Raw genomic sequence first — 72,089 nt, 5'->3', positions numbered from 1 at the left:
ATGACAATGGTGCTGTTTGGGACTGACCTTGGTTCCCTGGGCTCAGGCGCTGGAGCACGGTGTCCAAGAAGCCAAGGCCTGTTTGGATTCCTCACGTCATAGGAAGGAAGCAAAGCTCCTGTTGGCTACCCACCCAAACGGCAACAGTGTTTTGAGCTGCACCCTTCCCAGAGGTCTTGTGTCCAGACCCTGGGGGTCATAGGAGACCAGTTTCATTGCTAAGGGAAATTTCCAGAGTGGCTCTCCTCACCTTTCTGGAATCACCACCTGCTCTGCCCTGTCCTGGACTGTAGGGCATACAAAGACCTGCTACTATGTCTAGCCCCAAAGTGGAGTAAGTTGGGGTCATCACTCCAAGTTCTATGCTTGGTGAAACCGGGGCTCTTGGGCAAGTTACGTAATCTCTCCAAGCCACATCTGTGAAATGGATATAAGAATGAAATCTTCATGGGACTGATTGTGAGGTTTAGCTGTACTACGTTACAGCTTGGCATTTAATAAAATGTAGCCATTATAGCTATGAATAGCTGCGGCCACTGTAGTAGTGATGCTGCAGGCAGAGAAGGGGGTGGCCGCCGCTGAAAGCACACTTGAAACTCACATATAATTAAGGTGACCATAAATGTATTGTCAAAACTGGGGCACTTTTGAGAGTCAAGAGAGTGCTATTAATAATGGGACCAGGACATCAGGCCTAATTGGGACCATCTGGGGTAAACCAGTCCATGATGCTCTACCCTCTACCCACTGCTCGTCTCTAAGGCCAAACTGTCTGACTACACGTCTTTCTTCAAAACACAGTTCTTAGTGAAATATTTTTTTCCTTCCTGACATCTTTGTCTTTTGATGGGCATTTATTTTACCACTACGGTTAACCATCACTTGTTGGGAAACAAATATGTGTCAGACATTGTACCCAGTGCTTTAAGGAAATGAGCTCTGAAATCCTCAGCCACAATGGGAGGTAAGCGCGAATTCCATGACAGCTATGGAACCTGAGGCTCAGGGAGGTTAAGTAACTTGCCCAGCCAAGATTTCAGGCCTATGAAATGGTATATTGGGAACATGCCACACAGACTAAAGCCTATGACCTTTCCTGGATCAGAATGTTTAGAGGTGAGCCCAGAATAATTTGTGTGGAGCCCTCACTCCCACCCCTTACCTGCTAGATTGATGGGGTGGGTGCCAAGGTGCACATCTTCCTCTCATGCATACACTGATTCCCAAACATTCAGGTCAGAGAACTGGGCTGCAGAACCATCGACTGCTGTTCTCCAATTATCACAGAAATGGGAACATCATAAGTGGAGGTTATGAAAACTGCTCCTGGTTTCTTTGTAAGTGGAATCTTGTGTAGTTTTCGTAAGATTGAAAGATTGTGCAGCTAAGCTGGTGACAGATTTTATCCTTATCTTTTCCATTACAGATATTTCCAGGGTGGGGTGTGGAGAGCAGTATCTCTAGACCCAATGCTCTTTTATTGACAAGCTATACAAAAATATTTCTTTCAAGAATGTTCGCTCCCGATTCTGCCATGGTGATACAGATACACTGCCTTACCCATAAGTATCTGTTGGTGGAAAACATTAACTCTGAATGTCTGTTTCCATGTGAGAAAATCTAGGGCTCCCGTAAACCTGGGGAATGATATCCAGAATTCATCTGAACTATTTGGACAACATTATCATTCCTGGGGCCATAATTTTCAGGAGGATGTTTTGCATGGTGTAAGAAAATGACTGCTTCCTGCAGCACTGGCCAGTGTATAAAAAGAGCTCTTTGGCAAGCACATTACTCATCCTTCATTACAGAGCCTGTCAACTCCAGAGTGCTACGTCATGTTCTAGCAAGTGGAAGGTTTCCTCTGCACCCACTGGCTGATTCTTAGGTTCCCCTGGATGGTTGCCATTCAGGGGGTTAAGGGTTCCCAAATTTTCAATACTGGCATTGATGCCAGTCCTCAGGAGGGGGAACACCAGAAAGCCTTCCTTACCACCCACTTGCAAGCATAACAAACTGAAAATGAAACCCAATTTCAAATGTTGTTGAGGAAAGATTTCTTTGAGTTACTTTAACTGGTTTTTTATGGGTTGAGTTGCTTTAACTGGGTTTTTATGGAGACAAGTTTCTTTCTTTGTGTCCCATGTCATGAGTGACTTTAATGAGAAATGGCGGCAGTCAATTCAGGTGAGTCCACCTGCATATGGGGCAAGTCCCCACTTTCTTGACCCTGACAGGTCAAGAAATCATTCAGGAATTTACAGCCCAGCTGTTCCAGATAGCCTCGGCACAAGTAATGTTTGCTCCAAATTACTGGACTAATGCCTGCATAAATTGGAAAGGAAGTTTTTCCAGTTTTGGTAAGAGCATTGTCTTCTTAACCATCAAAGTCTTTGTACATACTGTTCTCTCACTCTGGAATAAGCTATTCCTTTGCATTTCCTTCTCCTGGAAGATACCTACTATTTTTAATACTCAGTTTATGGGGGCACCTAACCTCCCCTGGAAGAGGTTTTCTGTCACGTACTCCCATAGGACCCTGCATGCTCCCTTTGATAAACCTTATCTCATTTGTATACTTACTAGTTCAAGGCCTGCCTGCCTTCACTACTGGGTCATGAGCTCTAGGGACAGGGCCTGTCAGCCATGTTTCTCCCATGCCGATCATCTGTCATGGTACCTAATGCAGACGGCCCTCAACGAAAGAGGAGAGTACTTTGTTGTGTGGGGAAATGTGTCTGGTCCACTGGCTGTGGCAGTTCAGGGCTTTGCAGGGCCCCTGGAATGCTTCCCTGAGGCTGGAGATGCATTTCTCTCTTTCAAGGATTTTACTTTCAATTTCAAGGACTGTTCACTTCTGCTTTGCTCCTAAACTCCAGGAGAGTTAGTACGAGCCTCAGGTAAAATTATGCCTGCCATTTTTATCATGTCACATTACAGTTTATATAGCTATTTCATCTAAGTTAGCTCAAGGCAAGGAAGGTTCTATTATCTCCATTTTGCTAACAAGGAATCTGAAGGCTAGAGTAGTGTAGTAACTTGCCCCAAATCACACAGTATGGAGCACAGCTGTAAAGTGAATTATTCCCCACTATGATACAACTACACTAACAATATCATAAAAGCTATAATAAGGCTATGTCTTACTTCCGAGTTCCAGTTGGTCACAGATCATTCAGAGCCCCTTTCAAACTTTTTCTAATACTTATTAAGCAGTCACCCATTGCCTCTTTGCAAGTTAAGCTGCCTTGTGGAAATTGTTATTTTTTAAAATTATTTTTTTCAGTTACAGTTGACATTCAGTATTGCTTTATATAGGTTTCAGATGTACAGCATGGTGGTTAGACATTCACGTAATTTATGCAGTGACACCCCCCCCACCATTAGTCTAGACCTGGCGCTGTACTTAGCTGTTACAGCTTTCAGCAAACTCATTTTACACCTTGAGTTGTGTAGACAATACTGTTGAAGAACAAGTTGATGAACGTACACTTTTCCAATTCACAATTAATGACAAAGATCTCCTATTCGGTGGGTTGCCTCTTTATTTCGTCAATGGTTTCTTTTGCTGTGCAGAAGCTTTTTAGTTTGATATAGTCCCATTCATTTATTTTAGCTTTTACTTCCCTTGCCTTTGGTGTCAAATTCATAAAATGCTCTTTGAACCCAAGGTCCATAAGTTTAGTATCTATGTTTTCTTCTATGCAGTTTATTGTTTCAGGTCTTATGTTTAGGTCTTTGATCCATTTGAGTTAATTTTGGTACACGGTGACAGATACAAGTCCAGTTTCATTCTTTTGCATGTGGCTTTCCAATTCTCCCAGCACCATTTATTGAAGAGGCTGTCTTTCCTCCATTGTATGTTTTTGGCTTCTTTGTTGAAAATTATCTGTCCATAGTTATGTGGGTTTTTTTCTAGGTTCTCAATTCTATTCCATTGGTCTGTGTGTCTGTTGTTCTGCCAATACCATGCTGTTTTGATTATTGTAGCCCTGTAGTGCAAGCTAAAGTCAGGGAGGGTGATACCTCCAGCATTGTTCTTTTTCCTTAGGATTGCTTTGGACTGTTATGCGGAGCAAAATAAGTCAGATAGAAGAAGTTACAAATCATATGATTTCACTGATATGTGGTATATAAACTGAAAACAACAAAAGAACAAGACAAACAAATGAAGAAACAAACACTCATAGACACAGACAATAGTTTAGTGGTTACCAGAGGGTAAGGGGGTGGAAGATGAGGGTAAGGGGGATCAAATATATGGTGATGGAAGGAGAACTGACTCTGGGTGGTGAACACACAATGGGATTTATAGATGATGTATTACAGAATTGTACGCCTGAAATCCATGTAACTTTACTAACAATTGTCACCCCAATAAACTTTAAATAAAAAAAAATTAATGACAAAGATACAATAATCAGAAGAACGTGCTAATTTACACATCCCAGTGTTTCAACTATAAAAGTGATGCATCCAGTCGAGAGCAGCCGCCAGAGGACAAAGGAGATACCCACTGGAGCTGGGTGATGACTGCGGCTTGGCTCGTGGCTGGTGGGACGATGAGCGCCCGCAGGGGTTGGTGTTGGAATGTGCTGAGGATCCAGGCTCTGTTGGGGAGGCTGCCCGTGCTGGCCTCTTCACTCTGGACCAGTGCCTGAACCGCTTCCTGCAGCCTGGGGTGCTGGCACCTGAGGAGGCTTGGTACTGTCTGCAGTGCAGACAACACCGCGAGGCCTCCAAGCAGCTGTTGCTGTGGCGCCTGCCAAACGTGTTCACTGGGCAGCTCAAGCACTTCTCCTTACAGCTGCATTTGGTGTGACAAGGTCAGTGACTTGGTAGAGTGCCCTGTTTGGAACCTGCACCTGAGCAAGTTCTGCATCACTCAGAAAGAGGAGCAACTGCCCAGCTACGATCTGCATGCTGTCATCAGCCACTATGGAGGCATGACCCATGGCCACTATACCTCCGTGCATGCCTGCGCAATGACCACAGCAGGCAGAGCAGCCATGTGGGCTGGCGCTTATTTGATGACAGCACGGTGACAAGAGGAGAGGAGAGCCAGGTGGTCAGGTGGTGACGCGTTATGCCTCGTGCCTATGTACTCTTCTTTTTATTTATTTATTTATTTTGGCCTATGTACTCTTCTATCACCAGGGGATGTCTCCTGTGGAGAAGGCGACCCCTCCCACCCCCATTCACCACCCCTCAGGTTATTCTGAGCACCACCCAGACCTAGAACCTACCACTGAGGCTGCTGCCATGCATAGCATGGCCTATTCAGGCTGGCATGGCCTAGGGTTGGCGTCGTCCTCTCTGAGGCCTGTGCCCCTGGGTTCCTGGGGGCCCCAAGACTGGGTGGGCCCCCCTACCATGGGACTCCACCATACCAGATGAGGGCTGCCTCCGGTACTTTGTTCTGGGCACCATGGCAGCTTTGGTGGCCCTGGTGCTCAACGTGTTGTACCCTCTGGTATCCCCGAGTTGCTGGAGATAAGCTCGCCTGCAGGCAGTGCCTGTGAGCTGGCCCACCTGTCTGCCTTCCAGGCATGCCTGTCTGTGGTGGGGACCAACTCTGGGCTTGGGCCTCAGTGTGTGCATCTGGAGGGAGAAGGTGGGGACTGTGGCTTCTGCGGGGGCAGAGCGTCTGAGGATGGGTATACATCCAGCTGTCTGTCCATTCGTCTTGCTGCTCTGACCCTTGGCCTGTGGCTTAGCCCTGCCCAAACAGCTTCCAGTACTTAAACTGTGAATAAAGCAAGATTGCTCAGGCCTTCCTCCTCCCCAAAATAAATGCCCAATGGCCATGTGATAGGCTAAATGGAAACCACAGTTTTTTCACCATCTGTTCTCATGTGCAGGAAGTGACAAATCTGCAAAACCATTAGGGTCCCTGAGCCAGCCATGACCATGGCAAGAGACAGCAGCACCACACTCAGGCATGTTTCCACACTGTAAGCGCCTGTCACAGAAGCATTACGTGCAGGAAAATATGTTATAAAATCTTTTACACATTTATGCAAACAATTAAATGCTGATAAGTTTTCTGAGTCAGCAAATCGAAAACCCAGAGACAAAGAGGCTCCTGCAATTATGTAGACATGTACTTGTGACAAAGCTTCCAGATTCAAATCCTCTGAGCAAAGCAGTTTCTCAAAGACAGATGCTCTTTTTTGTAATTTATTGGAGTGACAGTGGTTCATAAAATTATATAGGTTTCAAGCGTACACTTCCATAATACATCATCTATATATTGCATTGTATGTTCACCACCCAAAGTTAAATCTCCTCCTGTCACCATATACCAGAGGTGCCAAAAAATGTATACACATGACTTGTATTCATCTTTCGTTATCAGTATACATTGAGTATTACAAGTTTAATGCACTTCCTTAAAATGTGCACACATGATTTTGGCACCCTATGTATTTGACTCCCTTTACCCTCTTCTACCTCTGCCCCAACTTAAACTCTGGTAACCACTAAACTGCTGTCTATGTCTATGAGTTTTCGCTTGTCTTGTTAATGGATTGGAAGAGTCAACAGTTAAAATGGCCATATTACCTAAAACAATATACATATTTAATGCAATCCCCATCAAAATCTCAATGGCATTTTTTAAAGAAATAGAACAAAAAAATCAGCAGATTTGAATCGAATCACAAAAGACCCCTAATAGCCAAAGCAATTCTCAGTAAAAAAAGAACAAATCTAGAGGTATCACACTCCCTCACTATAAAGCAACAATAATCAAATCAGCATGGTATTGGCAGAAAAACAGATATGCAGACCAATGGAACAGAATTGAAAACCCAGAAATAATCCCACATTTATATGAGTAAATAATTTTCAACAAAGGAGCCAAAAGCATACAATGGAGAAAAGAAAGCCTCTTCAAAAATGGTGCTAGGAAAATAGAAAAGCCACATGCAAAAGAATGAAACTAGACTGCTATCTATCACCATATACCAAATTTAACTCACAGTGGATCAAAGACTTAAATACAAGACCTGAAACAAGGAATTGCATAGAAGATAACATAAATACTAAATTATGGACTTGATCTTAGAGAGGATTTTATGAATTTGACCTCAAGTCAAGGGAAGTAAAAGCAAAAATAAACGATTGGGACTATATCAAACTAAAAAGCTTCTGCACAGCAAAAGAAACTGTCAACAAAGTGGCAACTGACCAAATGGGAGAAGATATTTGTAAACAACACCTCCAATAAGGGGCTAATACAACTCAACAACAACAAAAAATCCAAAATGGTCAGAGGACCTAAACAGACACTTCTCCCAAGAGGACATACAATTGACCAACAGGTATATGAAAAGATGCTCAACTTCACTAGCTGTTAGGGAAATTCAAATCAAAACCACAATGAGATACCACCTCACACTTGTTAGATCGGATGTTATCAGCAAGACAACTGTTGGAGAGGCTGTGGAGAAAAAGGAACCCTTATACACTGCTGGTGGAAATGTAAATTGGTGCAGCCACTATGGAAAACGGTATGGAGTTTCCTCAAAAAATTAAGACTAGAGCTATCATACTAATCCCTCTTCTGGGTGTCTACCTGAAAAATCTGAAAACATGTATCTATAATGATATATGTACCCCTATGTTCACTGCAGCATTATTCACAGTGGTCAAGACATGGAAACAACCAAAGTGTCCTTTGATAGATGATTGGATAAAGAAGATGTGGTATGTATATATACAATGGAATACTACTCTGCCGAAAGATAAGATGAAATACTGTCATTTGCAACAACATGGGTGCATCTTGAGAGTATCAGCTAAGCAAAATAAAAAGCCGAGAACTACATGATTTCACTAATATGTGGGATATAAAACTGAAAGCAACCAATGAACAAGACAAGCAAATACTCAGATACTCTTCTCTCATAATCTTTCTGAGAGAAATTTATACAGGCCAAAACAGAGTCACACTCCCCACCATGCAGGAGGGAAACAGCAGAGCAGCGTCCCCCCGGCACACCTCCAGCTGAGGCAGTGGGTGGCAGTGGGGACTGTGGGGGCTGCAGCAGTGGGAAGTGCAACCCAACTTGCCACCTGCTCCCGCCCCAAATTTTGATTATTTTATTGGAATTCTCATGCCTGTCCCAAACCTCCCATGTTCTCTATTCTACCCATTCTCTCAGAAACCATTTTTTATGTGCTTGCCTTTCTGCTTGCTTCTCTTTCCTCCAGCTGGATCACTGACCTCCACATCTAACCTATATTTGCTCTTCTGGATCTCCAGGTATATCTCTTTTCATTATTCCCTGCCGCCTTCTATGTTTGCCATATCCAACTCTGGAGCCCTCCTTAAGTAAGGTCTAGAGTAACTCTGATATCAGCAATACTGCTTTATTGTCACAGGGTCTTTTCTCAGAATCGTATGAGTGATAAGCAACTACTCCATCAGAAATTTTCACAACCAAACAGGTGACTCTCTTAACCTACCCACTCATTTCATTATCACCAAAACACTCATTTCATTATCACCAGGGCCCCTTCTTTGGAATTGCTTCAGAAATATGTGGCACCTTGTTTTAATATCTTTAGTAAATTTCTGGTTTAAGGTGGTGGATAAAGCACATGTGACAATCTTTCTTTGTCATCTCCAAATCCTGAAATTGATAGAAAAGGTATTTTTTAAATCTACAACTGCACCAAGACACATCATAATTAAAATGCCAAAGGTTAAAGACAAAGAGAGAATCTTAAAAGCAGCAGAGAAAAGCAGTTACCTACAAGACTGTCAGCTGATTTCTCAACAGAAACTTTTCTGGCCAGAAGGGATTTGCAGGAAATATTCAAAGTGATGAAAAGCAAGGACCGACATCCAAGATTACCCAGAAAAGTTATCTTTTAGATTCACAGGACAGATAAAGATCTTCCAAGACAAGAAAAAAGCTAAAAAATTTTATCACCAACAAACCAGTATTGCAAGGAATCTTAAAGGGACTTCTTTAAGATGGGGGGAAAAAAAGATCAAAAATACAATTAATAAAATGGCAACAACTACATACCTATCAACAATTACTTTCAATGTGAATGGATTAAATGCTCCAATCAAAAGACAGTGGCACTGAATGGATAAGAAAGCAGGACTCTTACATATGCTGTCTATAAGAGACTCACTTCAGATCAAAAGACACACACAGACTGAAAGTAAAGAGATGGAAAAACATATTTCATGAAAATGGAAACAAAAAAGCTGGGGTAGCAATATTTATACTAGACAAAATAGGCTTTAAAACAAAGACTACAACAAGAGACAAAGAAGGACCTGGTAATCCCACTTCTGGGTATTTATCCAAAGAAACTCAAAATGCTACTTCGAGGGGACATGCTCATCCATATGTTCATTACAGTATTATTTCCAATAGCAAAGACATGAAGGCAATCTGGGTGACCCTGAATGGATGAATGGATAAAGAAGAGATGGTATATACAGAGGGTGCCAAAAAAATGTATACACATTTTAAGAAAGGAAAACTGTATTAAAATTGTAACACTCAATATATACCAAAAATAAAAAATGAATACAAGTCACGTTTGTTTTCTGCAATTACAAGAGGTGCTCAAAGTGGTTACCAAGGGTGTCCAGACACTTCTGATTATGGCAAACTACTGCTTAAGCAACGTTGACCAAAGTGTCCACTTGTATACATTCTTTGGCACCCCCGGTATATACAATGGAATATTACTCAGCTATAAAAAAGAATGAAATCTTGCTATCTGCAACAACATGGATGGACCTACGGGGTATTGGGTTGAGTGTACTAAGACAGCAAAAGACAAATGTCATGTGATTTCACTTATCAGTGGAATCGAAAGAACAAAATAAACAAAACAGAAACAAATTCGTAGATACAGAGAACATTTTGATGGTTGCCAGATGGGAGGGGGCTGGAGGTTGGGTGAAAGAGGGGAAAGGATTAAGAAGTACAAATTTGTTATTATACAGTAGTCATGGGATGTAAGGTATAACATAAGGAATATTGTCAATAATATTGTAATAACTATGTATGGTGTCAGATGGGTACTAGATCTATCGGGGTGATAGATGGGAAGGGGGTTGGGGCAGGGTAAAATGGTGAAGGGATTAAGAAATACAAATTGGTAGTTACAAAATAGTCATAGGATGCAAAATAAAGTATAGGAAATATGAGTATAATTAATAATATGATAATAACTATGTATAGTACCAGGTGGGTACTAGTCAGGGGGATCACTTTGTAATGTATATAAATGTCTAACCACCATGCGGTACACTTGAAACTAATAAACAAAATAATATTGAATGTCAACTCTAATAGAAAAATTTTAAAAGAGGGGGAAAGATAAAGAAGAATAAGAGGTTCAAGTTTCCAGGTATAAAACAAATAAGTCTTGGGGATGTAACATACAGCGTAGGGAATAGAGTCAATAATATTGTGATAGCATAGTATGGTGTCAGTGGACTTATCATGGTGATCTTCTTTAGCATAGGGAATATAATCAATAATACAGTAATAACTGTGTATAGTACCAGGTGGGTACTTGTTGAATAACTGTGATGTATACCTGAAACTACTATAATATTGTACGTTAACTATATTATAATAAAAATCTTAAAACCCCCCAAATAAAACAACAATCCACAACTGAACTATAAAACAAGAAGGGGAGTCCTCCTTGGGCCAGAAATTCTGGAAGTATTAAAACTTGATGGGATCAACCTGATAAAGGAAACAAAGGGTGAAGGGATTGGGGGGCGGCTGGTGACCACAGGATGGCCTCAGGGTTTTTTGAGAATTACTTTGGGGAACTTATTCAATAGTGTTTGGGGATTTTGTTGGGTGTCCGATAGACATGTGTCCTGTTTGGAAGACCACCTCAGGGATGCTGTGGATGCCTGGTCATGGCATTGTACACCAGAGGCTGGACATTAATGAATGCCAACTATAATTTTATGTGTATAATGTGATGGCTCGGTGTGAGGTCGGGGTGGTGGTGGATGGGGGGAGGGGGGTTCACGGGGTGAGGGATATAAAAAAAAAAAAAAAACACATAGGAGAGAAGAGTATTCTACAAAGGTAGGACAAAACCCAACAGGGCTCCACACCTGGAGATAATGGATCATTAGAGCAGGAGAAAACCAGGGACAACCAGCAGATTGGAGACTGGCTTCAGGAGTTCCTGTACATCTTCTTTCCCCTTACCTAGCAGCAGCTAAAGTGGCTCTCTGCCCGAAGAAGCTACTGGTATGGAGGGTTGGAGCTGGAGATGCAGAGCACCCCCAAGCCCAGAAGCCTAACTGCTAAGATATTCTGACTAGTGGTATGCTCCACCCATTCCTCACTCTTCCTGGAGTCAGGTTGGAGTACAAGCTGCAGAAGAACATCCTGCCTTTTCTTTTCCTCCTCCAAAAGGTAGGCAAACAGAAGCCACCGCATGAATAACAGGAAATTTCAGGAATTTCATTCACAAAAATGAGCACATAATTAAGACTGATCAAACATTTGGTGAATGCCAATATTGTGGAAGGGAGTCACAAACTGAAAACAAACAGAACAGTTTATACCTGAGGAAAGAGACTTACTGATCAACCAAAACAGGACTATAGAATATGTTGAATGTATGTAGACACCAGCAGATATTGCATCCCTAAAAAAAATTAGTGGACAATGGACATTCATATTTTGGTTTTTGACATAAAAATCTGAATGGAAGAACTGAAAAGCCAAATAGATAACATTTGAAGATCTGGGAGATCCAGTCAAGGAATTATTTCAGAATGAAGCACAAAAAGATAAGAGAAATGAGTGGGAAATATGAAAGAACAGGTAAGAAACATGAAGAATGTATCCATAAGACCCAATATTTGTCTAATTGGTGTTCTAGGAAGCAAAAATATTTAGAATGGAGGGGAGGCAATATTCAAAGAAATATTAGCCAAGAATATCCCAGAACCGCAGAGGACCGCCTTAATTCTCAGTAGTATACAAGACTCACACACAGATATCTCAGTGGAGGCAATTCTTTCATTCACTGAAGATAGACTTGATTTGGGAAGCAGCAAAAGGTCATTTGAAGCCAAGTTTTATGGAAAAGATGGATAATCAAACTCAGTTCCTGTTGAGAATGAGACGTAAATTTAAAATACTTTATTCAAGGCTTATAATTTAGTTCTGAAGAGGACTGTCTCTACTATTAGCACCTACATGACAGTTTAGCTAGTAGAATTTTCTATTTTCTCAAAACTTCCTCTAGTTTCCTTATATAGGAGTACACATATGCTAGTTTCCTAGCATAGGAGCACGTGAACAAACTACAAGCAAGTGGATCAACTAAGAGAACAATGCTTCTCCCATATGTTCCCTCAGCATCCCCACTCCTAGTTACAGTTCCACCAGTAGATAGAAATGCTTCCCAACATGAATCCAGTTTCTTCAGTATCATTATCCTCAACCATCATACTCATTCTTATCTCCTTACTTAATTCTACCTTCTTACTCATTCCTCCCTCAGAGCATTTACAAAGTCCCTTCCCTACACACCATGAAAATCCCTACCACACTTCAAGGCCCAGAACAAGTCCCATCTTTCACACAAAGCCTTCTTTGGCCACATCTCAGTGCTAATATTTCTTTGTACTGGTCAACAGTATCATGCTTATTAGTATTTTTCTCCTTCTAGACTGCAAGCTCCCATGTTGCTAAGAGAGTGCCAAACATTTCTTTTGTGCCCTCCAAAAAACTGTTCCAGCCACCTGTTAAAATGAAAAGATCCCCAGGAGAAAGAACAAGTTGAAACATTATCCCTGGAGATGAATTATTTTGGTGAAATGATGTCTTCTGACGGGAGGAGAAAGTGGGTAGACAGAAAACATGGGGAAACGACACAGAAAAAGGAAGTGGGGGTGAGGAGGGGCACAGGAGGCAAAAGTCAGCTATTTCACAGTTCTTTTTAGGCCACCTCAGCTTGTCCCACATGACAGAAGAATCATAGACTAACTGACCTCCAGGCTACCTTATTCCCTGGCGCCCTTCCGAGTACCCAAGAAAAGTGTGGTGACCTGCCCAAAAGCACACGTTCTACAGTGGCCCCCAAAGATATTGCTCCATTCCAGATTGTGCTTCTTCCAGCTATTCCCAGGACTGTCTCTTATTATCTATACTCTTGTTGGGGACTGAAGACTTATAACAATTTGTATTGACCTCTTTTATATGTTATTGTTATAGACTAGAGTTCGTGTGCCTAGTGCTAGCAGAGCCTAATACTAGACACCGAGAATTGCAGTGGAGAAATATTGGCTGTTTTGTTGATGAATGGCGCCATCCAGGAGAACAGGAAACTCATGCTCAAAAGCCTGAACTCCCCGATAGTGTATAGTTTACAAATTATGGAGGGAAAATCACAAGACATTGTGGGTTAGGGGTTCGAGGTCGAACTGGGAGCTGAGTTCTCAGAGGTGAGGTAAGGGTAACGAATCATTTCTTCAGGTCTTGAGGACAGCTCGGAGGTCTTTTCTGGTGTCCCTCCATCTGGTCTCCTGGGAAAGTAGTAGGGCTCAGGAACTGAAACATAGTTTAGGTGAAGATATTATCTTTAGCCTGCCAGAAGTATATCTTGTGACTGTTATTCAGGTCTGGGCTAATGTCTCCTGCTGTCTCGAGGGTTGCTGATTATCCAGGGGAAAGGCTAGGTCTCTGAGGGGCATGAGGGGTGGGATATGATCTCTAGAGCTAGAATTTAAAAGTAAATCTAATCAAAGTCGTAAGGACTCTCAGCTTCACTAGATACTCATAGTTATCATGTAAAGAAACACAATTATGTCCCCATTTTTCTGATGAAGAAACTGAGGCAAAGCTGTAGCAACGAATGCAACACAGTGATGGGGGTCCATCTGAACCCAGGAAAGCAAATGGCATGGGAAGTGATGCAGGAGCAGCCTAGAGTTTCCCAGTGAATTTTTTTCTCATTCTCTCTCAACCTGCACTGTCTTTCCCTCAACTTGATAGCTTATAAAATAATGTTTCTCCTTCAAGCCCTGCTTCAGAAGCCATACCCAACCTTCCCAAGATAATCCCATTCTCCTCTCTTCCCATGGTTGTTTACACCTCTGGTTGAACACTTGTAATTTGACTTATATTAATAATAATTTGGGAGGTTCTGTCTTGTCAAAATTAACTCCTCAAGGACCAGGACCTCATTTTGTTCATTGCTATGGTCCTAGAGCCTGCAACAGTGGTTAGGACATTGTGAGTATTACATTTTTGGAAGGAACACAGTAGTCTGCATGTGCATGTGCTTTCAAATGAGACGGGGCCTCCATAGCAGAAGCCTAGGGATCTTGTGAGACAATGCCCACTGAGGGCTAAAGTGTAGCCATGAACAGTGTCAGTGTGAGGGGTGCCACAGATGGGATTTCAGGATATCAGTCACGCCTCTTCCTCTCCCCTTAAATCTTTCTCTTTGGTGCCATTGGTGGCATAATCTACCACCTTATCATTATACCTTCACCCATATTTGGGGTCCAGGTAAAACGTAAAATACCCAAAGGACATTTCATTCACTTACAACCTGGACATCATATTCTACTGGTCAGTGAAGATGGCTTTGATCTGGAAAGAGGCTCTTGGACATTGGGAACCTGAGGTAGAAGATGAAGAGAAGAACAAACCCAAGAGTTGTTCATTTGAAGTCTGCGGATGGGCCTCGGGGATCCAGAACCAAGAATTGTATTCAAAGCATTGCACATGGATTCTGGAGTGTGTTTCTCCAGGGCGCTGTTCCACAGCTTTTATTGGATTCTCAGAATGGGTCCAAGGCTCTAAAGAGAATGAGAAGAGCTAGAGAAGATGGCCACAGCTGGTCGTTTGCACCCCAGCTTCCTTGACATCCCAGTTTAGCTTTGGGCCCTGGGCCTACAGGCATCACTGGCTGGCCTAAGGCAATGGTGCAGAAGGAGAGAATGGAAGAAAATGAAGAAGGGCAAAGGTACTGGGGAGGGTTGGGAGGGAAAGGGAAGATAAAGGGTAAGAATGTTTGGCATCAGATACAGAGCTAGAAGAGTTCATGTGACCCAATCCTCTTGTTTTATAGATAAGTAAAGGCGGTCCAGAGGGGTTAAGTAACCCCAGCACTTGGAGTCAGCCAGCGGCTCCCTTGCCAGAGACTGGCCCTGTTCTAGGCCATCTCTGTGGCCTCACAGTTTGTTCATTAAACAACAGATAAGCTCAGAAGAAGCGGCCAGTGATGGTGCTGTTTATCTGACTGTTTGGGTGGTGGCTGGGGGCTGCTACATTGTTGAAACTTGGCATTTGGAATCATAGACAGAATAAGGAAACATTCCTCTGGGATTATGTGAATGCGTCATTCTTTGGTGACCCCGGGCCTAAAAAGTTTATTTATTCACTTCACAAGCATTTACCGAGCACGTAACTAGGTTCAAGGTACTCATGGAAGCCCCCCTGGGGGGCACAGAGATAAGCAAGATTTGAGTCTTTGCCTTGGAGGAACTTATGCTGTGGCAATGACGAAAGACATCTCACTACAGAGGCAGCTGGGTGTTCCACACAGAAGGCAAGTTTTTTACTGCCCTTAGAAGAGGTAAGTACAAGAGCCAAAACAAGGCCACTTGGGACCTTGGTGTGATAAATCTTAGATACAAAGTCTCAGGAATGACTCTGGATCTTGCCATGAGAAACAGGTTTAGTGACCACTCTGTTGGTGGCATCAAGGTTGCCCTAAGCAGCCCCACTTGGGGACCTGCCATTGTTGCTCCCAGAGTCCCAGAGTCCCACAACTCCACATGTCATAAAGAATTTAAAGCCTGAGGAAAGACAGCAAACCACTGGTGCACAGCTCCCAAGCTTTCCCTTTAACCCACATCTCAGTGTCCTGAGGTAGAATTCACTTCTTCAGCCATGGCTCAGGGAGGCTTGGGTAGTGAACAGGTTACAAGACTAGCTAGCCACAGACCTGAGACTTGAACTCAGGCCCCGACCCTGAATCCTGCTCGTGTGATACTGTCACTTTTACCTTTCCCCCCTTCAGGTTAAAAGCCAAAATTGGACTGAAAAATCCTTCTACCTTATTCCCCATGAGGCCAGACAACATGTTAAGTCTTATACAATTGAATTGAAAATGAAGTGGTGGGAAAGAGCCTTAGAGAAATGGCTGCTGCTGTAGGGACAATACCCAGCTTGGTCTTTTCTGCCTCCTCCATGAGACAGACTCAGCCTGTCTGTGAAAAAAAATATGGATTGGGTGCCAGGTAGCCCCTATACAATATAATCTGAGAGACCCATGGTGGACCTCTGATCCCACAATCCCATGCACCCCATCCCTTGTCTCGTGGCCTGAAAGGCTTTGAATGATCAAGATCTAGAAGCCTTTTCAGGTGGTCACTTTAAAACAAACTCTTTTAAGAGAGGTTATCAGCTACAGCCCATTGAGAAGACAGTGGATCAGGTATTTGAGGGATGAGAGGGCATGCTCAGAGGGGAAAGATGAAAGGTGAGGTAAAAGGGAAGCTGGTGGTGGTTGGTCAGTAAGCCATTAAGAAGAAAGTATTTCCATAAAAATGCATTGAAGTCATGGGACCTCAAAGATGAGTATAAAAGCCCCAGCCCTGCCTGATGCCCAAGTGCTTTGGGTCTTCAGTCTCATGGGAAATGTGGGTTTTGGCAGCTTGTATGAATACCAGAGAGGGAAACGTGCCTTTTATGAACAGTTAACAGTTTTCCTTACATCCTAGTGGCTGAGGTTTCCTAGTGGTGCCCTAAAGGGAAGTCCAGGCCAACCACACAATGTTTACTCCTCCAGGTTTCCCTTGTTGGCTCCTATTGAGTCACTCCTGCTCCAGAACAAGAGATTTCCAGTGACTCACTTGGAAGCTTGCTGGGAAGAACTACTAGAACCTCCAGTGTCATGACCCCCAGTGCCAGGGCACAGAAATCAGATTGCAGAATGTACAGTTGGGTAAACCTTTCCCACTTTTTTTTTAATTTGAGAATATTGGGGAATAGTATGTCTCTCCAGGGCCCATCAGCTTCAAGTCATTGTCCTTCAATCAAGTTGTGGAGGGAGCAGCTCAGCTCCAAGTCCAGTTGCCGTTTTCAATCTTAGTTGCAGGGGGTGCAGCCCACCATCCCATGCGGGAATTGAACAGGCAACCTTGTTGTTGAGAGCTGGCATTCTAACCAACTGAGCCATCCAGCTGCCCCACTGGCAGCTCAGCAGCAGCTCCTTGTCTTCAATCTAGTTGTGGAAGGTGCAGCTCACTGGCCCATGGGGGAATCAAACTGGCAACCCTGTTGTTCAGAGCTTGCGCTCTAACTACCTGAGCCATCTGGCCACTTATCTTTCCCTCTTCTAAGTGACCATTAACAAGTGACCTTACTTCCCTGGATCTAAGGGAAGTTGGCTCGTTTTTCATGGGAGAGACATATACTGTAAGATCTCAGAGTATCTTTCCAGCTCTGATAGACCATGTTTCTTCGGTGGAGAAGTTCACGGGCAGTTCTGCCTGTCATCCTAGAGTCCCAGTATACAGTACCTTCCACAGAACTTGCTCAGATGGGGTCCTTAATAAATATTTAATGAAACTCTCCACAATTCTGAGTTATAGAGTAACGTGGCAATCAAAAGCAAGAGTGTCCCATATCAAAGAGAAAGGAGGCAGGGGTATTTGTATGTAAGAGAAAGCTCAGGGAAGGAAGATACAGATCTCTCGCAGGAGACCGGTGGGGCAGAACCAGCTGAGCTGGGGAGACATGAGAAGAAATCCTGGGAAGGATGTCTGTGGGTCAGCGAGGAGTCAGAGTGTGGTGGAGAGCGCCAAGAAATAAAGCTGTGTGAGGATGAGTTTGGAAACCTTGTAGTCAACAGAAAGCAAAGGAGAGTTTTTAGCAGGGAACTGATATCATAAAAACTGAGCTGAAAAGCTATCTGACAGCAGCATGGAGAAAGAACTGAAAGAGGGAAGGCCTGAGAGGAAGGGGCTCAGGGAAGTTACAATAGGGAGTGGAATCTGGACAAAGGTGGAAACAGTGCAAGGTGCTGTTTCCTGTTAGTGCTACGGGTATAAAAATCATGGAGAAGTAGTCTAGTTTGAAGCTTAGTAGCCTAGTTTGAACTCAGGCACTGTTTGTAGCAACCATGTACAAAAGTCTGGATGCTGTTCTAGGAGTCGGGTACAGGCATGAAGGAGACAGACACATATCTGTGGCTTTGGGGAATTCAACTTTTAGGAGAGGAAACAGAAGGAGGGAGATGGCTTTGAAGAATCAGTGTTCCGTTTATTCTGTAAGGCATTTGAGGAAACTTACAAAAATATATTCAACTGAGAAGAATAAATATGAATGATTTTATCTATTGTCCTGATAACATCTCTTTAAATCGTAAGTGTGTATGGTTGAGCTTATAGAGTCACTAGGAGTTAGCTTATGGCCTGGCACCAAAGCATGAATAAGCAAAGGCAGTTGCAGAAAGGGCACAAACAACTAGGCCCAAGTGTGCAGCTCCTTGGATCATGGCAATTGATTCAGATACTAAGTAAACGATGCAAATGGGCTGGAGTCTAGACTGGGCTCATGGAGTGATGTCTGGTGTGGCGTCATGTCTGATATTTTGAGAGGAGGGCTATGCTCTACCTTATAATGTGCTATAAGTCTGTCCTCCTTCTCATTTGTGTCACCTCTGTAGCCCTTGAAGACATCAGATCTTGGGACTTCCCAGAGTGGAGTGAGGGTTCACCAGGAATTCCCCCAATGAATTTTTAACAACGGAACCTTTTGGATTAGAAATTTTGAGGTAATTTCTGGCAGGGTCCAGAAGGCAGATATGAATTGGCCTCCATCTGACCACTGAGAATATGCTTTGCTTATAAACAGAGCAGAGGGTAGGGTTAAGGTCCATTATACAAATTAAGATGTGGATGAGGAGCAAAAGAAGTTCAGGAAAGTGAGTACCTTGAGTCAGGGACAAGACATTTTCAGGGACTATCTTTAGAACTTTGGGAAAAGACATGTCTCGACTGGGATGAAGGGTGGGAAGTAAAGGGTAGGGGTAAACAAGATATTGAAGTTAAATGATTAGGAAAATGATGTATAAGAAGGTTGGAGTGGGAAGAAGAGGCTAGGCGGAAGTTGATGGATTTGTTTTTAGACATAAGTGTGGAGTGATAGTGAGACATCTAAATGGTGACGTTCACTAGGCATTTGGGGTTTCAGATACAGAGTTAAAGAGAGAGGGCAGGGCCAAGAAGGGAACTGTGGGGGTGGGGAGAACCCCAAGAGCGGTGAGAGCTGAAATCTGGAAAAGTAATGAGTTCTCTAAAGGAGAATGAAGCATAGGGATAAAGCACTTAGTCTGGGAACTGTAGGAGGACTAGGAACAGGTACAGAGGAATAAGAAGGAACAATGGGAAAAATGAAAAGCCTATCACAAAAAACATAGACAAAACGGCACGAGACAGAGGAATGGCCAGATGGGTCCAATGCCAGAGGGTGAGATCAAGAAGAACAAAGATGATGGTAAAAAAAGGACTGGGCAGTCTCCGAGAGACTGGTATCATGAGTGTAGTCAAGCAAAACCCAGGAGTTAAGAGGAAATGGTAGAAAGGAAGTGGAAACATAGACAAAAATTATTTGTTTGGTTACCCCTTGCTTAAAACCCTTCAGTGGTTTCTAATCTCTGTTAGAACAAATTCTAACATCTTTAATGTGCCTAGAAGGCTTTGCACAGGTGTCCTCAATCACTGTTTCCATCCTCAGTGCACCCCACACTTACCCCTACTCTCTGAGCCTTAGGTCACCAGCTTTCTTCTTGTTCTTTGCTGACCCTTCTTTCTGCTTAATATCATGCTCACTCTCCCCCATTCTCCCCCTTCCCAGTCCCCAGTCCCACTCAACAGGCCCTCCTAGGGACAGGACATGCTCCAGCCACCACAAGTTTTCCTGCCCCTAAATGGAAGTTCTCCCTCACTCAGGAAACGATTCAATAAGGGTCTGTACACCCCCCTTCAAGATCTTGTCTGTCAGTCCCTGAGGGCTAAAGTCATATCTGTCTTGCTTCTAGCAGCAACGCGAGAGACAACCCTCTGTGAGGACCCAAATCAGAGCAGGGAGAACCAAGGTGGCTGGGTCTTGTTTCTCTAGGAGTGGAGGCATAAAGAGGGATGGACCAGGTGTGCTGGAGAGAATGAGAGGGAGTGCAGACAGAATTGTGGCTGGGTTGCCTCCCTGCTGGACAGGTTGCCCCCATGCTGCAAGAGAGGATTTGGTAGGGTCTGCCAGGCTGGGCAGCACTTCTGCAGGACTAGGGCCTGTCTCTATACTGCAGAGAGTCAGGGTTGTATCAGGACGTCGGGTAGCCCCTCCTGGCACTGTGGGGCCCAGGGTATGTCTTGACCCTAAGGTCACCAGGATTCCCAGACTCTGTTGTGTCCCAGACTCTGCTGTGCACCTGCTTAGACTGGCGACTCTGGGTGTAGCACTAGCATTTCCTTGCCCTGAGGTTGGTGAGGCATTAAGGGAAGGTGTTAGTCAGAATACCCGCAGCTCCACAAAGCACAGATGCACAGGCCTGGTTCATCAGGTGGCTAGAACCCCTGCTTGGTGCCAGGCCCAGTGTGGGAAGCCCCAGCAAGTGGAGAGTGAAGACCACACTGCAAATAAATACCCAGAGATCCAGGCATTTGAGATGGCCTTTGAAGGGGCATGGCACTTGTGGGCCATGTGTTTGGGGGTGAGGGTAGAGTATTCCTGGCACCACGACAAATAAGCAACTCTATGAAGTTTTAGGACCCTCCCATATTCCTGTACCATCATTCAAAGGCCTCTGTTTAACCTGTCTGTATGGCCCATCAGAGTGTTCTACTGAACAGGAAAACCAATGAGCAAGGAGCAGAGAATCTTTATTCTGAGGTCTTAAAAGCTTACTCCTTTAAAGAGAATCATTCTGAATAGCCTAGGAATGAACATAAGTGATTGAAAAGTCCCTGAATACAGGGACTGAATGAATTTCCCAATAGGCAGCAAAATGGCACGATTAAGAGCATGGGCTCTAGAGACACACTATACACATGAACTCCCATCCCAGCTCTACTACAAACCCAAGCTGGGTGCCCTAGGGAAAGCTACTTCCCCACACCTCAGTTTCCTCATCTGTAAAATGGGGATCATCATACTTAGCTCATATGACTGTTGTGAGAATGAATGGCTTAATATTTGTAAAGTGTGAATATCTAACATATAGCAAATGCTTTGTTAGCATTAAAACAACTCATCATGGGGAGGTCTTTATTTTTTAATATTTTTTTATTTTTCAATTACAGTTGACATACAATATTATATTACTTTCAGATGTACAACATAGTGATTAGATACATATAACTTATGAAGCGATCCCCCTGAAAAATCTAGTACACATCTGACACGATATATAGTTATTACCATATTATTGACTATACGAGCTCTATGCTATACTTTAGATCCCCATGACTACTTTGTAACAACCAATTTGTACTTCTTAACCTCTTCCCCTTTCCCCCTCCCAGCATCCCTCCCATCTGGCAACCAACAAAATGTTTTCTGTATTTATGATTTTGTTTCTGTTTTGTTTGTTTATTTTGTTCTTTAGATTCCACATATAAGTGAAATCACATTGCATCTGTCTTCCTCTGACACTCTACTCTGCACAACACCTTCTAGGTCCATCCATGCCACCACAGATGGCAAGAACCCATTCCCTTCCCTGACCAAGCAATAGTCCATTGCATACTTGTACCACCTCCTCTTTATCCATTCATCCATCAATGGACACCCAGGCGGCCTCCACATCTTGCCCGTTGTAAACAATGCTGCAATGAACATAGGGATGCACACGTCCCTTCAAAGTAGCATTTGGGGTTTCTTCAGATAAATACCCAGAAGTAGGATCACTGGGTTCTTCTTTGTCTCTTGTTATAGCCTTTGTTTTAAAGCCTATTTTGTCTGATATAAGTATTGCTGCCACAGCTCTTCGTTTGTTTGTTTCCAGTTTCACGAAATATCTTTTTCCATTTCTTTACTTTCAGTGTGTGTGTGCCTTCCAATTTGACGTGAGTCTCTTGGAGGCAGCAAATGTAAGGGTTTTATTTTCTTAGCCATTTGGCCCTCCTATGTCTTTTGATTAGAACATTTAATCCATTTACATTAAAAGTAGTTGTTGATAAATATGTAGCTATTGCCATTTTATTATTCATATTTCTGATCTTTTTTGTGTATGTGCCTTAATAAAGTCCCTCTAACATTCCTTGTAATACTGGTTTGGTGGTGGTGAGTTCCTTTAGCTTTTTCTTGTCTGAGAAGCTCTTTATCTGCCCTTCCATTTTAAAGGATAGCCTTTCTGGGTAGAGTAATCTTGGTTGTAGATCCTTGTTTTTCATTACTTTGAAAAAAATGTATCAAGAGTATTTGAACAGTTCTTGCCTTCTTTTGTTTGTATAACTCAACGATAATGAGGGAGCATCTTTTCCATACATTGGTGAATTGTCATACTCCTTTATGAATTTGCATCAGCTTCCAATATTTCAATGTTGTGAAATTTATGAGAGTTTATGCAATGTGAAGTTTTCTTCCTCTGGGACGTATTGCTCCTTTTTGTCACTATCACTTTCTCCACTCATGCTTTTAACATTAGTTTTGGGATTCATCAATATAAATAGAAACCTTGAGGGTCCTGGCTATTAGAAAGTCACAAAGAGCTTAGTCAGAATGATATAAAATTCTACTCTGGATATTAAAAATCTAAAAACTCAACCTGTTCAAAGCAGCACCTACTCATTTACAAAGGAACGAGATAATTACAGAAACACTGTTGAATTTCAGTCTCTCTCTGTACCTATCTATCCATATATATCTATATATCTATGTATCTATATCTATCTATCCATCTATACATATATATATATATATATATATATATATATATATATATATATATATATATATATATCTGCCCAAGATCTATGCAGGAATTTTCAGCGCTTTGCTCTTAACTGTTAATGATTAATTAAATGGTAGAAAGATAGAATGAATCAAGCAACTGCATGAATTCAGCTACATTGTGAAACGTCTGTGGTTGCCAGAAACGCGTCTGATTGAATGGTTAACATTTCATATAGATCAGAGGAGAAATATATTTGCATACTCTTTAAGAAGGTGGTGAGAGTTATAGCTTCTTTCTTCTGAAAATTACAGATGAGCAGATGCAACACTTTTTTGCAGCATTTCAGGACATTCACAGAGCCCCTGAAATCCAATTAGAAGCTCTGGCTAAGAATCTAGAAATTTATTACTGATAAAACCCAGGCAAAATCTGTTTCAGAGCCATTACAAATCCTGGAAACTTCAGGCAATTTCCAAGGGAAGGTAACCCTGGGAGCAGTCCACTGGCACCGGCAACCACATTGAATCGTTGCTCTTTCCTCACTGTACAAGTCTATTCAAGCTAGGTCTCGTCAACAAACCATCATCTCTGAAACTCTCTTCTGAGAGTATAGGTATTAGAAAACGTTACTGAAAAGACAGACTCAACATTATGTTATTGAGCAACATAACAGAACTAGTGAATCAAACTGAAAATTGGCTTACACAGAGGTTGGCTGCTGTGAGGAGTGAGCTTGCTTATAGCTGGTGGCATTCTATTCTGTCTGTCCTCTCTTCTATTCCTCCTTCCCTATTCCTTCGCTTTCTCCTCTCCCTTTATTCCTCCTCTCCCACTACCTCTGACATTGGCCCTGATGGGCACTGCTTAATACAGCCCATCATGCAGAGTTTTTAAGCCTCACTGAGTAAGCCCCCATTGAATTCAATAGAGAATCTAATGGGAGAATTTGAGAATGCCTCACTGATGCCCAAGAAACATGTTCTTGCTGGAGAAACTTATTCTTTGGGGGAAGTAATTTTGAGCAAGGAAAGGGTTTGGAGATTTAAAATAAAAAAACAACACAAAACTGATCTGGCTTCAAAGGGAAAAGATTACCTAAAACAAATTCTGCTCATGAAGTCACAGAATGACTCCACTTCTGAAATGAACTTCATTTTCTTGTATTTTGGTAAGAAATCTGGCTTTCAATTGGGAATTCAGTCACTCTACCCACTCAAGGGCAAGGTGATAAGGTTCTATCAGCCCAAGCGTCTAAGTGAACCTGAGGCTCTACCAAGGTCAGAAATGCTGCACTTCAAGCCAAAAGATCTCTCTTGGGCTTGCTTGTTTTGACTTGTAACCATAAATTTGTCTTGTCTAAGTGTCCGATCACATTATAAAACAAAGTGGCGACCTCTACCACACAGCATTTCTGAAGCAACAGGAGTCCTACGTGTCTGTTTGGAGGATTCTTTAAACTTTCTGCCCCTTTGATTCCCACAGAACTTTAAATTGCTTGCCTTGCGATCAGGGAACACAAGATGGTTTTGGAAATGCTGAACCCAATGCATTATAACATCACCAGCATGGTACCAGAAGCTGTGCCTCTTGCCACCATGCCAATCCTGCTGCTTACTGGCTTTCTTCTCTTCATTTGGAATTATGAGGATACATCCTCAATCCCCGGTAAGTCAGTCATTCAGGTTCGTATCCAAGGAGCTTGTTACTTGGGAGTTTGGGTCCATGATGCTAAAGAAAATTTGGAGAAGGAAATGTGGGGAGATGGCTGAAGCCCATGGCAACATTAGCAAATGACGATGCAGGTGAAAATTTTTCTACCAATTATCTGCACATTTTAAATGAGAGCACTAAAAAGAAATCTTAGATAATCCCTTCCAATCTGTGCTTTGCTTTGGTAAAGTAAACGTGGCACAAACACTTTAAGGTAAGAGGTGGAGTGGAGCGAGGTAAAATTCCAGGTGTTTTTGTTTGTTTTTTTGGATTCAAACTCATTCTAATTTGCTCTGAAGGTGGAAATGTCTCTGGAATGCCTTCTATACTCCTTTCCTTCCCCTTCCCACTTTGCGTCATTCATGTCTTCTCACTATCTTTAACTTAACTTGTTCCTTTTCTTTATCCCACTCTTCGGTTTTTTTGTTTTGTTTTGTTTTGTTTTTAATTTTTGGGAAGGGGAGAAGTAATGGTGGTGCCACAATAAGGGCTGAATAAAACCTGGTCAGTGGAGGAAGGATTAGTACCACTACAATTTCCTCGGAACATCACACGCTGATAGAATCTTTAACAAGGTCTGTGGGTCAATTGAAAGTAGAGTATAATATAATTATCCAGATAATTCCAGTAGAAACCCCTACCACTCCACCACTACCAGATGAATTCAGAGTTATCAGAAATATCAGACAAGTTCTTTAGTTTTCAGTGAAAATTCCTCATGACAGCTATCTGTCCCCCAATCCCATAAGATACAGGGTATGGCTATATATTTCAGTAGCATAGTCATTACACTTTCAAGTGTAATGAGGTGGGCCTCATCACAGCATGATTTAGCGTGGGAGTATGCGGCTGGTGCAAAGTGCCCTGTGTCTGGATTCTATAAGAATTTCCAGAAGACTGCCTGTCTCTCTGATTGAGCTTGGTATTTTAGGTTACTTCAATGCCCAATTTACCAGAATGTTTAGTTAATTTTGTTTCCCTACTACTTGATGGGATCTGAGAGAAGTCTCTTCCGTAGTCTTTAATTTGAACCCTTTTTCCTTCCCCAGTGGGATCCCAGGTCCAGGTCCGTGAATGGAGGAGGTGAGATGGGTACATTTTAAACAAGTCCCCCCAGATGTTTATGCTGCAGTTGTGGTAGAACTCCCTTGTAACCTTGAGTGAGGAGGTGAGTGTAGGGGGGCAAGTATGAGAATTGGCATCTCTGAAGCTCTGAATAAGGAACCTTTCCCCCACACTCATTTTCCCTTGTGATCCTCAAAGCACTCTGGTGAAATGGGTGAATTTATGCCTATTTTACAGATAAAGAAACTGAGACTTAAAGATGGTAGATGTTACACAGCTAGTAAGTGATGAAACTGGGACTCAAATCTAAGCTTCTTCAACCTTACTGAGAGGCCCTGCTATGACAGGTTCTGGGGGTTAGGGGACTGAGGAGGGGGCAAAGATAACACATAGGCAGGTGACTTAGTGTCAGGGAGAAGTATGAGAGTCGGGGGGGAGGAAAGAGTCATTCCTACTTGGGGCTTTGTAAATTTCAGGTCTGGGAAATTGCCCCAAGTTCACTGATCTCTGTCTAGGACTCACAGTTACCTGGCACCTGGAAGCCCTCTCTCCCTTCCCCAAGGACACACAGACATTCCCAAACTTGCATGTGGGTCCTCTCCTCCAGAGTCTCTCTTTGCCCTGGGCACCACATCCCCAGAAAGGGACACAGAGAAAAGGACATGGCAACATTCTCTTTCCCATTAAGAAACAATTTCACAGAAAAGTGCACAAATAAATATGTCATCACGCCCAGGATAAGAAATAGGATGTTAGCAGAGTCCCAAAAATATCTCTTGTGCTTTTTCAATTACACTGTCTCTCGCCCCCAGAGGTATACAGGCTTCTGTTTTGTGAGAATCATTTTCTGCTTGTTTTTACAGTTTTGCCACCTCATTTCATATCCCAAAACAATAGTTCAGTACTGCCTGATTTTAAATGTTTTAGCAATAGAATCCTACATTATTTATTCTTCTATTTTGCTGCTTTTGCTCAATATTATGCTTGTACGATTCATGCACATTGTGACATGCAGCTGTAGTTCGTATGGTATGCAGTTACATGAACATCTCATGGTTTAATTACTGATTCTACTGTTGATGGGCATTTAGGATGTCTTCGGTTTGGGGTGATTGTGAACAGTGCTGCTATGAACATTTGTGTGTGCAGGTTTCTCTAGGGGGTATTGTGAAAAGCAACGGCTTCTTGACTAGACAGCAGGTGAAAGGTCTCAGTTGTTGACTTCACAGAGGCTATCTCTACACAAAAATGCAGTGCAGTGTTTACTGCATTTTTGCAATCACTGCATGCCTAGATAAGCATTTCCAGATCTGAGAAGCAGAGAACAGCTTAACATGTAGATGCAACCAGAATATTTCCCTAATAGCATACCAAAGTCTCTCTCCCCTCCTAGAGCATTCTTCTTCCCGGGTGGAGGGTGTACGATATACAGAGGGTGCCAAAAAAACATGTATACAGATTTTAAGAAAGGAAAAAACTGTATTAAAATTGTAATACTCAATATATACCAATAACAAAAGACGAATACAAGACGTGTGTATACATTTTTTTGCACCCCTGGTACATGTAAATAAAAGAATCACATTGTCATTTATTTGATTTTGTACTTTTTATTCACATTCTCTTCTCTCCTGCCCAAGACTCTGATGGGCACCTAGTTATACTTCTCATACCATCTCTAATCCTTAAGCTAGAGCTGATGTCTATTCCTACAGTGTCTCAGTAAGTGTTTGTTGGATGAATTCAGCAGACATATGATTGGTTACTAAGGACCTAAAGCTCTGATTATCTTCTGGTTAGAACTCTGGTTTTCTACCTAAGTAAAGTTCATCACAATTCCCTTTTCAGTAGATATGGCTCTGCACTGTTATATCTTATATTTGAATGGCGGTTCCCAAACATTAAGACTTTTTACATGGCACCAAATTTTTAGGTAAAAAAAAATGAGAAGTGCAGCCTTTCATTTGCACCTTTTGTTTCTCATGAACTTAGCATATAAAATAAGTAAATGTTGAATAAATCTAGTCCCAACTAGCCAGATGTTTAGCCTCATGTGGAATAAATGTATGTGATACAATGATATTTTTCCATTTTTATCCAAATGTAAATACAATCTAAAATACTCTTTAAAAAATGACTTAAAAACTTCATCCTTTATGTTACACACACATCTATTTTTAAAAATTCATTCAGAAAATATTTATTGAGCATCCACAATGTTTCAACAAATAAATATTCAGCAAAGTATTTTGCTGTTATGCATATTTCAATTGATAGCAGGTTGGTATAGTTCATGACATTTTAAGGAAATACACATTCAACAAAATATGTGTGTTCAAATCTTTTTAAGAACTTAATGAAATTATTTTATATAAAGTCAGTCATCTACTTATAGTGTTATTAGGACAATCATAAGATTAAGAACCCTTTGAAAATGTTTTGCTTCTAAAGATATTAACAAAGACCTTTATGTTAAAGAAAAAGAAAAGTGACAGGTTGTCCACATTAATACTACTATTGCAAAGTTAAGGACTAAACCTTGTTTGTCAGTATAGATGTCTGACCACTGCACTATACACCTGAATCTAAAGCTGAATAATACTGAATGTAAACTGTTATTTATATATATATATATATATATATATATATATATATATATATATATATATATATATGTATATATATTTATATTCACGGGATGTGGAGTTACAGCATAGAGAATAGAGTCAATGGAATTGTAACAGCTATGTACGATATCAGAGGGGTAGCAGATTGGGGGAGGGGGGTTATCACATTGTGGAATGTAAATGTCTATTACATTGTTTTGTACACCTGAAACTAATAAAATAAAAGAAAAAAACTCTAATTTAGATGATTCAAGCAAAAGCTTAGATTATCTAGATTATTACACGACTCTTGCCCATGGAATGAGAATACTATCTCGTATAGTTGTGCATGTTTTGGATTCATAATTATTTCATTGACAGAATGGAATTAAAGGAGAAAGATTTAGAAAAGCCACTACTTTATAAATAAATAATACTTTTAAAACTATTCAAAAAAGCTTTTATCTAACTTTTCACTACCACTAGTAAAATCAAGCTACCACATTTGGTCTCTGATAGAAGCAACTGCAAATTCCCCAGTTGTTCACTGGATTCATGTCTTCACAATTCTGCCATCCTCTACATAAGCGAGGACGAAATAGGCCACTTCTCTTGAGTAAAACCACATCACTGGACTCAAACTCTGGTCTAAAAACACTGATCAGAGTCATTGCCTAATTCCTCAAATCTTAGATTTTTTGCCTAATGAGATTTAGTTTAAGATTCTTAAACTCAATCCTTTTCAAAGGGGGGGGGACAGAAGAAATGGATGTTGTTTCGACATTATCTTTGTAAATTATATTTCTCTTAATTAAAAAGATTACACCAAAACCACCTAATTCTAACCCATCCATTCTGTCAACCAGGGCATTTAAGCTAAAAGTTTTCAGACAAAACTAGGCAGCCAAACAGATCTGTCAGTGTGTCACTTGTTTCCATGCCTGTAACTAACTGGACTGATTGACTTGTATTTGAAACTCATTGACACCATTTAACATGGCAAGAAAATAATAGGCCCATACTCTGGTTCATTCAGACTGAATGACTGAGACCAAATGGAACTAGTGTCATGGACAATGAAATACTTTTTATTCGTGGAGGGGTAAAGAGCTTCACATTATGCTTATTGGTTTACTTTTTAATTTTTTCTTTTCTTTTTCTTTTTTTTTTTTTTTTTTTTTTTTTTTAAGTGATTCACAGGTATATACCAGAATATGTCAAAGAACACTTAGGTATAAAAGAACAAGAACAACAGTAACATAAAGCAGTTGCTTTTTTTTGATGTTACTAAAATGCTGACTGTGATCTGATAAACTTCCTAGGTCCTGGTTATTGCATGGGAATTGGGCCCCTCATTTCCCACTGCAGGTTCCTGTGGATGGGCATTGGCAGTGCCTGCAACTACTACAACAAGATGTATGGAGAATTCATGAGAGTCTGGATATGTGGAGAGGAAACACTCATCATCAGCAAGTGAGTCTGTTAATAATCAGAGACCTATTTTTAAAGTCAGGGCTGGGTTTTTTTTGTATTAAAAAGCAAACAAACTTATTTTGATATTTGACATCTTTGGTTCTAAAGCTGTGTTTTTACCACTACAGTGAAGGTGAGCAATTCCCTGGTAAAAATCTAACACTGTAGAAAAGTGAAATTATGGGCTTTGCCATTATTTCAGAGGTACATAGATAAAGAACTCTGGAAAATTGGGAAATTATTCCAAATCTCTCTGAGAAGTGGATATAGACATTTAGAATCCAGAAAATTTGGTTTTGACAAAATATACTTTAAAGAGAGGCATTATCTTTTTGCTTTTTTAAGATTTTGGTCTTATCTCTACAAGTAAGCATTAAACAAACAAACAAACACACCCGAAGCAAATCTAACTGTACCAATTTGCTAATGTTTTTCTAATGTCAGGCTCCTGGGCACCTCTACAAGGATAGACAGTAGGAAAAGAAGCCATTGGTATGTTGCTGCCCTATTTATGACTGCATGCCAATGTCCTAGCTGAGTGATCTTAAATAAAGCAGGGATAATATTGACTATTAAAAGAAATGATGCCCCCCTCAATTTCTATATTTTCTGCATAACTTTAGCAGATTGAATTCATCTCAGAGTTAACCAAACATGCATCGACTGTGAAGAACTAGCCTTGCAAAATACTAGTTTTCTTATTTATTAATCATAGAAAATGGAGAATTTCAGAGAGCGTATTTCACTAGACTTTCAGCTATCTTTACTAAATTTTTAGCAAAGCTATACACCATTAACGAGTTTTTATATTTATAATCCCTACTGGGGCTTTGCCCACAAACTAAGATTGGCCAGGGTGTTCTACTGATTTATTAGCATTATTTATTCAGACACATAGACTATCACCTAGAAGTAAGCGAAGCATTTCTGGAAACTACATTGACTTTTTTCAGGCCAAGATTACATATATCTTTGCATAAAATACCATGGCATCCCAAAAGCCTGATTTTCTTTGAACTAAATACCTGAAAGAAGGAAGTGGAGCAGAAAACGTGTTATCCTTCCAAACATTTTGAACTATCCTGTTATTTTGGACCAATCTGATACCTCAATTTTTTTTTCTGTTTCTTCAGTTTGGTGTTGTAGCACTTTTAAGAGTAGTTTAGGCAGACCATGTTTATGTTAATATAACTAAGCTTAAACAGCTTCAGGTTGAAATGTCATTTCATTAGGTTCATTGTGAAACCCCTCCAATGCAGTGGTTCTCCAAATGTGGTCCCTCAACCAGCAGCATCAGCGTCCCCTGGGAACTTGTTAGAAATGCACATTCTTGGATCCCACTCCGACCTACTTAATAAGAAAGCCTGGGGGTGGGCCCAGCAACGTGTTTTCACAAGCTCTCCGGGTGATTCTGAGGACACTCAGGTTTGAGAACACTGTCATGGCTAGACCATAAGTACTCTTGGATTTCACTTCTCTTGGGATATTGAGCTCTGATCACCCAAATTTAAGTGAATTTGATATGTTCTCATTTTAAAAATCAATACTCACTTTTGCAACTGACTGCTGTCTCAAAAATGTCCTGGGACTGATGACATTTGGGCTGGGGGGATTGGGACATTCGCTCCTGTTCTTTCATCCCCTAGCACGACAAGTTACCTTCCAGCCCTCAAGTCAGCACCTTACCTTCCCTTGTCACCTATTTCCCCCAGCAGACAGGTGAAGTGACCCACAGGATATTTATCAAAAAGGGTATTCACCTGCACCTCAGGACCTGGAACACATTAAAGTAACTCAGGGAGCTTTAAAAACGGCCAGTGCCCCGGCCACACCCCAACTTTTAGAATATCTGGGGGTGGGATCCAGGCATCAGCAGTGTTTAGAGCTCCCGAGGTGATTCCAGTGTACTGTGGAGCTTGAGAGAAGATAGAAGGTAAGAAGCTTCCAGGGCAGCGGGGCCTTTTCCAGGGATTAGAGGAAACAGCTAAGCAGAGCTGGAGTGGTTTTTGTCTTATTGTGTTACCCTTAAGTCTAGCTCAGGTGGCTGTAGTGTAAGACTAGAACTGGAATGAAGAATGATGCATGTGAGAATGGACCAAGGACCAGAACAGAAATCGCTCTTATATTCCAGATGCTAGATCACCAGATAAATTCCCTGGAAGCCCAAAGCCAGTCCCTGAAGCAGGATCTTCATTACAGTGAGGGGGCTGGCATCCAACCACTGTGCTGTCTTAATTAAGAAAGTGACCTTAGCTCATTTATCAGCTTATATTTTGTCTAGATTACCTTTCTCTTCCATGGTATATTTCTGAGGTAGAGCAAACTGCTAATGAAATGTTAACCCTAATACAATAGCATTACAGCCATACATATTCTATTGTACAGATTACATATTCTATCCTTATATGAATGTTGTCAGTTGCTCTATTTGCTATCTCTACATGTTATACTATAACTCCTTTGTCTTCCTAGGTTATGTTTAATATCATCGATTTTAGGTTGGAAAAAAGAAAGTGACCTTAGCGACCTGACCAAGTCAGGCACTGATTCATGCTGCAGACGTGTACACAACCCATCCCGTCCTTCCCCCAACTTCTCCCAGTTCTTTCCTTGTCCTGTCCTTACAGGCTTTTCACTGGTTAGAATCTTTGTGTTCTTTTTAATTGCCTCTGAGCCGCTCGAGTTTGTTGTTAAGGGCCGAGCCCCCCGCGGAATAGGACATGTTTGTCCCTATTTCCTTTCCTTGCCTGCTCTTCAGGTCCATTTAAGAACTACCTGTACCTCTTGAAAAGACCCCATTGGACCTCAGAAAGCTCTTCATTTTTATTTGAATAGTTTGCTGGATCTTTTTTCTTTTGAAAAGTTTGAGATCTGTAGTCATTACAACTGTGTAGAGATTATGGCCCAACTTTTCTAACCAGTTTAGTCCAGAAGTGGTGGGGGAAGTCAGACATGAGTGCTCATGGAATGTGGCCTGAGCAGCTGGGGTTGGGGAGAAGGTTCATGTGATCATGTGTAGATAAAGTATGAACAATTCTCCAGTCAGGTATGTGCTAAATTAAGGAGGGTCTACAGAAGTTGTGCATGACACTATATATTATGTGTATATATTATTTTTTGTCATGAATACAAAAAAAAGGAATGTGGATAGCATCCATAAAGCAGAATTAGCAGTTCACATGCCAGTTAGGGTCATATCTGTTAGCAATTAATATACTAATTAGGGTTATTGTTGCATGTGTTTTAATATGTATAATTTTATAGGGAATTTATTCATTCTTTAAACATATATTTATTGATAATTTACTATATACGTAGCACTAAATAATCCTAACTTACCATAGTCATTATTGGCTCTCCACTCATTCATTAAATAAATATTTATTGGGAACTTACTATATATACTGGGTATCATGAGCAAATCAGCCCAAAATTCCTATTGTCCCAGAAATATATTGTTAATATACTGACAATAAACCAGTAAAATGTATAGTATATCAGTAGTGTGACCACCAGTTTGCCTGGGGCTATGGGGATTCCCAGGATTTGGGACTTTCAATACTACAACTGGGACAGATCCCGGCAAACCAGGATGGTTTCTCAGAAAATTATCAGGTAGATATGTGGTATATAGAAAATCAAAGTAGAGAAGGGGAATGGGGGGGCAGTTACAGGGATGGGAGTGCAGTTGTAAATAGGTGGTCAAGGAAGGCCTCATTGAGAAGATAACATTTCAATAAAGACGTAGAGGAAGTGAGGAAGAAAGCCATACAGAAATTGAGAAGAAAAACATTCCAGACAGAAGGAACAGTGAATGCAAAGGCACAGAGGTAGGGGCCTGTCTGAAATGTTCGAGGAGTGATTGTTCATAGATACCAGTATGTCTATTGGAAGAGTAGTAGACATGAGAGGGACTAGAATACCCACTCATGTGGGGCCTTACAGGCTTTTACCCTGTGTGAGATGGGAAACCATTGAAGAGTTTGAGCAGAAGAGTGACATACCTGACTCTTTCATGTGTCACCAAAATAATTCTGGCTTCTCTGTTGAGAATAGATGGCAAGAGCTGGGTGCAGAGAAAGCGTTTAGGCAAAAGATAATGGTGGCTGGTTCAACAGAGAGCAGTAGACATGATAAGATGATGAGGTGAAATCCTGGGCATATTTTGAAGGCAAAGCCAATATTTGCTAACAGATTGTATATTGGGTGTGAGAGTCAAGGTGATGCCACAGTTTTTGCCTTGAACACGTGGAAGAATGAGGATATTGCATAACCTGAGATAGGTGGAGCAAGTTTGGTATAGGAAGAAATCAGAATTTCATTTCAGACATTTTGACTTGACATGTCTAGTAGACATTTGAGTGGGATGTTAAGAAGCAAGGTCTGAGCCTTCAGACTGTCAACAAAACTTCACTGCTACCAATCCAGTGCCAATAGGAGCCCCCAATCTGGGGTGCAGTAAAGGGAGAAATTTTATTCAGATAAGTAATTTGCAAACCAGGGAAATGTAACCTCCAGTAGAAACCAAAACTGCGCTCATTGAAGACAAAGAGGAGGGCCTCTTATATAAAGAAAGTGCTCCCTGGTCTCTGATTGGTCCATTTTTATGCAAATGAGGATCCAAATTTTCATCATTTTATTGGTCCAAATAACACTATCCTGATTTGTTGGGATAGCATATCCTGATTGGTCAATATGGAGCCACTTTGATTGGCTGGTAAAGATGCAAATGAGGATATAGCTATGAAGCTCTGACTGGACAGGGCAGGTCTCAGCCCATTGGTCAAAATATGATTCCAGGAACTCCTTTATAAGTTTCAGCTCAGACAGCAGGAACACAGGAGGCTTGACAGCTTAGTTTGCAGCTTTCTCCTGATATGCAGTATGCATGTAAAACAATGGCTGCTAGACTCTGATTGTGAATTTGGGCCTGTTAACCACAAGGAGTTTTTTCTTGGCGGGTATATTTCTTCTCGAGGTCCACAAGACCCTCTACCATAGTTAGAAGCTAGCAAAGGAGGCTGAGAAGGAGAGCCAGATAGAGAAAGGAAAAACAAGTGGTCTGAAAGTCAGGTGACAAATACATATCAAGGAAGAGGTAATTGTTAACTATGGAAAGATACTGCCACATGAATACAGAGATTGGAGCATTGCATTTAGTAATCAGAAGGTCATGGATGACCTTGACAAGAGTGTGCTTGGGACAATGGAGTGATGTGGGGAGGACAATGGAGTGAGTAGTAGGGGCAAAAGTCTGACTGAAGTAGAGAGGGAGGGGGAAATAATTGGAGGCAGGAGGTGTAAATAACTCTTCCAAGCAGTTTGCTATATGGAACAGACCTGGAGACGGATGTGTGGTCCAAGGAGTTTTGTTAAGATAGTAGAAAGCATAGCATGTGTATTGTGATGGGAACAATCAGTTACAGAAACAAGTTGTTGATGGAAGAGAACGAAAGGGTGTGCTAGGTGAGATGTGAAGGGGTCCAGGTGACAAGTAAAGTTGGCCTTGAATAGGAAGGGACATGAAAGTTGATCCACAGTAACAGGTGGGAACGTTGAATATATGGGCAAAGATCCTGGTGGCTGGAGTTTGCAGAAAGTCTAGTTGCTTCTGTTTTCTCCTTAAGATAAAAAATAAAGTCTTTAGCTGAGACTGAGGGGGCAGAAAGTGAAACACTTGAGGAGAGAGGATGCGAGATATAATAGTCATCTAGGAGAGTGAGAAAGTGAATGGACTAGGGAAATGTAGTAGAATTGTCAGCTGCACTACGGGTCCACTTGAATTTAACTGAGACCTCTCATCTGGTGTGTGTGTGGGGGGGGGGGGGGTTTCCCCAGCATGATTCAGCTGCCAGGTGCAAGCACAGAGTAAGCTAGGAATTGGATTTAGCCAGGGTTGAGGTTTTACCAGGCAACTATGACAAAGTAAGGTGAGGGTCAAGGGAGTTGAGGATACTTGGAAGGGAGTGATTTTAATGATTTGCAATGAAATATTTTTTCCAACTCCCTATTAAGACAACGTTCAAATGGACAGGAAAGTTAAAAGAGCCGTCCTCCCATTTTTCCCCCCAGGACATTGACCTTTTGAAGAGACAAAGTCAGTTGTCTTGTAGGATGCCCCATACTCTGAATTTCTCACATTGTTTCAGCATACTGTCATTTAGCATATTTCTCTATTCCCTGTGTTTCTTATAAACTGAAAATTAGGTCTAAAGGCTTAATTAGGTTCAGATTAAACATTTTATAATAATACGTCAAATGGTATCATATCAGGAAACAAGAAAGGTTGTGCCACTATTAATGATACTAAATTTGATCACTTGGTTAGGGTGGTACGGCCAGTTCCCTCAGTTAAAAAGATTTTTTTTCTCCTGCTGTGACCCAATTATTTAAAGTGGGTAAATGAGGATATTAGAGGCATACAGGACAGTGAAAAGGTAATCAGATTGATGGAGCATAAGCCTCAGGCACAGAACAGGTCTAGACAAGGCAAGTATTTTTCAATGTGTGGAACCAAATATTCCATTTATTGTCTCCTCCCTATTTCTAGTACTATCACCCTTGAACCTGACCACAGCTATGTGAGTTCTTAAAAACTCAGAACAGGAGGGTGGCCTCCTCCTTACCACTTAACTTATTTCCTGGCTCCTCTCCATTTTGAATAGACAACACGTTTGCTATCTTTGGAGATATCTTTTCACTTTAGTTATGTTTAAAGAAGAACAATGACCCACTCCAGTTACCAGACAACTTACACTACCCACTCTCCCTTCTGGGCTTGGGTACCCGTTCAGTCTCTCCTCAGTGATGAGAAATTCTCACTCTTCCAACATGTCAATATGACATCTCTTTCAACTGGTGTTACAGTGAGCACACACAAGACAGGAACACGATCTCTACTGTGCCAGGAATGCTCTGGGCCCGGGGCACCTACTTCTTCACTAACTTTCTCTTCTTCACGTTCCCAATTTACTCCGGGACGATAAAGCCAGCCTACTTTTGATAAAAACAAACGACAAAAAAAAAGCCTGGTTTAAATTGCTTGTCTGCCAGCTGGTCACACTTAGTTTGCTCTGTGGATCGCTGTCTTTTGCCAAGGCTGAGCCACTGACTCAAAATAACTGAGATGCTGCTGCCCCCTACAGACACATTGATTTTAAGTCAGCTCTTGATTAACTAACATTTAGTTGGGTTTAAGTTTGGGGCTTCTTGTTTTCTTTTTAAAATTGATTACTAATGACTCAAAATAAATGGACAGGCCAACGTGGTTAATGCAGTATACAAAGCTCTAGGGGTCAGAGCAGAAAAATAGTTTTCTGCTTGTATTCTAAGCACTAAAAATTTTTAGGTACAAATTTGTGAATAAAGATTATACAAATTAGTTTCTGCTTTAATAATGGAATGAGGTAGGGGAAGGTTAGAAAAGCTAAAGTCCTGAATCTATTAACAAGAATTTCAGTCCTCTCTATAGCATGGTTTGTCTATACAGGACAAAATTTTAGCTGTTTGTCAGTCAAATTAATTCCCTGGAATACAAATAGAAGCATCTGGATTTTTGTTTTTGTTGGTAAGAAGAGGAAAACTTGTCCAAAATTCAGGATCATTTGATGAATATTATCTGGAATTAAATCAAGAAGATATTTTACTTAATAGACAATGTTTTGATTTCTTTCATGAATATTTTACTTAATAGAGAATGTTTTGATTTGGACATAAGATTTTCTTTCATGAAATAAATATCAAGTAAATAATTTATTCATATAATAATAATAATTCTGTTTTCATTCATTTCTTGGCACTGCCATTATGTCAGGGTCTTTTCTTTTAAAGTTTAGTTAGGACTATGGAATCCATCACAAATGTGAGGGTTTAGCTAAAACTTAGCCCACAGCCTTCACTCAGCCAGAGCAGAGCTCTTTTGACCCAGCGACTTCTATGAGAATGTGTTTTCACAGACATTAATGGAACAACCTCATTAAGGCAAAGTCATCCTTTTAGGAGCCAAGTGTCAATTTTGAAAGGGAGGAGCAAGTGTTAAGACGTCCGCCCTAGCCCAGCATAAGAACTGGGCTGCACAATAACTAGTTACATGAACTATATAGTAGCCTTTCCCCATCTTTGAGGGTTATGTGTTCAGACAACCCTCATAGTAAGACAGTTTGCAGTTGAGAAATAAAATTTCAATGAAGTGGGGAGAAAGAACCAAAGTTGCAGTCAACACATGAAAACTTGTATAAATATTAAGTTCTCTATAAATAAATAAATAAGTAAATAATAAGAATGTCTAAAATAAAGATGACACCGATGATATTTTATGCCTCTTGAATTGGCACAATTAGGCACCGTGCAATTATTAATACTTTCCATCTTCTGTCTCTTGCACACCAGAAAAATGTCCAGGTTTTCCCATTTTTGTAGTATCGAAGAAATGTTTATAAATCTATGTTGCTTTCTTGCAATAGTGTGTATATTTTCTTCCTGTTCCTCTGTTCAAAAGTGCAGTCCCTTTTCAATTTTATGCTCTGTGCCTCTGAACCCTACTCTGGTCTTGGAGACATGGGATAATTCATAATCCTCAGGTGGAAAAAGCTCTGGGGAATCTATTTTGACTTACCTAGCAGGCCTGTGCAGTTTAGTTCTCAAGCCCCAAAGTCAAGGGTTACATCGCTGTAGCTCTGCCTGTGGCAGGCCCCACCCCCGCCCCAGTACACATGTGGTCAACTTTTATACGTGTCTTGGCTCCCACCTTGTTCACATGGCTGAAGCAGACTAATGGCAGTCTGCCTTGCCTCAGCTTTCTTCATGTCTCCCATAGTTGCACTACAGAAAACCACTACTCCTTCTCTGCTAACCACTCTGCCTCTTTTTTAAATTCCCCAACCCAGCTCCCTTTTTCTCATTATCTCCAAGAAAAATGGCTATTACTTTGAATATACTCGAATGGAAACTTTTTGAAGTTGCAGAAAAATACATGGAGAGAAGCAAATATGCCTATATTTTATGCTTACATTTTATTGGGGAAAATTTGCATTTGGCTGTGTTGTCCGCATATAAATACTGTGACTGAGGCCTTACAATCTGTTAAGCCTATTGTCACGCCCCTCAGGGGAGTCTGGGGAAGTAGACTTGGAACACACTTTGTTAACATCGGGAGGCAGAGGGGTATAACTGAGGTCTGGTGTGTGCCGAGCACAGGCTCTGTGGGCCTCTGTGTTCTCTGTGTTTCTGCTCAGCAGCACAGGGCTGGCTGACGGCCCCATACCTCAGAGGGGGTGTGCTGCAGTGTTATAGCTAAAAAGACTGGGCCTTGGAGGGAGGTAGCTGAAATGTGACCTCTCTTTCCCCACTCACTCATCCATAGCCATGCACCCCCGTGGGTGAGGATGTGGGGGTCTGTCTACCTGCACCTCCTTTTGCCCTGTTTTGTCTGTCTTGTGTCCTCACTGCACTGACGTCCTTCCAGATCCTGTAGAGAATCTCATCTGATTTCTCCAAGTGGTATTTACATCTGATCTATGCCTACAATTCAACATTGGCATTTATAAAAACAAGGGACATACAAACACCTTGTGGTCTGCTTATTATCCTCTCTATCCTCTGAGAAATATCCCGTCTGTCTTCGTGCACCCTCTATCTCACCAGACAGAGGCTTAATCATGCAGCTTACTCACGCATGGCATCTTTGACTTCCAGTTTCCTGGCCCATGCCTTCATGGCCACGCGGTCAACCGCTTAGCCCTCGTCCAGGCAGCCTGCTTCCCTTTGGGATCTGCGTTAACCTATTTTCCAACCTCTGCCCCTTTCCCCAGGAAACTTGGTCATGGCATTTCTTAATTTTTTCCTTGATAGATGAAAAAAGAACTTATTCTATCTACTCCACAATTCTCAACTTCATAAATTCCCAACAGACTTCTTTTCTCCCAAAGCCACTCTTTTGCTGAGCAATGAACTAGGAGTCCTCTCTTCCCCAAATCCTCACACACATAGCATTCATCCCAGCTCTTTCCCCTCCTCTCTCTCCTGTGCTGCTTGTACCTATCGTCCAATAAACCACCCCTCCAGGTACCCTAAAGAGAATCATTATCCTTCATCCTTTTGATTATTAAATTACCTATTTATCTTTCCAATGCCATAGATCAACACCTAAGCAGTCGTAATAAAACATCTTTTCCACACAGTGAATATCTCCCTACAGAAGAATTCCATACTGTTGTCCTAAGAAGATAATATTCTCCTCACATGTGCAGCCCCCTGCACATAGCTGACTTCTTCAGCTAGAATTCTATAACACGTTAAAACTCTCAGTGCCTCATCATGCCCCAGTTAGACGAGGATGTATGGGCAGGATTCAGCAACTAGAGGAGGAAATGAGTGGGAGGGGAGACAGAAGGAACTGCCTTCTGCTTCCCAGCTCCTCTGAAGGCTCCTCCCAGGCCTTAAAAGCTGGGCGTGGCAGTGGGGATGGAGGCAGAACCATGGAGGAGAAGCTGAGAAGTTCAAGGAAGTCTGGGTTATTGGCAAGGTCCCAGTGTTGTGGTATAAAGGGCTACTAGTGGCTCCCCATGTCTTATATCCTGGGAGAACCCTGTGACCCTGGAGACCCTGATGAGTCCTGATGGAATGCAGAGTCCCCAGAAGCAGCTGTCACCAGCACAGAGATCCTTCAGGATCAGCCCAGCCAGCCAAGCCCAGCACCAGGAGTGCCCAGGAGATGTCCTTCAAGCCCAGAATGATACCTCCCTGGAGGGCCAGGACTAATTAGAGGGCAGATTGCTGGTTCCAAACTAAAGAAGAAAGACTTCAACAATTCTGGCAACTCCAGATTCTGAGGCTCACTGCTGCAGGGGGGGCACTGTCTGGAGTGGGGCTGGACAGTACCTGGGAACCTGGAGGCCCTCAGGACGCTGGTGGTGTGGAGAGTTCAGCTTTTTAACAGCTTAGCAACTCACCCCAGTATTTTGGTGACTTGGGTAGTATTTTGGTGAATTGGAGTTAGACAAGAAAGGGAGATAAGAAATGAGGTGTGTGTGTGTGTGTGTGTGTGTGTGTGTGTGTGTGTGTGTGTTCTATCTTTCATAATGCTCAAACAGGGGGTGAGTAAATAGAAAAGTTTCAACTGGAGAGGGATGCTCTTATGCTAACAGAAGTGTTTATTCAACATGAATACTAGAAATCATGCACGCATGTAGATAAACATGCATTTGCTAAGAGAGCCACTTGGTAGTCAAAATCATCACCATGAATTCTCCCGGTCTTTAAAAATTAACACAAGTTTTGCTTTCTCTGTAGGTCCTCAAGTATGTTCCACGTAATGAAGCACAATCACTACATCTCCCGATTTGGTAGCAAACTTGGGTTGCAGTTTGTTGGCATGCACGAGAATGGCATCATATTTAACAACAACACAGCCCTCTGGAAAGTCGTTCGACCTTTCTTTATAAAAGGTAATCGGGTGCCTGGCTCCATTCTGCTCTTGCCTATGAATGTGTCTTTTTTAAAATCATTCTTAAATCCTCCTGCTTCACAGTTTTGAAATAATAATGATATGAGCTAACATTCATTAAACATTTATTATACAGTAGGCACTATTCTAAACACTTGACATTTTAATCTCACAGCAACTCCAAGTGGTAAATACTCTAATCACCTACGTTTTACAAATCAGAAAACTGAGGTATAATGAGGTTGAGTAACTTGTCCAAGGTTCCAACCTTAGTAAATGGTGGCGCAGGAGACAAGTCCAGAGTTCATATTTTTAACCACCACAAATTCTGGTCCTCCACAAATAATGCACAAAGCAATTTCATGGATCTGAAGAAGAGATGGAATTGTATTGAGGATCATTTCAATTAAGAATTGTGTGTCAGCCATGTGTTTGACTTAAACATAGTCAAGCAATGCATTTGCTGAATAATTGACTGACTTCCCAGATGTTTTAACAGAAGGCAATTTGTGAATAAAATTAGAGAATTTTAGAACTGGAAAGGAATGTATTATTTCACCTCATCCACCCTCTGAGTTTTAGAGTTGAGGAAATAAAATCCTAGAGAGTCTATAATTTTTGCCCAGGCAACACAGCAAATAATGGATGAACAGAGACCAGATCCGAAGCCTCCATGTATAGTAGTGATTTCCCCTTCTATGATACCCTGCTGGAAATGAAGCTATTGGGGGATACACAGTGTTCCTTGACATTAACCTCAAGGAACATAATCAGCTTTGGAAACATTGTCAGTGGTGGAATCTGGAGCTAGATGGATTTTAGGTCTGACCATGCACCATCAATATTCATCCCTCCAGCCAGCCTCTGTAGTGAACCTAGATGCTTCTAGCTGTAGTGAACCTAGTGAATTTAGATGTGTCTGCTGAGACAGGGAAAAGCTATGCTTGTCTCCACTGGGTGTTGATTCGCTTCTGTAGAGTTGCCTATCACCAAGACTTAGCACAACTCTATTGCAGACTGTTGTATTAGTTTCCTATTGCTGCTATAACAGATTGCCACAAACTTAGTGGCTTAACGCAACACATTGATTATCTTAAAGTTTTGTACATCAAATCTGACGTGGTTCTCACTAGGTAAAATCAAGGCATTGACAAGGCTTTGTTTCTTTCTGGAGGCTCAAGAGGAGACTCTGTTTCTTTGCCTATTTCAGCCTCAGAGGCCACCCATATTCCTCGGCCTATCGCCATTTCCTCCATCTTCAAAGTCTGCAATAGTGGGTTGAGTCCTTCTTACATCACATCTCTCTGACCATGCTTCTGTGATCACATTTCTTTCTGACTCTGACTCAGCTGGGAAAAATTCTTTGCTTTTAAAGACTTATGTGATTAGATTGGGCCCTCCCAGATAATCCATAATATTCTCCCATATCAAGGTCCTTAATTTTAATCATATGTGCCAAGTCCCCTTTTCCATGTAAGATAATATATTAATAGGTTCCAAGAATTAGGGCCTGGACAACTTTAGGGGGCTATCATTTTGCCACTACTCAAGTTGGGGCAGATAAATCTTCTAATGTGTGACAAAATTGCAGAATGGATTAATGGAAAAGTTAGATATTGCGGGTTTGAGCCCCAGCTCTGCCACTTTACTAGCTATCTAACCTTGGACAAGTCACTCAGCCTCTCTAAGCTTCAGTTTCCTTATTCATAAAAGGTAATAGACAAATAATAAAATATTTTTAGAAATAAATTTAACCAAGGCAGTAAAAGACCTGTACTCAGAAAATTATAAGACACTGAAGAGAGAAATTAAAGAAGATACAAATACAGTAGTACTTGGGTTTTCCAACGTCTCTGTTGATGAACATTTCAATTTATGAACACCATAAATTTTATGGATCTATGGTATCATTAGATAGTAATATTCATGCTAAATTTGCCATTTTAGGGGTTGATTTTAAGGGTCTGGAATGGATTAATCCATTTTGCATTACTTTCTATGGGGAAACCATGCCTCAGTTTTCAAATATTTCAGAACTCTAACGGTCTTCTGGAATAGATTACATTAGAAACCTGAGGTACCACTGTAAATGGAAACATATACCATGCTCGTGGATAGGAAGAATTAATATAGTTAAAATGCTCATACTACCTAAAGCAATATATAGATTCAATGCAATCCTTATCAAGTTACCAATGACATTTTTCACAGAACTAGAATAATCCTAAAATTTATATGGAACCATAAAACATCTCAAATAGCCACAGCAATCTTGAGAAATAAGAACAAAGTGGGAGATATCACGTTATCTGACATCAAGTCATACTACAAGGTTATAACAATCAAAATAGCATGGTTTTGGCATAAAAACATAGACACATTGGTCACTGGCACAAAATAGAGAGCCCAGGAATAAATCAATGCCTATATGGTCATTTAATCTATGACAGTAAAAGCAAGAATTTACACGGGGGTAAAGACAGTCTATTTAATAAATGGTGCTGGGAAAACTGGACAGACACATGCAAAAAAATGAAATGGCACCGCCTTCTTGTGCCATATACAAGAATAAATTAAAAATGGATTAAAGACTTAAATGTAAGACCTGAAACCATAAAACTCCTATAAGGAAATATAGGAAGTAAACTCGGACATTAACCTTAGTAATATTTTTAAGGATATATCCCCTCAGGCAAGGGAAGCAGAAGAAAAAATAAACACGTGGGATTACATCAAACTAAAAAGTTTTTTTCACAACAAAGGAAACCATCAATAAAACAAAAAGATGTCTTACTGAATGGGAGAAGATATTTGCCAATGATACATCTGATAAAGGGTTAATATCCAAAATTCATAAATAAAAAAATCAAAAACTCATACAATTCAACACCAAACAACCCAATTAAAAAATGGGCAGAGGACATGAAGCGACATTTCTCTAAAGAGGACTTACAGATGGCCAACAGGCATATGAAAAAATGCTCAACATCACTAATCATTAGAGAAATGCAAATAAAAACCACAATGAGATGCCACCTCACTCTTGTCAGAATGGCTGTCATCAATAAATCAACAAACAACAAATGTTTGTGAGGATGTAGAGAAAAGGGAACCCTCATGCACTGTTGGTGGGATTGCAGATTGGTACAGCCACTATGGAAAACAGTATGGAGGTACCTAAAAAATTGAAAATGGAGCTACCTTATGACCCAGCAATTCCACTCTTGGGTATCTATGCAAAGAAATCCAAAACACTAATTTGAAAAAATATATGTACTCCTATGTTTATTGCAGTGCTATTCACAATAGCCAAAATATGGAAACAACTGAAATGCCGATCAATAGATGATTGGATAAAGAAACTGGTACATTTATACAATGGAGTATTACCCGGCTATAAAAAAGAATGCAATCTTACCATTTGCAACAACATGAATGGACCTAGAGAATATTACGCTAAGTGAAATAAGTCAGACTGAGAAAGATAAATACCATATGATCTCACTTATATGTGGAATCTAAAGAACAGAATAAACAAACAAACAAAACAAAAATAGACTCAGATATAGGGAAGAAAAACTGATGGTTGCTAGATGGGAGGGGGGGTCAGGATGGGGGAGAAGGTGAAGTGATTAGAAAGTGCAAATTAGTAGTCATAATATAGTCATGGGAATACGAAATACAATATGGGAAATATAATCAATAATATTGTAAAGATTATGTAGGGTGCCAGGTGGGCACTGAACTTACCAGGGAGATAGATCACTTCATAGACTGTGCAGCTGTAATAAAAAAAAATAAAAAATATATATATATGTAAATATATATTTATAGTAAAATAAGACCAGGTCTTATATTAATTTTTGCTCCAATAGATGCATTAAAGCTGATGGTTTGGCTAGGTCTTATTTTCGGGGAAACACGGTATGTATATAGTCACGGGATGTGAAATACAGCACACAGAAGATAGTCAATGGTATTCTAATAGCTATATACAATGTCAGAGGGGTAGTAGACTAGGGGGAAGGGTTATCACTTTGTGAGGAGTGTAAATAAATGTCTATTATGTTGCTTTATATACATGAGACCAATAAAAACAATTTTGAAAGGTAATAAACACTACAGAACGTGAATTCTAGGGTTATTGTGAAGAATAAATGAAATAATGCTGTAAGATCTTATAGAAATATACATTTTATTTTACTTTATCATTTGGCCAGGTGTATTAGGAATATGTGAACTAGTACTTAAGAGCAATTAACTTTCATATACCAATATCCTCTATTCTGACATGCAAGAATTAATAGAATCTCCAAACTCATCCATTTGTTTAATAAACTTTTGTCTTCTCATCATTGAACTAGGTGCCTGGGACATAGTGAGAAACAAGATATAGTCCCTGCCCTCAAGGAATCTATAATGGGGGGATGGGGCAGAGTGGCAGAGTAATACATCACCAGATACCATCCTAGGTGATGTGTTATGGTAGATGTGTGTCTGAGTGCTACAGAGCATGGACAAATGGGCCATCTAAAACACACTGAGATGTAAGGGGAGGCTTTTTAGAGAAGTGTATGCTTATGATGAGTTTTGAAAGAAGGTAAATGCTACCTAAATTAAGAAAGTATGACAATGACACATTCCACAGGAGGAAAGAACAGGATACTCCAACGCAGTAAAGGATAGATCAGCATGACATGTCCAGGAACCTGTAATCAGACCCTTATGCCTTGCATGGGTACGTGCTTGCACATATCCATGCAAGACGCAAGGCCAAGTGGAAGGCAGGGCCAGTCACCAAAGACTCTTGGGCTAAGGCAAGGAGCTGAGCTTATCTCAGAAGCTACAGGAAATCATTCAAGATTTTAAGCAGAATGATATGTACATATTTGCGTTTTAGAAAAACTCCTCTGGTAGCAGAGTGAATAATTAATTGGAAGGAAGCATGACTGTGAGCAGTGAGAATGGTTAAGAGCTACTGCCGTGACACAGGGCTGATGGGGGGGAGGGCACCAATATAAGAGATTTTAAAAGAGTAGAATCTACAGTGCTTGGAAATTAATCAAGTAATCTTTGTGAGTTTTTAAAGATTAACCCTATATAAGAAAGATCAGATCTTTCTAATGAAAACATTATAAAACTGGATCCAAATTAAATGTCAAAAGTAGAGGGCTAATTGCTTATTATTGAAAATTCATCGTTGTGTGTGACGTTTTTAATAACCAGTGAGAGCCCCAAGCATTTCTTAATGAATCTCCTTTTAGAGTTAGGCTTCTTGTTGGTTTTCCTGTCAGAATAGAAAGTTTGGGATAGATTTTGGTATCTAAAGTAGTAACATTAATGAAGATAGTGACTCATTGAGTCGGTCTATGGAGAAATAGTTACGTATTTTGCTGTGTACAATGCACTCCTGTGTATAATGTTCACCCATGTTTTTGGCCCAAATTTTCAGGGGAAAAAATCTTTCATTTTAATTTTTTAATTCAAATTTGTATTTATTTATCTTTAGATACTTGTTTTTTGTATTATAAAAGAATTTTAGCATTTATTTTTTAACATATTATGGTATAATAATTTTATGTAACAAATAATTATGAAACATAAGAACAGATACAAGGTATAAGAAATTTTATGTACCAGTAACACATTTATGAGATTTACACATTATAGGAGGCCAAGAACTCTTCATAGTTGCAAGTTCATCCTAAATTCAACAAAACTGATGGTCATATTCCAGGATATTATTTTGCGTATGGCTATCGTTATTGATTTCTAGAGTTACACTTTTAACTCATAAGCATAAATAAAAGAATTAAAAACATTTATATAAATATGGAATTAGTATTACCCTTGTATAATGCACATCCTTATTTTTCCCTCACAAATTTGGGCAAAAAAAGTGTGCTTTATACACAGCAAAATACGGTAAGTTCAGCTTAGGCAATGGCCTATGGGGGAAGGGGTGAGGCAGAGAATGAAATGGGAGGGGAAAGAAATAGCTTGTGTTTCCTGAAACTGCCAAGGGAGTTGTCTATATTGATGGTTACTTGCTCAATTTTTTAAAATTAAATAAGATTCAGTACTTTTAAGCACATTGTAAAAATTAAAATCATATCTACATCATACCACTACCTATAAGCAATAATATTATTACATTTTATTTATGTGTTTGGAATGTGGCATCAAGCTCTTGGACATAGAGGCTAATCGTCCATCAGCGTGGCAGAAATCCACCAGTGATATTCAAAGCTAACCCTTCCACACAAAAGACTGAGTCATTAAGGAATCGTTTGTCTCACTTGTGGATGTGATAGTCACCCAGGGAATAACATCCTGGCTTTTCATATCTGCCAAATCCTTCCTACAGTCAGAACCTTTCTTTTTTCATATAAGTAGAAATCTTAAGAGTCTAGGACCACTCACCAGGCCTTCTTTCTTAATTTGCAAAGTCTACCTTCAGGAGATTCCGCAGCTGTTTTTTGTTTGTGTGTTTGTTTTTAAAGATAGAATTATGCCTACAAAATTCCTCAGGGTTTTTCATTGCATTTCAAGGACTCTGACTTTAACAGCAACAGCAAGTCTGAGTAATCAAAGACATACAAAAGAGAGATTCCTTTTAAAGAATGCTGAAAGAAACTTAGAACGAAGAAAGGGGGACTCTAAGAGTTAAACTCCCACAATAGATCCTCTACCATCAGGATCCACTAGCTGCTCAGATGGTCAGGAGCAGAGCAAAGGGTGAGAGCAGAGCTAGTTCACCAGACCTGTTTCCATTCATTCATTCATTCATCCACCCATCCATTCATTCATTCGTCTATTTGACAAATGTTTTGAGGGCCACCATGTACTGTGGACTTGAAGTACAATGCTAATAGGAGGTTGCCACAGTCCTTAAAGAATCCCCAGTCCACTGAGGAAAACTGCTAAACAAAGAATTGCTTAGCTGTTATGATACCGGTTGAGTGAAATAAATCTCAAAGTAGTTTGAAGAGAAACCAAAATTAAGAGAAGGGCACTTTTGGTAATTTATAGGACTAGCATTTTAAACATATAAACAACAATTTAAAAGGAAGCACCTTAGATCAAATAGTTTAGTACCAATTTGACCAGTTCTGTAGTAATATCCTGCCACCTTTTGAAACATAAAATAAATATCACCCTGGCTAAAATCCACACTTTCTTTAGAGGGAAATATAAACAATAAATATGAAAACAAACTGATTTGTGGTTTATGGCCCCAGTACTAAATGTTTCACTTGCAGTCTGATTTGCCGTAGCATGAAGAAAAGTTTATAGTAATTTATTCAAAATAAGATTTATTCATTCGTTCATTCATTTTAAACAAAAAGGTGATACATTCTTGGAGAAAATTAGGGGAATACAGAAAAGCGTAAAAAAAAATATGAAAATTTCCACCTAGTTACTGAATAAGAAATTGTGGACAATTAAGCTCAAAACATCAAAAGCCAAAATCGCCTGAGAGAGAGAGAGAGAGAGAAAGAGAGAGAGAGAGAGAGAGAGAGAGAGAGAGAACTGGAATTTGCCGAGGCTCACTCTCTGATGCGTTCCCTTCAGCTTTGACTGGCCCTGGCCTCGTGCACATGGTGACAATTTGTGCTGAATCCGTCGTAAGGCATCTGGACAGGCTGGAGGAGGTCAAAAATGAGTCGGGCTTTGTCGACGTGCTGACCCTGATGAGGCGCGTCATGCTTGATGCCTCTAACATGCTGTTCCTGAGGATCCCTTTGGACGGTACTGAAATTTTCATACTCCTGACTTGACATCCTGCCCTTTACTGAACAAGGGGAGAAGAGCGATAGCAGACTCAAGAAATGGCATGCTGTTTTCTACATAGTTCCTGTTTAAACATCTCTAATATTTCCTAATAATTTTTTTCCTAGTGTGTCTGCCTTGTTTGCTTATGAGATATAAATTTCTGTAAAGTAGGGACCATCTTCGATTTCTTTTATAAGTCCCCTCGTTGCTCTAGGAAATAGGATTCTACCCAAAGTCAAAACTTAACAAATGTGATCAGTTCATTTGGTCATTAATATATCCTACACCAAACTAATGTATTTAACTATTTCTAACCTCTCTTCTTTGCATGATATGTACATACATATATGTACATATACATACATCTATATAAATACGAGTATACATCACACCCTGCCCTCAAAGCTTGCAAGTGTGAAAACTTTGACTCTCTACCATGGTAATGGCACTGCTTGCTGCTGCTGGAAACAATGATGATAGCTACCATTAATTGAGTACCTACCATGTACCAAGTAGTATAAAAAGTTTCTTTACATAGAGTTTGTCATTTAGCGTTTTTAACAACCTTGGCAAGACGGCTCACTCAAGAAGCTACTTTCTTTTGACTGCCATTCAGGTGGGAGTCCCCATTCACTGAGGATTTTTAGTCACACCCTCTTGCCTGATCCCGTTCAGGCAGGGACTCCAATTTCAGCTTGCCTGTTTTATACACACCTCTCCTCAGGTTAGGCAAGAACATATTTTATAGGTCCCTGCTCCTTAGTTCCCTGCTAGCCTTGATTATTAGGAAGGATCTTGTAAAGGGAATTATAAATATCTCTGTTAACTTATGGATACAGACGGTGGTGCTAAGAACTTGCATATGCCATGCAGAGTTCATTTTATTTCCTTTCTCCTCTCCCAGTCCTTGCTAAACTCTACTTGTCTAAGGGACCCAGTAAAATGAAGAGGAAAGGACATTGCCCTGAGGTCGGATAGAACTGGGCTCCAGCCCTTGGGCCGGCCTGCCTGCCTGCCACACTGTATGGCGTTGGGCAAGTTTCTCAGCTTCTATGAACTGCAGTTTCTTCATCTGCCAAATGATGATACTATCACTCCCCTAGCAAAGTTATAAGGATTAAATGACGTCTCTTTGGTAAAGCATCTTGCGCGGTAGCTGGTATTTAGCAGTTGAAAATTAATATCTATTCCCTTCCCTTGTGTATAATTTGGAAAAAACAGGGGTTTTCTTTCCCCTAGTATTCAATTGAATTAAAGAACATTTATTAAGAGCAGACTATCAATGAGACACAAGGCAAAATACTGACGATACTAAGATGACTACATTCTGGGCTGAATATAAATAAGCATGAAAGCTAGGTGATGAGTGCTATGAAAAAAATACAAAAAAAAGCACTATGAGGTAAGAATACACTTACAAACTATTAATTAGGTACATAATTCAAGTAGATTATCCACTTAGTGGCTCTGCTTACCCAATACCAAATGAAGTTAAAATGTGGCTGTTGGCTGCCTAACAGGAGAGTAGCACGGCTTTTTGCTCTCCCAGGTGCCAGAATTGAGGCCATCTCAGCCATAATTACCAGTGCCCCTCTTATTCCCCAATGTCCAGAAAAATAGGAAGGAGATGGAGGCTCAAAGAGGGACGTGTGAGATTCTAGGCTGTGTCTCTATCACAAACTGGAAAACTGACAAATCTCTGGTCAACTCGCTGATTTAAATATCCAGCAGAATAAATTAGTGTTGATTTGTCCAGCAGCATTAACATGGCTAAAATGCCCACTGAAGGTGAAACCTTGCCTAGCTTAGAACCCCAGACTGGTAGGAGAACCTACAAGGAATCTTTTCTGCTCACAGTACTCTTCTTGGGCTCACGTTTTTACTCAATTTCTCTGCTCTTTTTTTTTTTTTTTTTCTTCCAGAAAATGCCATTGTAGTTAAAATCCAGGGTTATTTTGATGCTTGGCAAGCTCTCCTTTTCAAACCGGATATCTTCTTTAAGATTTCTTGGCTATACAAAAAATATGAAAAGTCTGTGTAAGTAATACAAGTTTGGAAAATTTATCTGAGAGATTGGATTGTTTTTTCATTGTGTCTTTGCTATTGTGGGCCTCTTCAACAAGTTTTCTGCTCTCCCAAGACCACAAAGGAGATTAAGTTGCTAATGAAACATTTTCTACATCAATTTGTCTGAATGTGGCTAGACAAAGAGTAAGGGAAGCTTTTGGCCAGGGCAGCTTCTTAGCCAGGGGGCCAAGTGGGTGGTCTGAGAGCTCCACATCCAGAACTAAAACATTGCAGTGTGTTTTGAGTTGAACAGAAGGGTTGGCTGAACCTATCATTATTATCTGTCAAAATTCTCTTTGCATGTCTGGAAAAATGGAAACACAGGATTCTTTTATAGTTGTGTTGCTTCTGAATGAATTTCCCTTGTAGGAATTGACAGACATCTCAAAAGAATTTTTTTTCATAATATATATAATGAACTTCAATAAAATATGTGATTTTTTAAAATTACATATCTTGTGTCTTTGGGGGATTCTGAAACTGTCATTAAATTGCTTTGCTTTGGTCTTAGACTTGTCTAGCTGAAAACTAGCCAAATGCCCAATGGCCTTAGTTAGTCAAGGGGTTTTTTGAGGGTAAGTAGCCAGCCACTAAACACTGCCACCTCCAACCATTAGTGAAAAGCCCATGCGAGCTAGAGACAGACAGACGTGGTTTGTATCTGATCTCTACCACTTAGTAACTAATGGCCTTGGGAAGTTATTTTAAGTAAAATAGCACGTGCCTTCCAGAGTGAGGATATAGGTTAATGAGATCCTATATGACGTACAACTTAGTGATTCAATATTTGTATATATTGCAAAATCATTACTGCAATAAGTCTAGTTAACATCTGTCATCATACATAGTTATAATTTATTTTTTCTTGAGAATTTTTAGGATCTACTCTCTTGGCAACTTTCAAATATACAATACAGTATTATTTGTAGTCACCATGTTGTACATTATATCCCCATGACTTATTTATTTTACAACTGGAAGTTTGTACCTTTTGACCCCCTTCACTCATTTTGCCCACCCCATCCCACACCCCCACCCCCACCTCTAGCAACCACCAATCTGTTTTCTATATATGTGAGCTTAGGTTTTCCTTCTTTCTTCCTTTGTTTCTTCCTTTGTTTCTTTCTTTGTTTCTTTCTTTGTTTCTTTCTTTGTTTCTTTCTTTGTTTCTTTCTTTCTTTCTTTCTTTCTTTCTTTCTTTCTTTCCTTTCTTTCTTTCCTTTCTTTCTTTCTTTCTTTTTGTCTTTCTTTCTTTCTTTCTTTCTTCCTTCCTTCCTTCCTTCCTTCCTTCCTTCCTTCCTTCCTTCCTTCCTTCCTTCCTTCCTTCCTTTCTTCCTTCCTTTCTTTTTCTTTCTTTCTTTCTTTCTTTCTTTCTTTCTTTCCTTCTTCCTTTCTTTCTTTCTTTCTTTTTATCTTTCTTTCTTTCTTTCTTTCTTCCTTCCTTCCTTTCTTCCTTCCTTCCTTCCTTCCTTCCTTTCTTTTTCTTTCTTTCTTTCCTTCTTTCATGAGATTCCACATGTAAGTGAGATCATTCGATATTTGTCTTTATTTATTATGCCAATACTTAAAATATATTTATAGAAAGGATTCTAGAATATCTAATCCCATCCCTATTTATTCAATTTTACATTTTTGCTTTTTAACTCCCAATATTACAGCAGTATTGTTTTCTACTTTTTATTTTAGCAAGTGTAAGGCTTTGCAGCCAAAGAATACCTTAAAATGGGTGCTTGCATTATATTTAATGTAATACAGAATATTATTTCCTGATATTGGGGAACAATACACTTACCCATGAACACATGTACTTAAGCACAAAGGCAAGAATAATAGAATTTAGATCTCAAGTTCGCCTATTGTTCTTCTAGTCTGATCCCTTCAATTTAAAACAGACATAAGGCTCAGAGACTTAAAGTAGGTTATGTAGAAAGAGAACATCCTGGAGTAGAATCTGACCTTCTGTCCGAGGTACTCTTCCTTCCACTGTCAAAATGCACAGAGACTTATTTATTCATCCATTCATTCATTTAACAAATATTTACTTAGTGTTTACTATGTGACAGGAACTGCAAGGTATGAGAATAAATATCAAGAATAATGCTCAATCATTTGAGCTTATTTTATAGAACAGAAATCTCAAACTCAATATAGTCTTGAGGGCCAGGCAAATAAAAGTGGGCTGGGCGGCTATAAGACAACTGGAAACGGAGGCGCGCATGGCAAACTGGAAAGTGCATGCCCCCACTACAGACATTCATTGATTTTGGTTTTGGCTTTTTAACTTAAACACTGTGCTGGCCAAATCAAAAATCAGAAAACATGATTGGATTTAGCTTTTGGTACCAGTTTTTAACTCTTAACTAGAGGTTATAGCTTTGATTTTCTACCAGCATCTAGAAATCTTAGCTAACTCTGGTTCCTTAACATGAAGTATAACATATATGTAATTTAAGGCTATTTCTGAATAATTAAGTATAAATTCAGTTATTCATGAGCACTAATGGCATCAAAGCAGATCATTTTATTTAAACAAATGGCAAATGAATCCATTTTTCTAGATGTCTTAACTGAGTATAGATAGGTTATAGTTTCACTTTTTTTTCCAGCAAGGATTTGAAAGATGCCATAGACGTTCTGACAGAAGAAAAAAGACACAGGATTTCCACAGCAGACAAACTGGAAGACTGTATGGATTTTGCCACTGAGTTGATTTTTGCCGAGGTACTGACCTGGACTAACCATAATTTCCACACAACATATGTTTATGACTGTGTACAGATGTGTAAAGATTTCCTTTAGGAATTGTTGCATGCTTCTGCTTTTAAGTATTTGCTTCAGTACTTCTATACCGCTCAACCCAAATAGCTCACTCCTTAGGCATTCTGGTAAGACTGACCTTTAAGACTGAAGTGACTCTGTGTCTGCACGATACAAAATATAAAAATGGGAGAGCCCAAAGACACTCTATATACATACATAATTGGTTATCGTTCAGTGTTCAGCTGAAGATTATGAAAACTGTTCACAGTTAATTACAGAGATGTGTAATTTCTATGATTTCATTTTGGTGAGGTTGTTGATCCTTGAGTGTGTCCTCCCCTCTTTTTGTGACATTTTGATTTACTTTTCCAATTTTTCTCTCCTCTTTCAATTATTCAGAAACGTGGTGACCTGACAAGAGAGAATGTGAACCAGTGCATATTGGAAATGCTGATCGCAGCACCAGACACCATGTCTGTCTCTGTGTTGTTCCTGCTATTTCTCATTGCAGAGCACCCTAAGGTTGAAGAGGCAATAATGAAGGAAATCCAGACTGTTGTTGGTAAGAATCTATCAAATAAACAAGAGAGCTTAGAAAAAAATTCCTTCTGAATATCAGCTTCTTATATTCTAAGAATCTGATGTCAAACAAGAACTTTATTGTTCTCTGGGTGATTGTAATCCACCCAGAGAACAATAAAGCAAGTCATTTTGTCACACTTTCATTATGCCAGGTATGTTAAAAATATGGTTCCTTCTGTGTTTTATTTAATTATGAAAATAATACATGCTCATTGAAGCAATTCAATAATAGAGACATGTATAAAGTAGAAAGTGACAGCCCCCATTTCCTTCCACTCTGCTCCCCAGCCTCATTCCCATTCCGCAGGGAGAACCACTGGTGCTGTGTACTCTTCAAGGTCTTTTTTTTTATGTGCGCATAAACACACACACATATATATATAGTTGTATTGATCTGTGTTAAAAAATTATGCGATCGTACACAACGTTTTGCTGACCTTCTCAGTGACAAAGGCTTTTGTTGGTTTCCCCAGGGAAATGGCTATCATTTATAGCAGTGTTTCCGGGTTTCAAGCAGTCCCTTCACAAATGAACTTCCAGTTGGTGGCAGAAGGAGAAGGAGAGGGTGATGGCCAAAGCAGGAGACTGATAAGCTTCCCTCACACCCTGATCCGGGATGCTGGCCTCTTCATCCCTTGACCCTCTCCATCTCCTCTGCAGCGCAGGCCCCAGGTTCCCGCTCAGCATTTCCTAACACTTCCTCTTCCTTTCTTTGCTCTGCTCCAACATCATTCTGCCCACAGCTCCTGACATTACCACCCGTCCATAGAAACACTGGCATATTCATAAGAAGTCAGAATTGCTTTCTTAGAGAAAACAGAATTCCTTATTTGGAATGTTGTCCACATGGGTAATCTTTTTAGGGACACACTTCTGACATATTTGATGAAGTGTCAGTAATGATGTAGACTTTTCTCTCTTGACCTTACACAATCCCTGTGAAAGGAGTTATTTGGTGGTAGAAAGGCACCATCATTTTAAAACCATTTGAGTGCTGCTTGAAATAGTTGACAATAAGGGGAAATTTCATAGAAGAGTTAAATACATGAAAGGGATCTACAGATGTGTAGCTGTAGGTGGGGAATTGCCTGGCAAGATAGATAGCAAGGAGCTTGGAATAACATCTGGGCTCCAAATTCCAGAATGTTCCCTTGAGTGCTGGCATCAGGTTACAGGTACTGTGCCAGCTGTAGGGGCACAGTGGTGAACAAGCCAGTGCCATAGCTGTACTCATGGGGCTCACGGGCTGGTAGGAGAACTCCACAAGCAAATTCAGTGGAATGAAGAGAGGGCCACAGAATGATGGAGTTCAGGGAACAAGGTGGGGATGACTCTTGAGACCATAAGCCTTTAATACAATTTCTTTAGAGGCGAAAAGTGTTTGTGCCCCATGATGTCTCCCTGACACGTCAACAGGCCTCTGCAAAGATATAAAAGCCACAGAACCGTCTACCCATGTGTCCATCCTCCCTCTAGCTACATATGGTGATGACTTCCCAGGGAACACTTTTGGTTACCTTCTCCGTCATCTTCTCTTCTACCTCCTCACCCCAGATAAATACACTCTATTAGACCCTTGAGTGTACAAAGGGCAGTATGTGAGGGGCAGGGCTGTTAGAGTTTTTGACCAAGTGAGACCTTTCCTGAATGCATAGTTGTTCATTCCCGAGTATAGGGCTGCCACGGGATCCTGGGCTGTTTTGATTCTGCAAAAATGGTATCCCACTTGAGGGTGCTCTGAAGCTTTACCGATGCTGGGAGTAATTCAAGCCTCTCTAACCAATATCAGGCCAATCTGAGACAGTGGGTGTGTCCTTCAACCCCCAGCAGACTGAAGGCTGATCTGAGGCACCCATATCATTGTGGTAGGGAGAGAGGGGCTTCTTGCCACTCTACTGCAACAGGTTGTTCTTGAAGAGATGGCGGGCCATTAGTGATGTGTCCTGGGCAGACGACTGCGCAGGCAACCAGAGGAGAAAATGTATTGAAGTTCACTCTCTCACTTTGACGAGAAAAAGAGTGAATGTCCCCTAGAATTTAGAGTAGGGGACAAAACTCCAAGACCTCAGAGGCCAGACACATAAATGTTGGAAGCAGATTGGGTGGGTCTACATGAGACTGCAGAGGAATTGCCCCTCTAAAGGGCTCATCGGCCACTCAACTCCAGCCCATTTTTGTCAGGTGGGGATAGGAACCCACTGTTACCGCGTTTTCTGTTTTTTCTAAAAATCCAGGCTTTTCTATAAAATTTGCTAGCTTTTAAGATAATTGGCTTCAAATATGAATGTTTATAAAGTACTCTGTGGGACAAACATAACATATTTGGCCCAGGTTGCTGGTTTGCATTAGAATTATAGATATAAAATTTTTTCCAACAAAGAGCAAATCGTTCTGTGGAAACTATAGGAGTTTTAATGCCCATCACATGTTGAAACTAACATTACCTCCTTGTCCTTTTTTATCTGCTCCCACAGGTGAAAGAGACATAAGGATTGATGATATTCAAAAATTAAAAGTGGTGGAAAATGCTATTTATGAGAGCATGCGGTACCAGCCTGTTGTGGACTTGGTCATGCGCAAAGCCTTACAGGACGATGTCATCGATGGCTACCCAGTGAAAAAGGGGACCAACATCATCCTGAATATTGGAAGAATGCATAGGCTCGAGTTTTTCCCTAAGCCCAATGAATTTACTCTTGAAAACTTTGCAAAGAACGTAAGAGCCCTTCCTTAAAACTAAATGTACCCCTCTTGAAAAATGTCAGCTGTTAAATCCTCTCTGGCTCTGTGCTTGCGTCATGTACATTTCATTCTATTTACTTGTTCCTCTCCACAACCTCACCAGGAACACATGTATCCCCCAGCTTGGAACATGGCTACCATGTTCGTCCTCAAGCCGAGGATGCTGGGTCTTCAGCTGTAGGGATTATTTACATGGTGGCGAGATAATAGGTCAAAATGTAAAAAAGTCAGGCCCTTAATTTGACTAAAATGAGCTGAATTTTGATTAAGTCAACCCACCTACTTTTCCATTTAAAGTTATAACTTTGTCATCAGGTAGCTTCAGCGATTACACTATCTAAGCCAAGGAAAGTCCACTTCTGCTTCAGGTGGAAATGAAATGAAACCAAAAGATTTGGGTTTTGCAGTCTTCCCTCGGTTCACCCAATGATCCGACAAGCACTAATTCCCATTCTAAATAGGAGTTGGCTATTAGCAGAGCTTTGGCATTTTCTTTTTCTATCATTGAAGTATACTGTAGATTCTGCTTCCATTATGTCAAATTGGAGGCAATGATGCTGATAACCTATTCTCCAGATAATACCCTCAGTGCCTTCTTTTTCATTTGCATATGGTATTGAAAAATGATTTTAATTAATTCAGTTCTCTAATTCATTGTTTCTGTATGAGCGACCCTTGTCATGTTGACAGTTGGTCAGCAAAACTTACTGAAAATCTACTATGCAACAGGCACTATGTAAGTTCAGATGTGGACTAGACAAACTGTTTGAGTGAATCAAACAGAGATTGCATAATGCTAGCCTTCAATACTCTGGCTAATTGTCTGATCGTTTTCATAGGTTCCTTACAGGTATTTTCAGCCATTTGGTTTTGGGCCCCGTAGCTGTGTGGGAAAGTACATCGCCATGGTGATGATGAAAGTCATCTTGGTTACACTTCTGAAACGATTCCATGTGCAGACACTGCAAAGTCGAGAAGCGTGTATTGAAAAAATGCAGAAAATAAATGACTTGGCCGTGCACCCGGATGAGAACACCAACTTACTGAATATGATTTTTATCCCAAGAAATTCAGACACATGCCTCAAATCCTAAGAAGATTGGTCAGTACCTACTCTGAAGCACTTCTCATCAGTAGCTCACAAGGAAACCATCCATCTTTGCCAGATAGTGTCATCCTCACAGTGAACATTTGGTGGTCTGCGGCATTTTACAGGTATACCTCCTATGGGTTGTCAGCAAACCAGGAGACATCGGTCATCTGATTTTGTTCAAACAGGAGAACCACAGGAAGAGAAAATATAGAGGCCAAGAGTTTGCAGGGAAAATAGTCAGTGAAGAAACTGTAGCCCAAAGGCCCAGTTCTACAAAAATGTTAGAAAAGATAGGCCATCAGCAAATCTTCCATCTGTTTTCCCACAGGATCTCCACTGTCCTGCCTCAAGAGCAGTTTAACATCTGGGGCAGAAGCACTCAAGTCTATTAGAAAGACCAGGCTGATGTCTGAGTGCCTAGACCAAACATACCTGCTAGTGTGCATAAAGGTGTTTAATTTAGTTTTCAGTGGGATTGGGACTGCAGCATTCACAGTCTTTGGAGAAATACAAATTCAGCATTTGATTTTTCCTATGAATTATATTCAATTAACTCTTGTTTATCCACATGTGACTTGTCTGTGGCAAAAGTTTAAATCAGAGATGATCCTTTCTCAGTCTCAATTCATGCCTCAGCCACTTACTTCGCTACAATAGATGTAGATTCAGGTATACAACATAACTTAGTAATAACTCTAGTAAACTATAATTAGGAACAGAAATCTGCTGTAGGAAAAGAAGTTCACATAATGCATTTCAAATTAAATTTTTTTTTATGTTTGCATTGTTGCTTAGCTCCATCAGTGTCGATTCAAAAGAGATAACTTTAAATAATGACATCATCTATTCATTCTTACAGCAGCTCCAATGATTTGGGGTGAATTCCTAAATCTGTAACTAACCCTACAACCCAGTGCAGTCAAACTTCTAAGGAGTGCTTCTCCCTCGACATTTTCCCCCTCTCTTTCTATGACCCCAAAGCCAAGGGCAACAGATCAGTAGAGAGTATAATCAATGTAGAAACCCTGCAATCATTTTTTATCCTACCTCTGATTGAACAGTTATCATAGAGTTTTGACAATTGTCTAGTTTATATGTAGCAATGGATAAAATGTACACGTAGGAATTAGCTTGGTAGAGGGAATGAAATATATGAGTTAATTTTTCAAATATCACTTGTGTTATTGCCAGTATGATTGTATCTACTGAATGTCACTTAAAAGCTGATTAAATTCATTTACAAAAATTTAAATGTTTGTCATTGAGTCAGCCATGAACCTCAACATTTGAATTTTATTTTCATCCACTGTTTGGCAATAGGACAACAACAGAGTATAAAATGAGACAGTAAGCTCCTTGAGAGCAGGAGCTGTTTCTTTTGTAATACATCCCATGTTTATTCTCAAGAACAGTACTAAATAGACACTCTTACTCATAGACACTCCCAACTGACCCTAGAAACTAAATATAGAAGAGGCAGGGATTCTAAGAATTCAAAGAAGGGCATTAGTAAACAAGGAAATATTTGAACTTGGAATTATTTGAATCATCTGTATGGCCTAAACATGCATGCAAATACAACTGTGCGCCTAATTATGTCCATAATCAGCTCTACACAATCATCCAAATAATTCAGGATTTATTTATTTGAAAGTAAGTCCAGGATTTTAGACTTAATGTATCCAGGTGAATTCACACTATGATTATTAATACACTTTATTTTGCTCTGGCTAGAGCTGCATAGTAGAGGAAAACAGACTGGATCGGTATACTTCACTCATCCAATTCCCTTGGAACTTTACTGTGTTTTATATGTATATAGGTAGCCAAGGCCTACGTCTATACACTCAAAGTAAAACGGAAGGTTGATACAGCTGTAGATAGACAATGCAGATACAAAAATATGCTGTGTCCTCTCACCAACATTGGTATGGATTACACCACAGGAGCCCTACAGTCATTTCCAATGCTTTTGTTCTGTTATTATTTTGTTTCTTAAACATAACACCATTTCCCCATTTGCATCTAAGCCCTAATAACAAATTAAGTGTATAAGACAATCTCACTTTCAGGTCAAATATGCAAGTTGGTCGTTGAACACATGATCTGAGCATTCATTGTGTGTTTGTTGGCAGCCCCAAACACTAATATGTCTGCCCTAACTTACTGCTGCAGGGGCATGGGTAAGTTTGTGGAACACATTTTACTCACAAATAATTGTTTTATGCCCTATTTGAACTTGTGAGCAAACCAATGGGTTTGCTGGAGCAAATAATCTGTTGAGGTTCATACTCAAACCTATTGGATCACTAAGTGCTCAGTTATACTTCCCTTCCCAGCTGAAATCAACACTTTCTCTGGACACCTGGACACCAACACTTTCTCTCTGGCATGCTCACCACCTTCTCAAAACGCAGCTCGCTTCCTTTAGTATTCATACACCTATAGAAACAACTGAAAACAGGCAAAGAGAAATGAACTCTCACTTTGCAGAAATCCCTGCCATGATAATGCAGGAGTGGCTGATATCTCTTTGTGTGTAGTCCTTAGGACAAGTGTGAAAGGAAGGAATTGTTATAAATCATTAAGGTACCATAAGTGATAAGTCTCCATCACCAAGTGCTTATCATGGGCTAGGTTATCTCATTTAAATTTCATAGCAATCATGCAAAGTAGAGATTATTCTCTGCTTTGCAGATGATAAAACTGATTCTCAAAGAGTAATTGCCCCACTCACTTAACTAGAAATTTGAATCCCCTAACTTACCTCAAAGTCTATGACCTTTCTTGTACGCTATACTCACTAAAAGTGGGATTTGGTCCTTTGTAAAATCAAATATAGTATAATGATAAATGCCTGTAAATTTTAGTTGACATAAGTATTAAAATTGGGGATAGGGTTAGTAGAAAATCAGGTATTGAGAACACTGGTGAATTTTGGTCCTATCAGCCCTGACTGGCCACTACACCATGGGAAAAAAATCCAAAAGCAATGACTTAGGACTTTGGCCTGTCTCTTCAATTACCAGCTAAGGGTGGGTCAAACCAGTTATATTGATTTGGCTATATTATGGAGTTAAAGTTAATTTATCAATATGTTTCCTCTAGCCATCCATGTTTTATTTATCTCAGTGTCTGACATACAACATGAACTCAATAAAGTTTTGGAGAATGAATGAGGGAAGAATCTTTGAGCCAATAAGAGAAGCAACTTTTATTTGATTCACAAGAATAATTGGTGTTACATGTATACATTCTAAAATGTGGTCTTTGCAGTCTACTAAATACCAGTGAACCAGTCCTAAGCAGTGAATGAACTAGTTATGCATTTAAAACAAGAAAAACAAAAATAGAGCCAAACGAGGGTGGAGGAGTTGGATCCCTCTCAGTCAGAGTTACTAGGAAGGGAATTCCTGCTCATTAGGGAATTATACTAGATGAACTTTGGAACTTCTGTAACTTGAGAGTCCACAACTCTATAGGTTGGAACCCACTCTACAACCAAATGGTGAGGATTTGAATATGTGCTTCTTTGAAACCAGAAAGCTGGTCTTGTGGAACACACAGCCTCAAAAAGATCATTTTTCAACCTCTCTTAGCTTAATAATCAGTCATGTTCTTAAACATCACAAATATATGATATTCTGTGCTTAATTATTATATTTGATGCCCACAGTTACCAGGAGAGGCAACACTATACATATTTGCTAGTCTAACTCATTTCCAAATAAATCATAAAAGCACATTTGATCTTATTTCAATGCAATTATTGGTGGTTCTCCTTCTTGGGTCTCATTCTAGTCTCTTTCAGTAGCCTGCATTCTTACTTCTCTTAGGTCTTTTGTGGGTCCCTCCTCATAAATCCTCTTGGTAGCCCCTTCCTTGCACAGTGCCCCTCAGCTTTTCTCAGGTCCAGTGCTGAGGACTCTGCTTAGGGAAGCCCTGCCTGGTTTCCTGACCCCAGGCCTGCTGTCCTGTCCCAGCAAATCTTGGGTGTGTGTGTTTGGTTTTGGTCCTATTTCTTCCTCCTGTGTAGATCTACCTTCCACATTTCCCTCCTTGTTCCTAAGCCTCTGTTACCTCCTTCCTCTTTCTCTTACAATCACCAGTCACCTTCCCGAATTGCTGTAGGCAGAGGTCGCTGGTTCAGCAGTTTCATGGGCCCTTTTATTGAGCTGGTGAAGCTGAGGTGCCCATCCCTCTTTAACCACCACAGGCTCTAGCCTAGAGGATGTGCAGCTCCTCCTCCCTGAATCAGTCTTGGGACTGCCTTAACAAACTACCACAAACTTGGAGGCTTAAAACATCAGAAAGATATTCTCTCATGGTTCTGAAGGCCAGAGTCTGAAATTAGGACACCGGCAGGGCTGCTCTCCCCTGGAGCCTCTAGAGGAGAATCCTTCCTTGCTTCTTCTTGGCCTCCTTGGCTTGTGGCCACATCACTCTAATCTCTGCTTCTGTGGCCATGTTATCTTCTCTTGTCTCAAATCTCCCTCTGACTCTCTCTCATAAGAACATTTAGTATTTGATTGGGGTCTACCCAGGTAATCCAAGATGATCTCATCCAAGATCCTTAACTTAATCACATCTGCAACGACCCTTTTCCCAAATAAGGTCACATTCGCAGGTTCCAGGGATTTGGATGTGGGCATATTTTTCTGTGGGGTCGGGGGAGAGCATCATTCAACCCACTACACCTCTCATGATATGACTGGCAGTTCTCACTTTCTAGAGAAATGTTTTTTAAAACTTGGATGTACATTGGAGTCACCTGGGCTTTTGTAACACCGCAAATCCCGACTCAGTAGGTCTGGGTGGGGCCTGAGATTCTGCATTTCTAACCAGCTCCCAGCTCTCACTGATGCTGTGGTATGAGATCCAAGGTGAGCAGAGTGTGCAGCAGCAGCAGCTTCCAGAAGCTCATTAAAATGAAGACGCTCAGTCCCCACCCAGACCTGCTGAGTCCGAATCTACACTGGAACAAGATCCCGAAGCACTTTGGTTGTGTGTTCAAGTTTGAGTACCATTGATCAGACCAGATTTTTACCCTATTATGATACACCCAAGATCCCTCCCATGCCACTCTGCACCTGCCTTGTGGAGTCGTTGCCATGTTAGAGCAGGTCTTCAGCAGTCCCCTGCGTGGGGATAATTCCCCTGGGCCCCTGAGGGGAAGCCCCCAGAAATTAACCCATTGTGGGGACAGAGCCAGGAGTGCAGTTTCCAGGCTCTCGGCCTCACATAGAAAGGTGCTGGCTCAGGTAGTAAATGGCCATCAACTGTGACTGGTTGGCCGTCAGCTGTGGCTAGTTGGCCGTGAGCTGTAACCAGTGAGCCATTGGCCACTAATATAACTGCCGTGGCTATGCTAGCAAGATGAATGGGGGCTAGCAAGAGCGGATTGCAGAGAGGCAGATGCCGCTGGTGAGAATATAGTGATATGACACCCCTACTTATGGCTCTGTGGGTGTTCCTTTATGGCCTCACCGTGTCCTGCATTCTTACGTGGGGAGCCCTGCATGACACTGTCCTTATCTCCACATCAAAATAAAACTAGGAAAACTCAAATAAAACACAAATCTCTGAAACCAATTTTATAATTCTCCAGAATTAAATTAAGTTTTTCCTTAATACTTAAATAACCTTCATCATGCAACAAAATTTATTTCTTCTCACCCTATTACTCATTTATTTCTCCAACAAACATTTATTGAGCACATGCTATGTTTCAAGTCCTGTTCTAAGTGCCCGTTCCCTTGCAGCAAAAATAAATAAGTTAACAAACAATGAGCAAGATCATTTCAGGTTGTAATAAGGGCTGTGAAGGAAACAAACAGGCTGATGAGATATGATGGGGGAGGGGGCTCTATTTTAGTGTTAGGCGATCACGTGAGAACTCTCTGAGATACTGAAGTTAAGATTAGATTAAAGACTAACCAGTCAGGTTTTGGAGAAGAAAGTTCTAGATAGAACAGCAAGTGGAAAGGCATTCGGGTAGGATTAAGGTTAGAGTATTTGAAAGCTTGCAGGCAGAGTAGCTGCAGTGTTGTGATCAGAGGGGAGCATGAAACAAAGTTAATGAGGTAAGCACATGCTATGGACAAGATTGTATGCCCCCCAAATTCATATGTTGAAGTCCTAACCCCTGGTGTAACTGTATTTAGAGATAGAACCTTTACAGAAGTACTTAAAGTTAAATAAGGTCATAAGTAAGATTGTGACCCTCACACAATAGGACTACTCTTCTTATAAGAAGAGACACCTGACAGGTCTTTCTACCACATGAGGACACAGTGAAAAGGCAGCCGTCTGCAAGCCACGAAGAGAGTCCTCCCCAAGAACTGAATTAACCAGACCTTGATCTGGGACTTTCAGCTTCCAGAATTGTGAGAAAAATAATTTCTGTTACTTAAGCCACCCTGTCTGTAATATTTTGTTATAGCAGATTGAGCTGACTAAGCAGGCCATGCCGGGCCACAAGGGTCACAGTAAGACACTGCATTTTAAGCAAAGGTATGCTGCGTCTGGCTCATTTTAGCTCACAAAAGTCAACTGTTGAGTTTTCAGGAATTTTGTAAACTAGTAAACACTAAGTTGGTAGCTTGAGATTGGCCTTAGTCGGAATATTTACACCGTGGAAATTGGTAGATGCTACAAATCAAGGCTCTTCTTCCTCTTCTCAGACTCCCCTCTTCCAAAAAAGCATGTCGTTAAACATGTACTAACACATGAATGAAGTATGTGCAATGTAAGTGCAATTGGAAATCACTGGAGGGTTTAAGCAGGACAAAGACATGACCTAATTTAGGCTTTGATATAGCCACTGTGGTTACTGTGTGGAGAATGGCTTCTGGGGGGTGAGAATGAAAGTGGGGAAACCCAATAAGACAGACTTGAACCCGTATCTTCTGACCCCAAGTCCAGTCCTCATTTTACTGTCACAGCTGAGGCCTGCCTTTTGTATTCTCTTCCTGAGGCTGTAGAAACTCTGCTCTTTTAACCTTTTGCTCCCTGAGCTCAATTTCCTAAATCTTTGAACAGCAATCAGCTCTCCTTTTCACTCAAAATTACCATCAGTATCAAACTTCACAGTCAAGACCTCCAAACGAATCAGTCTCAAAGACCCTCGGAGCTGAAGGGCCTATAAGACCCTATGGCTCATCCATGCCACCTCCCCCATTCTGCTCAATGTGGAAACTGAGTCTTGGAGAATTTTAATGGCTTGCCCATAAATATACAAATAGATGGGTAGAGGAAGCATGTAGATGGACACTGGCTCCTTGCCCAGTATTGTTTCTACTACATGGAAAGCCTGAGCAATAGTGAACACAGAAGACCCATCTTGCTATTCTTACTTCAGTTGAGACCAGTAACAAATGATAATTTGTTTTAATTATAATTATCATTATAATGATAATGGTAATTATCAAGGTAACGCCCAGCCTTTATGAGCATGTTCCCAATAAAAACCACTTGGGGTAGAAGCATTTAACAGCAGATCCAGAAACAGTCCTTATGGAACAACCAGATCTTTACTCAACCTCAGGAAGATGTACACTCAATGCAGATACATTCTCAAAGCTTCTAGTTATTTATGACACTAATGCAAATAATTTAAAAGTGACCATAAAAGCAATCAAAGGAGACTAAAACCACAAGAAGACAAAAAAAAAAAAGAAGTTAATTAATCACCCTTTTCAAAAGATCTTACAATTATAAACAATGGAAATAAAAGTGACATAAGTTCATTAGGGTGAAACAATTGCATTTTTTCTTGTTAGCAATTAATCATATCTCAGAGTTTCAGAAGAAATTCTTTATAGGATTTTTACTGTTTTCATAGATTTGTGGAATGTTATTGTTGGAGCAAACACAATCCACCATCTATAAACCCTGAAGGTTTAGAGTTTAAGAACTCTGCCTAAAAGCCACACAGCTCATGGGCAGCAAGATGAAGAAGAGACTCAGTTTCCTGATTCTTAGTCCTGTGCATGCTTACCAAACTCTCAAGAAGGCTCAGGCTACACTCTGCCCAGCATGGAGTGTTGTTCGTTGCCTCTGCAGTGGTACTACCACCCAGGGATGGGGTCTAAGTTTCAGTTGAACTCTGCAAGCTGCCTCGCAGGGAGTTAAGCTGAGTAGAAAGTGTGATACAGTGTAGCACTAGGGGTTATCACTTGTGAGAGAAAGATACTGGAACACCAGACAACTGCAGAAGACACACAAGGGACATGTACAAACTTCATCTTTAACAAAAGCGAGTCGTGTCAGGGCAATAAAGGTGCTAGTGGTTCAAGGTGTGCTGTGAACACAGAAAGTTGGGGAATCAGTGGCTCATATGGAACCTCTGAGGCCAGCAGCATTTGTCATTCACAGCCCAACCCATTTTTTATCATTTCCTTTCAAAATTGGCCTCCAAACACAATTCTAAAAAAGGCATTCCCAAGATGTTCTGAGCAGTGCCAGCATCATTAGAACGACAGTGTGAGCCCCCCGCATTGAATATAGAGGTTCTGTATGTCAGCTGAAAGATAGTCACATCTCATTCAGGGGCCTAGTACTGTCTGCTTCTTAATATTTTTAGAATGTTTCCTAACAAGAGGATAATTTTGAAGTCAGATTAATAATGTACCTAATTTTTATTTTTGGATTGAATCAAATGTCAGTTTGGCTGCTGAAACCAAAATAAAAACAGATTAAATTCAGTTATTGAGATTTAAGGCTGAAAATCACCAGACAACAGGAATGATAGGTGCCGAGTTGGCCGCTGTCCAGCCCTGCCCTGTCCCGTGACAACCAGTTCCTGCTTGTTGCCATTTCCAGACATGTTTTTCTCAATGCTGTGGACTTGGAGTTTTACATCACTATAGTAGAGTTTTCATTAAAATGTAGTAATGTGCTATTGTTCCTCTACTTTTTACTATCTGCTGTTGTGAAAATGTTTAAGTTTAAAGTAGGAAAAACAATACTTCTGTTGATGCCGAGAAACTCAACACCATCCCTCAGATGCTACGGCCACCAGCATACACAAACATAGCTTTAATGTGACTTTTGGTAAACGTGGTGCTAACAAAGTGCTATGAATTTTCCTCTTTTGTTCCTTCTGGAAACCGTCCATTTGTTAAAAATTACTCCTCTATTGTAGTTATAAAGACTGATTCTATCTCTAGAGAATCCAGAAGTAAGAGTCTGCAAACTGTTTGGGGTTCGTGATGAGATAAACACAGATATGGAGAGTTGGCATTTACAAATTTTAAGGCTACGTGACTTGACCATGTGATTCAAAAACATAATCAAAGGACTTGAATCACTAAAGAGAATAGAGACTGGTTTGGGCATTTGTCATTTCATTTTCTAGTATTTTAGCTTTATTGTATTTTCTTAAGTATAAGTTCATGGTGGATTGAAAATTCAGAAAAATAATTTATCCTTCACCACAGAAGCCCTGCCTTAGACTCCATCTAGTCTGGATAAATGTGTATACTCTGTGTGCTCCAAATTAAACAATAAAAATTCTTTGGAAATTCTCAGTTCCCCAGATAACATCAGGGTCGTGTTAATAGCAATCGTTATATCCAGCTGGTTCTAACTCCCACTTCTGCTGGCACAGGAACTCCAGGCCCCACGACATTTCTCTCAGGGATTTCTGGGCTCCTCCAGTCTCCACAACTGGACTACGACGACTTCATGTGCCTCTCCACAGTTTCTTGGCTCCAGCTTTCTCTAGAACCTCAGCGATTTGCTCAAATGGAAAGCGCCAGTAGGTGCCATCCCCTTATTTCCTGATACCTCTAGCTGTGTCTGCTTCCCCTGGATTAAGGACTTGGTACTAGCTCATTGCCACAGCTGGAGCCTCAGCAGCTCTGTACCCAGACTCCATCCAACCCAACCCATGGGGCTCTGACCCCTCTCACCACTTCTGGATCCCTTGAAGCACCCTGGTATGAGGTCTGGCTTCCTCAGCAGCTGCTGGAGGGAAATGAGTAACCCAACCCAGGAGTGCAGAGGTGGGACAAGAGACAGGAGGGAGCTGGCAGGTAAGTTCCTCTATCTACCTCCCCTCAAGTTCTAACACTTGGTTTACACATTGCAAAAAAAAAAAAAGTCGCACACATCTTGTTTTTATTCTTCACTCTATATAGTGGGTATTAAACTTACAGATGAGGAAACTGAGGTTCAGGAAAGATGAGATTCATCCAAACCTGACCCCAAATGTGCCTCACATAGGTGTAGGCCGATCAGTGCAGGACAAGCCAGGCCCACCTTAGATTGGGTTCTGCACTAGGAGGCCTAAGCAAGGGACAGTTAGGCCTATGTAATAAATCCATGCGCAAAATTGCTCCAGAAGGAGAGGAGATGCTCTCGTCAGAAAGAAGGGGGAAGTAGACCTGTCCTCACGGAGACTGCCTTCTTCTGGGACTAATTACCAGTATCTGGAACTCTCAGGCCTCACACATTTCTGATGGGGAAATCTGTGGGCCTGGGGCGGATGACCTAACACTGGGTCCCAGCTCAGCCACGTGTTGGCTATATGGCTGTGGACTTTGGAGCTCTCTGGGCCTCGATTCCCTCCTACAAATGTGGGTGTTAGAAACACCTTCCTTTACAGAGTTGTTGTATGACGCACAGAATGCTTGGTAACTCACCACGTCAAGTCAAGGTTTGTTAATACAGAAGATTCCATCTTTAGTTCCCCCCAAATCCCATATAAGTTGTTGCTTTCTGCTTCTTCTTACTTTCTACTTCCTGAATTTGATCTTGCCCGTGGCTGAGAGGCAAGCTGTCCTAAATGCCAAGTAGCACAAGCCAATGTACCTTCTGAACCATAAGATTCCCATTCTCAGCTAGTGTGAGCCTGGAGACCTCAAAGAAAGCCTGATTCTGAGTCAGGAGGAATGGGCGGCACCTGGCCACAGAGGGACGCAGGTCAGCAGACCAGAGACAGGAAATGGGGGTTGAGGAGGAGGCTTGGGATGAGAATGTGAGGTTCAAGGAGGAGACTTAAATGGGGAAAATGTTTCAAAGACTTAACAGTAGATGTTTAGGACTGAAGGGACATCAGAGTCACACAGTCTAATGCCTCATTTTGCAAACTAAGGAATAGGTCCAAAGAGGATAACTGCCATTCTGGTAGATGGCCCTGCTGAAACCAGATGCCGGGTCTCCTGACTCTTGTTCCAATGTATTCAAAATGGCCCTTTAACTCCTCCATACTGCCTTCACCCTCCTCAAATTATCACACAAAATAGATTTGCCAAAACAGCAACTTATTTTAAACAGTATAACCTAAGACATTCCTGTTTGTCAAAGCATATGTCCCAATTTGGGGTTGGGTAATACCATCCCCCTAAATCATCAGAAGAGCTAAGCAGTGGGCCCACTCCTCACACGCACTGAAGATGCTCTTGCAACAAGCTGGGAGAAAGCCCTGCTCTCCTCACATCTGCCAACAGAGGGCAGACATGGAAAAGGGTTGTCCCCTTTGCAGTCTCGCAGCTCCTAACAGAAAGGAGGGCAGCTTGGTTTCCAGCAGGGCGTCTCACCAAATTGGGCTTCCAGCCAGAGACCAGCAGTAAAAAGCCAGTATGATCGGTTTTACTGTCTAGTAAAACAAGAATGCTCATAAATGCTCATTTGCTGTATCATTTCAGACTCCTCAGTGCTTAGGCTGGCTGGCTGCAGACGGGGTACTTAAATTTAAATCATCACCAGACCATAGAAGAGCTGTGACATTGGGGAAGTTATTCCCAACACTTGGTTCCCACATTTGAGAATGAAGAGAAATATAGTGCCCACCTGTTAGGGTTGCTGAGTAGCACAGATTAAAATTTCCTTGCCTCATAGTATTGCTCAATGTGTATTAGGTAGCAGTTAATAGTGACTTTACTTAATTAACTCATCCCTTAAATAAATATTTATTGAGCACCTACTATGCATAAGGCTCTAAACCACGTGTATAGGAGATAGAATAATGAATACAACACTTCTTCAAAAATATCACAATTATTATCTTTGTTTTATCTATTTTATCTTTTAGCTACTATCTTAATGCCAGTAACTCTCTAAGTCTCTTTGATTTCTATTATTTTTCTTGCTATGAGGAAGCTTAGCACGAAATCTGAAGGTCAACCTTGATTGCTGTTTTGTCTCTCATGGCCAACAGATTCACATTCTTCTGTTTGGTTGGGTCTCATATTCTATTTATATTTGTATTTTACTAAGTCACTGTATAAATCTTTGCCCTGATCTGCTCCATCCAGGGGTATGGGCTTGCTTGGTCAGAGACTGGAACACTTTGGGAAAAGAAGGGCACAACCAAAAAGAAATACCAAACAAACATATTTACAGGTAAGGAAGTGACTAATGGGGCTTGAGGGGAAAAGGGATGAAGCAGAAACAGCAACAGTCAAAACTCCTCTAAGAAAAACAGGGTTGGGAACTGACTATGTGGGAAGAAAGAGAAAAACAGATAAAAATAAAATGCTACCCAGGGCCACCTTCAATGTGGGCAGAGAAGAAAAAGAAGTGAAAGCAGGGGAAGTGTGTATTAAAAAGCATAGGTTAGAAGAGAAGTTGCCTGGTATCCATTTCAGGGGCTGAGACAGAGGTAAGACAACTAACAATAGTTTGCCATCCATGGACAAAGAAGAGCAGGGAGCAGAAATCACGATCCCACCCCCACCCTAGTGCCCAAAGGAAGAAGTTCCTGGATCAGCTGGTCACACAGCCGAGTCTCCAGGTTCACCTGTGACTGTCAAAAGGCTTCAGGTCACTGATGTTCACAGCATCTTCCTGCCCTCCTACTCCTCTATCGCCACCTCTCATGAACCAAGAAATGTATACACAGCCAGTCACCACATATGTTAAAAATACAGCAGGGCTGCCATTGGCCTTACTCAGCACACGTTAAAGAAACCTACAGATGGACCAGCACATGTTACCTGAAAGAAAAAAAGGAACAAAAGAAAAATTGCTGACTGTGGCAGAAGACAAACAGGCTGATCCATCTGTTAAGGAAAAGTCTTGGCCAACAACGCACGACTGTCGTAAGAACGTCCAAACCTATAGAGAATTTTAACGAGTTTATTTAAACCAAATTGATGACAATTGCCAGGAAGCAAAATCTCAATTAATTCAGAAAATGCTCCAGAGAATGGCAGTTTTGCAGCTTATTTTATACATTAGAATCAAAGGAGAAGATGTAAGGAAGGTAACATGAAATCCGTTGGTGGTAGATTAGGGAGGTGGCAGAAAGCAAAGTGGGGAAATCTCTGGGATTGGATGAAAGGTAAAATAGAGAGACGCATACTTCTTTTCATTGGTGGGTACAGGAATAGACAACAATTAGCATTTATAACACATAGTGATGGTATTTGGGGAACAATAAAAATAAGGGGTTCTGTGGTCTACTGCTCAGGTGATGTGGGTGTGCCCCCAGGGCTCTGGAAAAGGAGGTTACTCTGACATTTCAAAATTATGTTATCTTAGATGCAGAAAGACAACAGGCTCACTTAAGATAAAGAAAGTCTGACCTCTGTCAAGGAAGCTAGAGGCCTATGATGTGACTACCTGCCATGAGTTGCTTTTAGTTAGGAATTTTTATGTTCAGTCCATCCTATGTGGTTGCTTTGGGTCTCTGAGTTTGTAAGGGCCACCATGAAGACTGCCCCTGAGTTTGTCAGGTTTGTTATGTGGCCCTTTTTCATCCACATAACATTTCTATTAGATACTATGCAGACCCCACAAAAATGTGTACCTCTCTCGGCCAAAAGGTATGTGCTGGAACCATAAATTGGAAACTGCCAAAATGTCTATCAATTATAGAATCAATAAA

At 40.8% G+C, this 72,089-nt stretch overlaps 1 protein-coding gene across 1 annotated transcript; it reads left to right on the top strand.

Moving 5' to 3' along the window:
• Nucleotides 1–24,429: 24,429 nt before the first annotated feature.
• On the top strand, nucleotides 24,430–58,256 carry CYP19A1 (cytochrome P450 family 19 subfamily A member 1; the record flags this gene model as incomplete). Its single annotated transcript, XM_081048965.1, has 9 exons — nucleotides 24,430–24,603; nucleotides 29,642–29,792; nucleotides 41,082–41,236; nucleotides 48,811–48,987; nucleotides 50,934–51,048; nucleotides 53,685–53,799; nucleotides 54,238–54,400; nucleotides 56,895–57,136; nucleotides 58,002–58,256. The coding sequence occupies exons 1-9, from the start codon at nucleotides 24,459–24,461 to the stop codon at nucleotides 58,254–58,256; spliced, it is 1,518 nt and encodes a 505-aa protein (XP_080905091.1). The 5' UTR covers nucleotides 24,430–24,458.
• Nucleotides 58,257–72,089: the final 13,833 nt, after the last annotated feature.

The sequence above is a fragment of the Rhinolophus hipposideros genome (assembly GCF_964194185.1).
Source record: "Rhinolophus hipposideros genome assembly, chromosome: 5".
NCBI classification, from domain to species: domain Eukaryota; kingdom Metazoa; phylum Chordata; class Mammalia; order Chiroptera; family Rhinolophidae; genus Rhinolophus; species Rhinolophus hipposideros.
The sequence above is the reverse complement of the archived record's forward strand: the minus strand, read 5'-3'. Positions and strand labels throughout refer to the sequence as shown.